Source organism: Oncorhynchus masou, unplaced genomic scaffold, assembly GCF_036934945.1.
Source record: "Oncorhynchus masou masou isolate Uvic2021 unplaced genomic scaffold, UVic_Omas_1.1 unplaced_scaffold_1038, whole genome shotgun sequence".
In the NCBI taxonomy this organism is placed as follows: domain Eukaryota; kingdom Metazoa; phylum Chordata; class Actinopteri; order Salmoniformes; family Salmonidae; genus Oncorhynchus; species Oncorhynchus masou.
Window position 1 is genome coordinate 123,831 of NW_027000079.1, and position 57,500 is coordinate 181,330.

A 57,500-nucleotide genomic window follows, 5' to 3' on the forward strand; every position below is an offset into this window, starting at 1 on the left:
GAGAGGAGGGGTGTGACTAGTAGATCTGTACCAGAACAGAGGGAGGGATACTGAGAGGAGGGGTGTAGTAGATCTGTACCAGAACAGAGGGAGGGATCATGAGAGGAGGGGTGTGACTAGTAGATCTGTACCAGAACAGAGGGAGGGATCATGAGAGGACTGGTGTGACTAGTAGATCTGTACCAGAACAGAGGAGGGATCATGAGAGGACTGGTGTGACTAGTAGATCTGTACCAGAACAGAGGGAGGGACCCTGAGAGGAGGGGTGTAGTAGATCTGTACCAGAACAGAGGGAGGGGTCCTCAGAGGAGGGGTGTAGTAGATCTGCACCAGAACAGAGGGAGGGGTCCTCAGAGGAGGGGTGTGACTAGTAGATCTGTACCAGAACAGAGGGAGGGACCCTGAGAGGAGGGGTGTGGCTAGTAGATCTGTACCAGAACAGAGGGAGGGATCCTGAGAGGAGGGGTGTGACTAGTAGATCTGTACCAGAGCAGAGGGGAGGGACCCTGAGAGGAGGGGTGTAGTAGATCTGTACCAGAACAGAGGGAGGGACCCTGAGAGGAGGGGTGTGGCTAGTAGATCTGTACCAGAACAGAGGGAGGGATCATGAGAGGAGGGGTGTGACTAGTAGATCTGTACCAGAACAGAGGGAGGGATCCTGAGAGGAGGGGTGTGACTAGTAGATCTGTACCAGAACAGAGGGAGGGATCCTGAGAGGAGGGGTGTGACTAGTAGATCTGTACCAGAACAGAGGGAGGGACCATGAGAGGAGGGGTGTAGTAGATCTGACCCAGAACAGAGATATAAACCAACAAGTGATATATTTCAGTAAAGTTGGATCTTCAGAATTTATAACAATGGTTATCAACTGTACTGCGGGGATGGAACGTAAGACTCAGGAAATAGAGGTTGTGTTGGCAGCTGCAGAGAGGTGTTTGGGTGTGAGAGACATTAGACAAGTTACAGGGTGGGTTGAGTGGTGGTGTCCCATCCTCAGACTGTTGGCCTGAAGTAGGACGAAATAGATTTAAATAGTAGAGTAGGGTATTTATTATTTCGTTGTGAGTTTAGTGTTAGATGGTAGGGTATTTGTTATATATATATATATATATATATATTTTTTTTTTTTTACAAAACTTTTAGGAAAGAAAATGTATAAAAGTATAAAGGAGTTACACTCCAGTCTAGTAGGTGGCGGCAAGGCAACAGTTACTGGATGTCAACCACCATTAAACCTCATCGAAGAAGACCTTGAGCAATTTCAGGTAAAATAACAACCCAATGTTTATATCCCGGGACAAATGAGCTAACAGCAGCAAGATAAATTACCATAAATGGTAATTATTTTTACGTGTCCCCAAATGAATATAGTCGGTTCAGAGTTGGTGTTGATATTTCAAGCTGCGTGTCCTGATCGCGTCTGGTGTGGACCAACCAGCGAGCGGTCCGGGCAGCACGGAACGTCCGCAGCGGATTTACGCCCCGCTGTTCTGAGTTACATTGATAATAATCACCGCCGGTCGACTCCGTTAACGGCTGCTTTTCTGGAAACAAGCGCTGTAAACATGACGATATGGCGGTGTAGAAACTAGAACCCGGAAAAAATAGGTGTATTTCAATCTCACCTTTTGTGTTTTTTTAGAAAACTATCGCTGATATTTAAGTTAAAGTCCTTATGCGTTAATGTTCAAACCGAGCGTCGGGAATCTTAACCAAACCGCCTCCGTCCAATGACTTTAACTCTGTGTAATGGAACTGGTCAGGGACTATGTAATTATCTTGTTATCTAGACTTTATTAAACTTACTTTTCTGGCGTTCCAGTTGTTTTGTGCCACAGAGAAGTAGCGACAGCGGTGTCTCATCGTGGCCCGCAACACCGCTCCACTTAACCACCGCATCGTATCTGGGTTTTATTAGATCCGTCTCCCGGGGGAAATAAGATTGATCAGAGACTACTACTGTAGATGGATAAACACGTTGGGAAGGTTTGTCTTCCGACCTTCACCTGTCGCATAAACTGTTACGTCATTAGTAACCGACTCAGCTGTCTTGTTTTTCTTCTTTGAAATTTTCAGTTTTAAAAATGGAACTGTCGCCACCTATCGACGGGTTTGCGAAACAATACCAAATGAATCTCCACAGAAACCACTGAACATTTTGGATTCTTATTTATTAACTTAACTTTCATATATATATTACATATTAGATGTACACATGCATTTTGAAGTCAAGTTTACATACACCTTAGCCAAATATTTTTAAACTCTGTTTTTCCCAATTCCTGACATTTAATCCTGGTAAAAAAATTCCCTGTCTTAGGTCAGTTAGGATCACCACTTTATATTAAGAATGTGAAATGTCAGAATAATGAGAAGCTGAAAATAAATCATTCTCTCTATCTCTTTCATCACATTCCCAGTGGGTCAGAAGTTTACATACACTCAATTAGTATTTGGTAGTACTGCCTTTAAATTGTTTAACTTGGGTCAAACGTTTTTGGGTAGCCTTCAACAAGCTTCCCACAATAAGTTGGGTGATTTTTGCCCATTCCTCCTGACAGAGCTGGAGTAACTGAGTCAGGTTTGTAGGCCTCCTTGTTCACACACACTTTTTAGTTCTGCTTACAAATGTCAAGGCTTTGTGATGGCCACTCCGAATACCTTGACTTTGTTGTCCTTAAGCCCATTTTGCCACAACTTTGGAAGTATTCTTGGGGTCATTGTCCATTTGGAAGACCCATTTTGCAACTAAGCTTTAAATTCCTGACTGATGTCTTGAGATGTTGCCTCAATATATCCACATCATTTCCTACCTCATGATGCCATCTATTTTGTGAAGTGCACCAGTCCCTCCTGCAGCAAAGCTTTCCCCCCACAACATGATGCTGCCACCTCCGTGCTTCACAGTTGGGATGGTGATCTTCAGCTTGCAAGACTCCCCTTTTCCTCCAAACATATTGATGGTCATTATGGCCAAACAGTTCTATTTTTGTTTCATCAGACCAGAGGACATTTCTCTAAAGTACGATCTTTTGTCCCCATGTTCAGTTGCAAACAGTAGTCAGGCTTTTTTATGGCGGCTTTGGAGCAGTGACTTCTTCCTTGTTGAGAGGCCTTTCAGGTTGTCGATATCGGACTCGTTTTACTGTGGATATAAATACTTTTGTACCTCTAACCTCCACATCTTCACAGGGGCCAGTGTTGATTACAGAAGGCTAGTAGATAGACCCAGTGTAGATTACAGTTACTATAGACAGTAGATGACAGTTTCTATAGACAGTAGATAGACCCAGTGTAGATTAGTTTCTATAGACAGTAGATAGACCCAGTGTAGATGACAGTTTCTATAGACAGTAGATAGACCCAGTGTAGATTACAGTTACCAGTAGATAGACCCAGTGTTAGTTTCAGTAGATAGACCCAGTGTAGATTACAGTTTCTATAGATGGACCCACAGTTTCTATAGACAGTAGATAGACCTAGTGTAGATTACAGTTTCTATGACAGTTTCTATAGACAGTAGATAGATGACAGTTACTATAGACAGTAGATAGACCCAGTGTAGATGACAGTTTCTATAGACAGTAGATAGACCCAGTGTAGATTCGTTTCTATAGACAGTAGATAGACCCAGTGAAGATTACAGTTTCTATAGACAGTAGACCCAGTGTAGTGTAGATTACAGTTTCTATAGACAGTAGACCTAGTGTAGATGACAGTTACTATAGACAGTAGATAGACCCAGTGTAGATTACAGTTTCTATAGACAGTAGATAGACCCAGTGTAGATTAGTTTCTATAGACAGTAGATAGACCTAGACAGTAGATAGACCCATAGATGACAGTTTCTATAGACAGATAGACCCAGTGTAGATGACCTATAGACAGTAGATAGACCCAGTGTAGATTCAGTTACTATAGACAGTAGATAGACCCAGTGTAGATTACAGTTACTATAGACAGTAGATAGACCTAGTGTAGATGACAGTTTCTATAGACAGTAGATGGACCCAGTGTAGATTACAGTTACTATAGACAGTAGATAGACCCAGTGTAGATGACAGTTTCTATAGACAGTTAGACCCAGTGTAGATTACAGTTACTATAGACAGTAGATAGACCCAGTGTAGATGACAGTTACTATAGACAGTAGATAGACCCAGTGTAGATTACAGTTTCTATAGACAGTAGATAGACCCAGTGTGATTACAGTTACTATAGACAGTAGATAGACCCCAGTTACTATAGACAGTAGATAGACCCAGTGTAGATTACAGTTACTATAGACAGTAGATAGACCCAGTGTAGATTACAGTTTCTATAGACAGTAGATAGACCCAGTGTGTACAGTTACTATAGACAGTAGATAGACCCAGTGTGTACAGTTTCTATAGACAGTAGATAGACCCAGTGTAGATTACAGTTACTATAGACAGTAGATGTGTAGATGACAGTTACTATAGACAGTAGATAGTGTGATGACAGTTTCTATGTAGATAGACCCAGTGTAGATGACAGTTACTATAGACAGTAGATAGACCCAGTGTAGATGACAGTTACTATAGACAGTAGATAGACTTCAGTGTAGATGACAGTAGACAGTGATAGACCCAGTGTAGATGACAGTTACTATAGACAGTAGATAGACCCAGTGGATTACAGTTACTATAGACAGTAGATAGACCCAGTGTAGATGACAGTTTCTATTAGATAGACCTAGTGTAGATGACAGTTACTATAGACAGTAGATAGACCTAGTGTAGATGACAGTTTCTATAGACAGTAGATGGACCCAGTGTAGATTACAGTATAGACTAGATAGACCCAGTGTAGATGACAGTAGATAGACCCAGTGTAGATGACAGTTACTATAGACAGTAGATAGACCTAGTGTAGATGACAGTTTCTATAGACAGTAGATGGCCAGTGTAGATTACAGTTACTATAGACAGTAGATAGACCCAGTGTAGATGACAGTTTCTATAGACAGTAGATGGACCCAGTGTAGATGACAGTTACTATAGACAGTAGATAGACCCAGTGTGATGACAGTTTCTATAGACAGTAGATGGACCCAGTGTAGATGACAGTTACTATAGACAGTAGATGGACCCAGTGTAGATGACAGTTTCTATAGACAGTAGATAGACCCAGTGTAGATGACAGTTACTATAGACAGTAGATAGACCTAAGATGACAGTTTCTATAGACAGTAGATGGACTCCAGTGTAGATTACAGTTACTATAGACAGTAGATAGACCCAGTGTAGATGACAGTTTCTATAGACAGTAGATAGACCCGGAGATTACAGCAGGCTTGTAGATAATGTCCCACTAGCGTGTGTGTGTGTGTGTCAGTACATGAGGACTTCAGCGGTGACAGACTGTTTCTTGTTCTGTGGTTTGGGCAGATGGGACGGCGACGCTGGCCACGCCCAGCCAGAAGGAGTCGCTCATCCAGAATGGAGAAATGGAGAGTCTCCCTGGTAGTTAGAGACACGTTCCGTTAACCGATGATGTCTGACAGGAGAGGACGGCTAACGGAGATGGGAGAGGAGGAGATGGGAGAGAAGAGGAGATGGGAGAGAAGAGAGAGGGGGAGAGAAGAGAGGTTGGAGATGGGGAGAAAGAGAGGAGAGGGGGAGAGGAGAGGTTGGAGAGGAGAGGAGGAGATGGCAGAGAAGAGAGGTTGGAAAGGAGAGGAGGGAGAGAAGAGAGGTTGGAGAGGAGAGGCGGGAGGAGATGGGAGAGAGAGGTTGGAGAGGAGAGGAGGAGATGGGAGAGGAGGAGATGGGAGAGAAGAGGGGTTGGAGAGGAGGAGATGGGTGAGAAGAGAGGTTGGAGAGGGAGAGGAGGAGATGGCAGAGAAGAGAGGTTGGAAAGGAGAGGAGAGAAGAGAGGTTGGAGAGGAGGAGACGGGAGGAGATGGGAGAGAAGAGAGGTTGGAGAGGGAGAGGAGAGGAGGAGATGGGAGAGAGGAGAGGAGAGGAGGAGATGGGAGAGAAGAGGGGTTGGAGAGGAGAGGGAGGAGATTGGAGAGGAGAGGAGAGGAGGAGATGGCAGAGAAGAGAGGTTGGAGAGGAGAGGAGAGAAGAGAGGTTGGAGAGGAGGAGACGGGGGGGAGGAGATAAGAGATGGTGTCAGGTGGTGTGTGTGATGTGTATTACCATTCTCCTGGGTCATTACCAAGGTAGTCCCCACATTACCTCGGTAGTCCCCACAATACCAAGGTAGTCCCCACATTACCAAGGTAGTCTCCACATTACAAAGGTAGTCCCAACAATACCAAGGTAGTCTCCACAATACCAAGGTAGTCTCCACAATACCAAGGTAGTCCACATTACCAGGGTAGTCCCCACATTACCAAGGTAGTCCCCACATTACCAGGGTAACACCCACATTACCAAGGTAGTCCCCATTACCTCGGTAGTCCCCCATTACCTCAGTAGTCCCCTGACGTGCCTCGGTAGTCCCCACAATACCAAGGTAGTCCCCACAATACCAAGGTAGTCCCCACATTACCCGGGTAATCCCCACGTACAGGGTAGTCCCACATTGCAGGGTGGTCCACATTACCAAGGTAGTCCCACAATACCAAGGTAGTCCCCACATTACCAGGGTAGTCCCCAATATACCAAGGTAGTCCCCACATTACCAAGGTAGTCCCCACGTACCAAGGTGGTCCCCACAATACCAAGGTAGTCCCACATTACCAGGGTAGTCCCACATTACCAGGGTAGTCCCCACATTACCAAGGTAGTCCCACAATACCAAGGTAGTCCCACATTACCAGGTAGTCCCCACATTACCAAGGTAGTCCCCACATTACCAAGGTCATCTCCACAATACCAAGGTAGTCCCCACAATACCAAGGTAGTCCCCCACATTACCAGGGGTAGTCCCCACATTACCTCGGTAGTCCCCACATTACCAGGGTAGTCACCACAATACCAAGGTAGTCCCCACATTACCAAGGTAGTCCCCACATTACCAAGGTCATCACAATACCAAGGTAGTCCCCACAATACCAAGGTAGTCCCCACATTACCAGGGTAGGTCCCCACATTACCAAGGTAGTCCCCACAATACCAAGGTAGTCCCCACAATACCAAGGTAGTCCCCACATTACCAGGGTAGTCCCCACATTACCAAGGTAGTCCCCACAATACCAAGGTAGTCCCCACAATACCAAGGTAGTCCCCACATTACCAGGGTAGTCCCCAATATACCAAGGTAGTCCCCACATTACCAGGGTAGTCCCCACATTACCAAGGTAGTCCCCCCACAATACCAAGGTAGTCCCCACATTACCAGGGTAGTCCCCACATTACCAAGGTAGTCCCCACATTACCAGGTAGTCCCCACATTACCAAGGTAGTCCCCACATTACCAAGGTAGTCCCCACAACCAGTAGTCCCCACATTACCTCCACAATAGAATCCCCCATTACCAAGGTAGTCCCCACAATACCAAGGTAGTCCCCACATTACCAGGGTAGTCCCCAATATACCAAGGGTAGTCCCCACATTACAAGGTAGTCCCCACATTACCAAGGTAGTCCCCACATTACCAAGGTAGTCGCCAATATACCAGGTACCAGGGTCCCCACATTACCAGGGTAGTCCCCACATTACCAAGGTAGTCCCCACAATACCAAGGTAGTCCCCACAATACCAAGGAGTCCCACATTACCAAGGGGAGTCCCACATTACCAAGGTAGTCCCCACATTACCAAGGTAGTCCCCACAATACCAAGGTAATCCCCACAATACCAAGGTAGTCCCCACATTACCAAGGTGTCGCCAATATACCAGGGTAGTCCCCACATTACCCACATTACCTCGGTAGTCGCCACAATACCAGGGTAGTCCCCACAATACCAGGGTAGTCCCCACATTACCAGGGTAGTCCCACATTACCAAGGTAGTCCCCACATTACCAAGGTAGTCCCACATTACCAAGGTAGTCCCCACATCACCAAGGTAGTCACAATACCAGGGTAGTCCCCACATTACCAGGGTAGTCCCCACATTACCAAGGTAGTCCCCACAATACCAAGGTAGTCCCCACAATACCAAGGTAGTCCCCCATTACCAAGGTGGTCCCCACATTACCAGGGTAGTCCCCACAATACCAGGGTAGTCCCTACATTACCAGGGTGGTCCCCACATTAGCAAGGTGTAGTCCCCACATTACCAGGGTAGTCCCCACACTACCAAGGTAGTCCCCACAATACCAAGGTAGTACCCACATTACCAAGGTAGTACCCACATTACCAAGGTAGTCCCTACAATACCAAGGTAGTCCCCACATTACCAGGGTAGTCCCCACATTACCAAGGTAGTCCCCACAATACCAAGGTAGTCCCCACAATACCAAGGTAGTCCCCACATTACCAGGGTAGTCCCCACATTACCAAGGTAGTCCCCACATTACCAGGGTAGTCCCCACATTACCAAGGTAGTCCCCACATTACCAAGGTAGTCCCCACAATACCAAGGGTAGTCCCCACATTACCAAGGTAGTCCACATTACCAAGGTAGTCCCCACATTACCAAGGTAGTCCCACATTACCAAGGTAGTCCCCCACATTACCAGGGTAGTCCCCACATTACCAAGGTAGTCCCCACATTACCAAGTTAGTCCCCACATTACCAAGGTAGTCCCCACATTACCAGGGTAACACCCACATGACCAAGGTAGTCCCCACAATGAAACATGGGAACATTCACCCTGGTGGGCATTACCAAGGTAGTAAATGGTGTGTGTGTGTGTGTAGTGGTGTGTGTGTGTGTAGTGGTGTGTGTGTGTGTGTGTGTGTGTGTGTGTGTGTGTGTGTGTGTGTGTGTGTGTGTGTGTGTGTGTACCTGCTATGGTGTTCCAGATGTAGAGTCCATTTGGGCCTTTAATGCTCTGGTAGGGAACCTGATACACAGAGATATACACTATAACACCACACAGAGATATACACTATAACACCACACAGAGATATACACTATAACACTATAGATATACACTATAACACCACACAGAGATATACACTATAACACCACACAGTGATATACACTATAACAACACACAGAGATATACACTATAACACCTATAACACCACACAGAGATATACACTATAACACTATAGATATACACTATAACACCACACAGAGATATACACTATAACACCACACAGTGATATACACTATAACACCACACAGTGATATACACATAACACCACACAGATATACACTATAACACCACACAGTGATATACACTATAACACCACACAGTGATATACACTATAACACCACACAGAGATATACACTATAACACTATAGATATACACTATAACACCACACAGTGATATACACTATAACACTATAGATATACACTATAACACCACACAGTGATATACACTATAACACTATAGATATACACTATAACACCACACAGAGATATACACTATAACACCACACAGTGATATACACTATAACACCACACAGAGATATACACTATAACACCACACAGAGATATACACTATAACACTATAGATATACACTATAACACCACACAGATATACACTATAACACTATAGATATACACTATAACACCACACAGAGATATACACTATAACACCACACAGAGATATACACTATAACACCACACAGTGATATACACTATAACACCACACAGAGATATACACTATAACACTATAGATATACACTATAACACTATAGATATACACTATAACACTATAGATATACACTATAACACTATAGATATACACCACACAGATATATACACTATAACCACACAGAGATATACACTATAACACTATAGATATACACTATAACACTATAGATATACACTATAACACCACACAGAGATATATAACACCACACAGAGATATACACTATAACACCACACAGAGATATACACTATAACACCACACAGAGATATACACTATAACACCACACATAGATATACACTATAACACCACACAGAGATATACACTATAACCCACAGAGATATACACTATAACACCACACAGAGATATACACTATAACACACACAGATATACACTATAACACACACAGATATACACTATAACACTATAGATATACACACACAGAGATATACACTATAACACTATAGATATACACTATAACACCACACAGTGATATACACTATAACACCACACAGAGATATACACTATAACACCACACAGAGATATACACTATAACACCACACAGGGATATACACTATAACACCACACAGTGATATACACTATAGATATACACTATAACACCACACAGAGATATACACTATAACACCACACACTATGATATACACTATAACACCACATAGATATACACTATAACACCACACAGAGATATACACTATAACACCACACAGTGATATACACTATAACACCACACAGAGATATACACTATAACAACACTATAGATATACACTATAACACCACACAGGGATATACACTATAACACCACACAGAGATATACACTATAACACCACACAGTGATATACACTATAACACCACACAGTGATATACACTATAACACCACACAGAGATATACACTATAACACCACACAGTGATATACACTATAACACCACATAGATATACACTATAACACCACACAGAGATATACACTATAACACCACACAGTGATATACACTATAACACCACACAGAGATATACACTATAACACTACAGGGATATACACTATAACACCACACAGTGATATACACTATAACACCACACAGAGATATACACTATAACACCACACAGTGAGATATACACTATAACACCACACAGTGATATACACCACACAGAGATATACACTATAACACCACACAGTGATATACACTATAACACTATAGATATACACTATAACACCACACAGAGATATACACTATAACACCACACAGAGATATACACTATAACACAAAGATATAGATATAACACTACACAGAGATAACACTATAACACCACACAGAGATATACACTATAACACCACACAGAGATATACACTATAACAGACACTATGATATACACTATAACACCACACAGATATACACTATAACACCACACAGAGATATACACTATAACACCACACAGAGATATACACTATAACACTATAGATATACACTATAACACCACACAGAGATATACACTATAACACTATAGATATACACTATAACACCACACAGTGATATACACTATAACACACACAGAGATATACACACAGTGATATACACTATAACACTATAGATATACACTATAACACCACACATAGATATACACTATAACACTATAGATATACACTATAACACACACAGATATACACTATAACACCACACAGTGATATACACTATAACACTATAGATATACACTATAACACCACACAGTGATATACACTATAACACCACACAGAGATATACACTATACACCACACATAGATATACACTATAACACCACACAGTGATATACACAGTGATATAACTATAACACAATAGATATACACTATAACACCACACAGAGATATACACTATAACACCACACAGTGATATACACTATAACACACAAAGAGATATACACTATAACACCACACAGAGATATACACTATAACACTATAGATATACACTATAACACCACACAGAGATATACACTATAACACCATAGATATACACTATAACACACAGTGATATACACTATAACACCACACACTATAACACCACACAGAGATATACACTATAACACCACACAGTGATATACACTATAACTCCACACAGAGATATACACTATAACACCACACAGATATATACACTATAACACTATAGATATACACTATAACACCACACAGTGATATACACTATAACACATAGATATATACACACAGAGATATACACTACCACAAATAGATATACACTATAACACCACACAGTGATATACACTATAACACCACAAAGAGATATACACTATAACACCACACAGAGATATACACTATAACACCACACAGAGATATACACTATAACACCACACAGAGATATACACTATAACACTATAGATATACACTATAACACTATAGATATACAGTGATATACACTATAACACACAGAGATCACTATACACTATAGATATACCACACAGAGATATACACTATAACACACAGAGATATAACACTATAACACTATAGATATACACTATAACACCACACAGAGATATACACTATAACACCACACAGTGATATACACTATAACACTATAGATATACACTATAACACCACACAGAGATATACACTATAACACCACACAGAGATATACACTATAACACCAACAGAGATATACACTATAACACACACAGTGATATACACTATAACACCACACAGAGATATACACTATAACACTATAGATATACACTATAACACTATAGATATACACTATAACACCACACAGTGATATACACTATAACACCACACAGTGATATACACTATAACACTAAAGATATACACTATAACACCACACAGAGATATACACTATAACACCACACAGAGATATACACTATAACACCACACAGAGATATACACTATAACACCACACAGTGATATACACTATAACACCACACAGTGATATACACTATAACACCACACAGTGATATACACTATAACACTATAGATATACACTCTAACACCACACAGAGATATACACTATAACACCACACAGTGATATACACTATAACACCACACAGTGATATACACTATAACACCACACAGAGATATACACTATAACACCTATAGATATACACTATAACACCACACAGAGATATACACTATAACACCACACAGAGATATACACTATAACACCACACAGTGATATACACTATAACACCACACAGAGATATACACTATAACACCACACAGAGATATACACTATAACACTATAGATATACACTATAACACTATAGATATACACTCTAACACCACACAGAGATATACACTATAACACCATAAATATACACTATAACACCACACAGTGATATACACTATAACACCACACAGTGATATACACTATAATGGAGATATACACTATAACACTATAGATATACACTATAACACCACACAGGATATACACTATAACACCAGGTAGGGATATACACTATAACACCACACAGTGATATACACTATAACACCACACAGAGATATACACTATAACACCATAGATATACACTATAACACCACACAGTGATATACACTATAACACCACACACAGATATACACTATAACACCACACAGTGATATACACTATAACACCACACAGAGATATACACTATAACACCACACAGAGATATACACTATAACACCACACAGAGATATACACTATAACACCACACAGTGATATACACTATAACACCACACAGTGATATACACTATAACACCACACAGAGATATACACTATAACACTATAGATATACACTATAACACCACACAGTGATATACACTATAACACTATAGATATACACACACACCACAGAGATATACACTATAACACTATAGATATACACACACCACACAGTGATATACACTATAACACCACACAGCCACCAACAGATAACACTATAACACACCATAACACATAGATAGACACTATAACACTATAGATATACACTATAACCATAGATATACAATAACACTAGATATACACTATAACACTATAGATATACACTATAACACACATAGATATACACTATAACACCACACAGAGATATACACTATAACACCACACAGTGATATACACTATAACACCACACAGAGATATACACTATAACACCACACAGAGATATACACTACGCACAGTGATATACACATAACACCCACACAGTGATATACACTATAACACACACAGAGACATACACATAACACCACACAGAGATATACACTATAACACCACACAGAGACACTATAACACACACAGATATACACTATAACACCACACATAGATATACACTATACACCACACATAGATATACACTATAACACTATAGATATACACTATAACACCACACAGAGATATACACTATAACACCACACAGTGATATACACTATAACACAGACACACACCACACAGAGATATACACACAGACACAGTGATATACACTATAGCACACAGAGACAGACACATAACACGCACATAGCGCACAGTGATATACACTATAACACCACACAGTGATATACACTATAACACCACACAGAGATATACAGGTAACACTATAGATATACACAACGTATCACCACAGATATACACTACCTAACCCACACAGAGATACACACTATACACCACACCGATGTTACAGGAAGGCCATATAGATATACACTATAACACCAAAGATATCATTACACTATAACACTATAGACATACAACCACACCGAGCCACTGATATGTTCACCACACAGAGATATACACATAACACAGATAGGCAGGTCACTACAGATATACACTCATAACACTAGATATACACTATAACACTGAAAAACAGCTTCTATCTCAATACCTACCACAGTGTTAACACTATAACCTATAGATATACACATAACACTTGATATGGCTAACACTATAGATATACACTATAACACACACAGAGATATACACTAACACCACTCCAGATATACCACTTCAATAATGGGAATTGATAGGAAAGGATAGATATAAATATATCACTATAGATATACACTTTAAACAATGCTAACCTAATATAATGTTTACACATAACACCCTACATTATTCATCTCATATGTATACACTATATACTGATATACACTATAACACCACACAGAGACTGCATCACTTATGTAATACATGTACTTTGATTTACATATAACATCTCATATGTATATACTCACACACACATCATACCATCTACTGTATCTTGCCTATGCTGCTCTGCCACCCATCATTCATTCATATCTTTATGTACATATTCTTTATCCCCTTTATGTACTGGTCTGGAGACCTGTGTTTAGGGTTAGGTGTTTATGTACTGGTCTAGGGTTAGGTGTTTATGTACTGGTCGGCCACCAACAGGAACACTATCACCATCACATGGAGACCTGTGTTTAGGGTTAGGTGTTTATGTACACACACACACACACACACACACACACACACACACACACACACACACACACTGGTCAACAGGTTAGGGTTAGGTGTTTAGGGTCTGTCTAGGTAGGGTGTACACACACACACACACACACACACACACACACACACACACACACACACGGTGTTTATCACATGGTACCTGTGTTTAGGGTTACCAGGGTAGGGTTTATGTACACGGTCTAGTGACATACGGGCCACCAACAGTGTTTATGAGACATGGAGTCTAGGGGAATACTGTACGGGGACACACACACGGTGTTTATGTACACGGTCTAGGGGTAGGGTTAGGGTTAGGTGTTTACACCACTGGTCTAGCATTGTTAGGCCACTGTTAGGTGTTTATGTATCTCTCATCAGTGTTAGGGCAAACTCCAGTCTAGTTAGGATTAGGTGTTTACATGTACTGGTCATCTAGGGACACCTACACCACCCGATGTTACAGGAAAGGCATGTTTATGGGTTAGGTGCAAAACATTATTAGGTGTTTATGTATTTACTTCAATCTACTCATGTTATGGGTATAGGTGTTCTACTGTATAATGTCTATGCTGCTCTTATTCATTAGGTGTTTATGTACTGGTCTTTATCAGGTGTTTATGTACTGGTCTTAGGGTTAGGTGTTTATGTACTGGTCTGTGTTTATGTACTGGTTAGGTTAGGGTTAGGTGTTTATATACTGGTCTAGGGGTTTATGTACTGGTCTAGGGTTAGGGTTAGGTGTTTATGTACTGGTCTAGGGTTAGGGTTAGGTGTTTATGAACTGGTCTAGGGGGTTAGGAGTTTATGTACTGGTCTAGGGTTAGGGTTGTTTATATACTGGTCTGGGTTAGGGGTTATGTGTTTATGTACTGGTCTAGGGTTAGGTTAGGTGGTTAGGTGTTTATGTACTGGTCTAGGGTTAGGGTTTAGGTGTTTATGTACTGGTCTAGTGATAGGGTTAGGTGTTTATGTACTGGTCTAGGGTTAGGGTTAGGTGTTTGGTGTACTGGTCTAGGGTTAGGTTAGGTGTTTATGTACTGGTCTAGGTTAGGGTTAGGTGTTTATGTACTGGTCTAGGTTAGGGTTTGGTGTTTATGTACTGGTCTAGTGTTAGGGTTAGGTGTTTATGTACTGGTCTAGGGTTAGGGTTATGTGTTTATGTACTGGTCTAGGGTTAGGTGTTTATGTACTGGTCTAGGGTTAGGATTAGGTGTTTATGTACTGGTCTAGGGTTAGGGTTAGGTGTTTATGTACTGGTCTAGGGTTAGTGTTACTGGTAGGGTTTAGGTGTTTACTGGTCTGGGTTAGGGTTAGGTGTTTATGTACTGGTCTAGGGTTAGGTAAGGTGTTTATGTACTGGTTAGGTGTTTATGTACTGGTCTAGGGTTAGGGTTAGGTGTTTATGTACTGGTCTAGGGTTAGGGTTAGGTGTTTATGTACTGGTCTAGGGTAGGGTTAGGTTAGGTGTTTATGTACTGGTCTAGGTTAGGGTTAGGTGTTTATGTACTGGTCTAGGGTTAGGGTTAGGTGTTTATGTACTGGTCTAGGGTATAGGGTTAGGTGTTTATGTACTGGTCTAGGGTTAGGTGTTTATGTACTGGTCTAGGGTTAGGGTTAGGTGTTTATGTACTGGTCTAGGGTTAGGGTTAGGTGTTTATGTACTGGTCTAGGATAGGGTTTAGGTACTGGTCCAGGGTTAGGTATGTGTTTATGTACTGGTAGGGTTAGGGTTAGGTGTTTATGTACTGGTCTAGTGTTAGGTTAGGTGTTTATGTACTGGTCTAGGGTTAGGGTTAGGTGTTTATGTACTGGTCTAGGGTTAGGGTTAGGTGTTTATGTACTGGTCTAGGTTAGGGTTAGGTGTTTATGTACTGGTCTAGGGTTAGGGTTAGGTGTTTATGTACTGGTCTAGGGTTTGGGGGTTTATGTACTGGTCTAGGGTTAGGTGTTTATGTACTGGTCTAGGGTTAGGGTTAGGTGTTTATGTACTGGTCTAGGGTTAGGGTTAGGTGTTTATGTACTGGTCTAGGGTTAGGTGTTTATGTACTGGTCTAGGGTTAGGGTTAGGTGTTTATGTACTCTAGGGTTAGGGTTAGGTGTTTATGTACTGGTCTAGGGTTAGGGTTAGGTGTTTATGTACTGGTCTAGTTAGGGTTAGGTGTTTATGTACTGGTCTAGGTTAGTGTTATGTACTGGTCTAGGGTTAGGTGTTTATGTACTGGTCTAGGGTTAGGGTTAGGTGTTATGTACTGGTCTAGGGTTAGGGTTAGGTGTTTATGTACTGGTCTAGGTTAGGGTTAGGTGTTTTTACTGGTCTAGGTTAGGTTAGGTGTTTATGTACTGGTCTAGGGTTAGGGTTAGGTGTTTATGTACTGGTCTAGGGTTAGGGTTAGGTGTTTATGTACTGGTCATAGGGTTAGTGTTAGGGTTAGGTGTTTATGTACTGGTCTAGGGTTAGGGTTAGGTGTTTATGTACTGGTCTAGGGTTAGGGTTAGGTGTTTATGTACTGGTCTAGGGTTAGGGTTAGGTGTTTATGTACTGGTCTAGGGGTGTTTATGTACTGGTTAGGGTTAGGTGTTTATGTACTGGTCTAGGGGTTAGGGTTAGGTGTTTATGTACTGGTCTAGGAGGGTTAGGGTTAGGTGTTTATGTACTGGTCTAGGGTTAGGGTTAGGAGTTTATATACTGGTCTAGGGTTAGGGTATGTGTTTATGTACTGGTCTAGGGTTAGGGTTAGGTGTTTATGTACTGGTCTAGGGTTAGGGTTAGGTGTTTATGTACTGGTCTAGGTGTTTATGTAGGGTTAGGTGTTTATGTACTGGTTAGGGTTAGGTTAGGTGTTTATGTACTGGTCTAGGGTTAGGTTAGGTGTTTATGTACTGGTCTAGGGTTAGGTTAGGTGTTTATGTACTGGTCTAGGGTTACTGGTTAGGTGTTTATGTACTGGTCTAGGTGTGTTTATGTACTGGTCTAGTCAGGTGGTTAGGGTTAGGTGTTTATGTACTGGTCTAGGGTTAGGGTTGGTGTTTATGTACTGGTCTAGGGTTAGTGTTGTGTTTATGTACTGGTAGGGTTAGGGTTAGGTGTTTATGTACTGGTCTAGGGTTAGGGTTAGGTGTTTATGTACTGGTCTAGGGGTGTTTATGTACTGGTTAGGGTTAGGGTTAGGTGTTTATGTACTGGTCTAGGGTTGGGGTTGGGGTTAGGGTTCAGGTGTTTATGCACTGGTCTATGGTTAGGGTTAGGTGTTTATGTACTGGTCTAGACAAAGGACCCCCTAATATGCAGGGGGATTACCAGGTTTAGGTGGGGTTTATGTACTGGTCTAGTGGGGTTAGGGTTAGGTGTTTATGTACTGGTCTAGGGTTAGTTAGGTGTTTATGTACTGGTCTAGTGACCCCTTAGGGGACACTGGTGTTTATGTACTGGTCTAGTCAGTGTGTTTATGTACTGGTCTAGGGTTAGGGTTAGGTGTTTATGTACTGGTCTAGGGTTAGGGGGGTACTGGTTAGTGTGTTTATGTACTGGTCAAGGGTTAGACTGTTATGTACTGGTTAGTTAGGGGTGTTTATGTACTGGTCAAAGGGTTAGGGTTAGGTGTTTATGTACTGGTCTAGGGTTAGGGTTAGGTGTTTATGTACTGGTCTAGGATAGGGTTAGGGTGTTTATGTACTGGTCTAGTAGTTAGGGTTAGGTGTTTATGTACTGGTCTAGTGATAGGGTTAGGTGTTTATGTACTGGTCTAGGGTTAGGGTTAGGTGTTTATGTACTGGTCTAGTGTTAGGGTTAGGTGTTTATGTACTGGTCTAGGGTTAGGGTTAGGTGTTTATGTACTGGTCTAGGGTTCGGGTTAGGTGTTTATGTACTGGTCTAGTGTTACGTGTTTATGCACTGGTCTAGTCAGTGTGTTTATTTACTGGTCTAGTCAGTGTGTTTATGTACTGGCCTAGTCAGTGTGTTTATGTACTGGTCTAGTCAGTGTGTTTATGTACTGGTCTAGTCAGTGTGTTTATGTACTGGTCTTGTCAGTGTGTTTATGTACTGTATATAATAGTCTGGTAGAGTCAGTGTGTTTATGTACTGGTCTAGTCAGTGTGTTTATGTACTGTATAGATAAAACATGGACACTGTATATAATGTTTATATTTGATCTCTGTAGTAGATATATCCCCATAAAGTCTGACCAGACCTGTAACAGTCCCAGTAATATACCCCAGATGATCCCATAATATGCAGAGGGGGACACTGACGAGACCAGACAAAGACTCTAATATGCAGAGGGGGACACAGACCAGACCAGACAAAGACTGATATCCCCCTATATATGTCAGAGGGGGACATATCTGTAGACCAGACAAAGTCTGACCCCATAACAGTCTGTAGTAGATATATCCCATAACAGTCTGTAGTAGATATATCCCCATAACAGTCTGTAGTAGATATATCCCCATAACAGTCTGTAGTAGATATATCCCATAACAGTCTGTAGTAGATATATCCCCATAACAGTCTGTAGTAGATATATCCCATAACAGTCTGTAGTAGATATATCCCCATAACAGTCTGTAGTAGATATATCCCATAACAGATATATCCCATAACAGTCTGTAGTAGATATATCCCATAACAGTCTGTAGTAGATATATCCCATAACAGTCTGTAGTAGATATATCATAACCCCATAACAGTCTGTAGTAGATATATCCCATAACAGTCTGTAGTAGATATATCCCCATAACAGTCTGTAGTAGATATATATCCCCATAACAGTCTGTAGTAGATATATCCCATAACAGTCTGTAGTAGATATATCCCATAACAGTCTGTAGTAGATATATCCCATAACAGTCTGTAGTAGATATATCCCATAACAGTCTGTAGTAGATATCCCCATAACAGTCTGTAGTAGATATATCCCCATAACAGTCTGTAGTAGATATATCCCATAACAGTCTGTAGTAGATATATCCCATAACAGTCTGTAGTAGATATATCCCATAACAGTCTGTAGTAGATATATCCCCATAACAGTCTGTAGTAGATATATCCCATAACAGTCTGTAGTAGATATATCCCATAACAGTCTGTAGTAGATATATCCCATAACAGTCTGTAGTAGATATATCCCCATAACAGTCTGTAGTAGATATATCCCATAACAGTCTGTAGTAGATATATCTGTAGAGATATATCCCCATAACAGTCTGTAGTAGATATATCCCATAACAGTCTGTAGTAGATATATCCCCATAACAGTCTGTAGTAGATATATCCCATAACAGTCTGTAGTAGATATATCCCATAACAGTCTGTAGTAGATATATCCCATAACAGTCTGTAGTAGATATATCCCATAACAGTCTGTAGTAGATATATCCCCATAACAGTCTGTAGTAGATATATCCCATAACAGTCTGTAGTAGATATATCCCCATAACAGTCTGTAGTAGATATATCTGTAGTAGATATATCCCATAACAGTCTGTAGTAGATATATCCCATAACAGTCTGTAGTAGATATATCCCCATAACAGTCTGTAGTAGATATATCCCCATAACAGTCTGTAGTAGATATATCCCCATAACAGTCTGTAGTAGATATATCCCATAATAACAGTCTGTAGTAGATATATCCCATAACAGTCTGTAGTAGATATATCCCATAACAGTCTGTAGTAGATATCCCCATAACAGTCTGTAGTAGATATATCCCATAACCTGTAGTAGATATATAACAGTCTGTAGTAGATATATCCCCATAACAGTCTGTAGTAGATATATCCCATAACAGTCTGTAGTAGATATATCCCATAACAGTCTGTAGTAGATATATCCCATAACAGTCTGTAGTAGATATATCCCATAACAGTCTGTAGTAGATATATCCCCATAACAGTCTGTAGTAGATATATCCCATAACAGTCTGTAGTAGATATATCCCCATAACAGTCTGTAGTAGATATATCCCATAACAGTCTGTAGTAGATATATCCCATAACAGTCTGTAGTAGATATATCCCCATAACAGTCTGTAGTAGATATATCCCATAACAGTCTGTAGTAGATATATCCCCATAACAGTCTGTAGTAGATATATCCCCATAACAGTCTGTAGTAGATATATCCCCATAACAGTCTGTAGTAGATATATCCCATAAACAGATATATCCCCATAACAGTAGTAGATATATCCCCATAACAGTCTGTAGTAGATATATCCCCATAACAGTCTGTAGTAGATATATCCCCATAACAGTCTGTAGTAGATATATCCCTGTAGTAGATATATCCCCACAGTCTGTAGTAGATATATCCCCATAACAGTCTGTAGTAGATATATCCCATAACAGTCTGTAGTAGATATATCCCATAACAGTCTGTAGTAGATATATCCCATAACAGTCTGTAGTAGATATATCCCATAACAGTCTGTAGTAGATATATCTGTAGTAGATATATCCCATAACAGTCTGTAGTAGATATATCCCAGAACAGTCTGTAGTAGATATATCCCCATAACAGTCTGTAGTAGATATATCCCCATAACAGTCTGTAGTAGATATATCCCCCATAACAGTCTGTAGTAGATATATCCCCATAACAGTCTGTAGTAGATATATCCCATAACAGTCTGTAGTAGATATATCCCATAACAGTCTGTAGTAGATCCCATATATAACAGTCTGTAGTAGATATATCCCATAACCATAGATATATCCCCATAACAGTCTGTAGTAGATATATCCCATAACAGTCTGTAGTAGATATATCCCATAACAGTCTGTAGTAGATATATCCCCATAACAGTCTGTAGTAGATATATCCCATAACAGTCTGTAGTAGATATAACAGTCTGTAGTAGATATATCCCCATAACAGTCTGTAGTAGATATATCCCCATAACAGTCTGTAGTAGATATATCCCATAGTCTGTAGTAGATATATCCCATAACAGTCTGTAGTAGATATATCCCATAACAGTCTGTAGTAGATATATCCCCATAACAGTCTGTAGTAGATATATCCCATAACAGTCTGTAGTAGATATATCCCCATAACAGTCTGTAGTAGATATATCCCCATAACAGTCTGTAGTAGATATATCCCATAACAGTCTGTAGTAGATATATCCCATAACAGTCTGTAGTAGATATATCCCATAACAGTCTGTAGTAGATATATCCCATAACAGTCTGTAGTAGATATATCCCCATAACAGTCTGTAGTAGATATATCCCCATAACAGTCTGTAGTAGATATATCCCCATAGTCTGTAGTAGATATATCCCATAACAGTCTGTAGTAGATATATCCCCATAACAGTCTGTAGTAGATATATCCCCATAACAGTCTGTAGTAGATATATCCCCATAACAGTCTGTAGTAGATATATATCAGTCCCATAACAGTCTGTAGTAGATATATCCCATAACAGTCTGTAGTAGATATATCCCATAACAGTCTGTAGTAGATATATCCCCATAACAGTCTGTAGTAGATATATCCCCATAACAGTCTGTAGTAGATATATCCCATAACAGTCTGTAGTAGATATATCCCATAACAGTCTGTAGTAGATATATCCCATAACAGTCTGTAGTAGATATATCCCATAACAGTCTGTAGTAGATATATCCCATAACAGTCTGTAGTAGATATATCCCCATAACAGTCTGTAGTAGATATATCCCCATAACAGTCTGTAGTAGATATATCCCATAACAGTCTGTAGTAGATATATCCCCATAACAGTCTGTAGTAGATATATCCCCATAACAGTCTGTAGTAGATATATCCCATAACAGTCTGTAGTAGATATATCCCATAACAGTCTGTAGTAGATATATCCCCATAACAGTCTGTAGTAGATATATCCCCATAACAGTCTGTAGTAGATATATCCCATAACAGTCTGTAGTAGATATATCCCCATAACAGTCTGTAGTAGATATATCCCATAACAGTCTGTAGTAGATATATCCCCATAACAGTCTGTAGTAGATATATCCCCATAACAGTCTGTAGTAGATATATCCCCATAACAGTCTGTAGTAGATATATCCCCATAACAGTCTGTAGTAGATATATCCCCATAACAGTCTGTATAGATATATCCCCATAACGGTCTGTAGTAGATATATCCCCATAACAGTCTGTAGTAGATATATCCCATAACAGTCTGTAGTAGATATATCCCATAACAGTCTGTAGTAGATATATCCCATAACAGTCTGTAGTAGATATATCCCATAACAGTCTGTAGTAGATATCCCCATAACAGTCTGTAGTAGATATATCCCATAACAGTCTGTATTAGATATATCCCCATAACAGTCTGTAGTAGATATATCCCATAACAGTCTGTAGTAGATATATCCCATAACAGTCCGTAGTAGATATATCCCCATAACAGTCTGTAGTAGATATATCCCATAACAGTCTGTAGTAGATATATCCCTGTAGTAGATATATAACAGTCTGTAGTAGATATATCCCATAACAGTCTGTAGTAGATATATCCCCATAACAGTCTGTAGTAGATATATCCCATAACAGTCTGTAGTAGATATATCCCATAACAGTCTGTAGTAGATATATCCCATAACAGTCTGTAGTAGATATATCCCCATAACAGTCTGTAGTAGATATATCCCATAACAGTCTGTAGTAGATATATCCCCATAACAGTCTGTAGTAGATATATCCCATAACAGTCTGTAGTAGATATATCCCATAACAGTCTGTAGTAGATATATCCCCATAACAGTCTGTAGTAGATATATCCCCATAACAGTCTGTAGTAGATATATCCCATAACAGTCTGTAGTAGATATATCCCATAACAGTCTGTAGTAGATATATCCCATAACAGTCTGTAGTAGATATATCCCCATAACAGTCTGTAGTAGATATATCCCCATAACAGTCTGTAGTAGATATATCCCATAACAGTCTGTAGTAGATATATCCCCATAACAGTCTGTAGTAGATATATCCCATAACAGTCTGTAGTAGATATATCCCATAACAGTCTGTAGTAGATATATCCCATAACAGTCTGTAGTAGATATATCCCATAACAGTCTGTAGTAGATATATCCCCATAACAGTCTGTAGTAGATATATCCCCATAACAGTCTGTAGTAGATATATCCCCATAACAGTCTGTAGTAGATATATCCCCATAACAGTCTGTAGTAGATATATATCCCATAACAGTCTGTAGTAGATATATCCCATAACAGTCTGTAGTAGATATATCCCATAACAGTCTGTAGTAGATATATCCCCATAACAGTCTGTAGTAGATATATCCCATAACAGTCTGTAGTAGATATATCCCCATAACAGTCTGTAGTAGATATATCCCATAACAGTCTGTAGTAGATATATCCCCATAACAGTCTGTAGTAGATATATCCCATAACAGTCTGTAGTAGATATATCCCCATAACAGTCTGTAGTAGATATATCCCATAACAGTCTGTAGTAGATATATCCCCATAACAGTCTGTAACAGTAGATATATCCCCATAACAGTCTGTAGTAGATATATCCCATAACAGTCTGTAGTAGATATATCCCATAACAGTCTGTAGTAGATATATCCCCATAACAGTCTGTAGTAGATATATCCCATAACAGTCTGTAGTAGATATATCCCCATAACAGTCTGTAGTAGATATATCCCCATAACAGTCTGTAGTAGATATATCCCATAACAGTCTGTATAGATATCCCATAACAGTCTGTAGTAGATATATCCCCATAACAGTCTGTAGTAGATATATCCCATAACAGTCTGTAGTAGATATATCCCATAACAGTCTGTAGTAGATATATCCCATAACAGTCTGTAGTAGATATATCCCCATAACAGTCTGTAGTAGATATATCCCCATAACAGTCTGTAGTAGATATATCCCCATAACAGTCTGTAGTAGATATATCCCCATAACAGTCTGTAGTAGATATATCCCCATAACAGTCTGTAGTAGATATATCCCCATAACAGTCTGTAGTAGATATATCCCCATAACAGTCTGTAGTAGATATATAGTCCCCATAACAGTCTGTAGTAGATATATCCCCATAACAGTCTGTAGTAGATATATCCCATAACAGTCTGTAGTAGATATATCCCATAACAGTCTGTAGTAGATATATCCCCATAACAGTCTGTAGTAGATATATCCCATAACAGTCTGTAGTAGATATATCCCATAACAGTCTGTAGTAGATATATCCCATAACAGTCTGTAGTAAATATATCCCATAACAGTCTGTAGTAGATATATCCCCATAACAGTCTGTAGTAGATATATCCCACAACAGTCTGTAGTAGATATATCCCATAACAGTCTGTAGTAGATATATCCCATAACAGTCTGTAGTAGATATATCCCATAACAGTCTGTAGTAGATATATCCCATAACAGTCTGTAGTAGATATATCCCATAACAGTCTGTAGTAGATATATCCCCATAACAGTCTGTAGTAGATATATCCCATAACAGTCTGTAGTAGATATATCCCATAACAGTCTGTAGTAGATATATCCCCATAACAGTCTGTAGTAGATATATCCCATAACAGTCTGTAGTAGATATATCCCATAACAGTCTGTAGTAGATATATCCCCATAACAGTCTGTAGTAGATATATCCATAACAGTCTGTAGTAGATATATCCCATAACAGTCTGTAGTAGATATATCCCATAACAGTCTGTAGTAGATATATCCCCATAACAGTCTGTAGTAGATATATCCAGTCTGTAGTAGATATATAACAGTCTGTAGTAGATATATCCCCATAACAGTCTGTAGTAGATATATCCCATAACAGTCTGTAGTAGATATATCCCCATAACAGTCTGTAGTAGATATATCCCATAACAGTCTGTAGTAGATATATCCCATAACAGTCTGTAGTAGATATATCCCATAACAGTCTGTAGTAGATATATCCCCATAACAGTCTGTAGTAGATATATCCCATAACAGTCTGTAGTAGATATATCCCATAACAGTCTGTAGTAGATATATCCCCATAACAGTCTGTAGTAGATATATCCCCATAACAGTCTGTAGTAGATATATATAACAGTCTGTAGTAGATAACATAACAGTCTGTAGTAGATATATCCCATAACAGTCTGTAGTAGATATATCCCCATAACAGTCTGTAGTAGATATATCCATAACAGTCTGTAGTAGATATACATAACAGTCTGTAGTAGATATATCCCATAACAGTCTGTAGTAGATATATCCCATAACAGTCTGTAGTAGATATATCCCATAACAGTCTGTAGTAGATATATCCCATAACAGTCTGTAGTAGATATATCCCCATAACAGTCTGTAGTAGATATATCCCATAACAGTCTGTAGTAGATATATCCCCATCAGTCTGTAGTAGATATATCCCATAACAGTCTGTAGTAGATATATCCCCATAACAGTCTGTAGTAGATATATCCCATAACAGTCTGTAGTAGATATATCCCATAACAGTCTGTAGTAGATATATCCCATAACAGTCTGTAGTAGATATATCCCATAACAGTCTGTAGTAGATATATCCCCATAACAGTCTGTAGTAGATATATCCCATAACAGTCTGTAGTAGATATATCCCATAACAGTCTGTAGTAGATATATCCCCATAACAGTCTGTAGTAGATATATCCCATAACAGTCTGTAGTAGATATATCCCCATAACCCCATAACAGTCTGTAGTAGATATATCCCATAACAGTCTGTAGTAGATATATCCCCATAACAGTCTGTAGTAGATATATCCCATAACAGTCTGTAGTAGATATATCCCCATAACAGTCTGTAGTAGATATATCCCCATAACAGTCTGTAGTAGATATATCCCATAACAGTCTGTAGTAGATATATCCCATAACAGTCTGTAGTAGATATATCCCATAACAGTCTGTAGTAGATATATCCCCATAACAGTCTGTAGTAGATATATCCCATAACAGTCTGTAGTAGATGTATCCCCATAACAGTCTGTAGTAGATATATCCCATAACAGTCTGTAGTAGATATATCCCCATAACAGTCTGTAGTAGATATATCCCCATAACAGTCTGTAGTAGATATATCCCATAACAGTCTGTAGTAGATATATCCCATAACAGTCTGTAGTAGATATATCCCCATAACAGTCTGTAGATATATCCCCATAACAGATATATATCCCATAACAGTCTGTAGTAGATATATCCCCATAACAGTCTGTAGTAGATATATCCCATAACAGTCTGTAGTAGATATATCCCCATAACAGTCTGTAGATATATCCCATAACAGTCTGTAGTAGATATATAGATATATCCCATAACAGTCTGTAGTAGATATATCCCCATAACAGTCTGTAGTAGATATATCCCCATAACAGTCTGTAGTAGATATATCCCATAACAGTCTGTAGTAGATATATCCCCATAACAGTCTGTAGTAGATATATCCCATAACAGTCTGTAGTAGATATATCCCCATAACAGTCTGATATATCCCCATAACAGTAGATATATCCCCCATAACAGTCTGTAGTAGATATATCCCCATAACAGTCTGTAGTAGATATATCCCATAACAGTCTGTAGTAGATATATCCCATAACAGTCTGTAGTAGATATATCCCATAACAGTCTGTAGTAGATATATCCCCATAACAGTCTGTAGTAGATATATCCCATAACAGTCTGTAGTAGATATATCCCATAACAGTCTGTAGTAGATATATCCCCATAACAGTCTGTAGTAGATATATCCCATAACAGTCTGTAGTAGATATATCCCATAACAGTCTGTAGTAGATATATCCCATAACAGTCTGTAGTAGATATATCCCATAACAGTCTGTAGTAGATATATCCCATAACAGTCTGTAGTAGATATATCCCATAACAGTCTGTAGTAGATATATCCCATAACAGTCTGTAGTAGATATATCCCATAACAGTCTGTAGTAGATATATCCCATAACAGTCTGTAGTAGATATATCCCCATAACAGTCTGTAGTAGATATATCCCCATAACAGTCTGTAGTAGATATATCCCCATAACAGTCTGTAGTAGATATATCCCATAACAGTCTGTAGTAGATATATCCCATAACAGTCTGTAGTAGATATATCCCATAACAGTCTGTAGTAGATATATCCCCATAACAGTCTGTAGTAGATATATCCCATAACAGTCTGTAGTAGATATATCCCATAACAGTCTGTAGTAGATATATCCCATAACAGTCTGTAGTAGATATATCCCATAACAGTCTGTAGTAGATATATCCCATAACAGTCTGATATAGTAACAGTCTGTAGTAGATATATCCCATAACAGTCTGTAGTAGATATATCCCATAACAGTCTGTAGTAGATATATCCCATAACAGTCTGTAGTAGATATATCCCATAACAGTCTGTAGTAGATATATCCCATAACAGTCTGTAGTAGATATATCCCCATAACAGTCTGTAGTAGATATATCCCATAACAGTCTGTAGTAGATATATCCCCATAACAGTCTGTAGTAGATATATCCCATAACAGTCTGTAGTAGATATATCCCATAACAGTCTGTAGTAGATATATCCCATAACAGTCTGTAGTAGATATATCCCCATAACAGTCTGTAGTAGATATATCCCCATAACAGTCTGTAGTAGATATATCCCCATAACAGTCTGTAGTAGATATATCCCCATAACAGTCTGTAGTAGATATATCCCATAACAGTCTGTAGTAGATATATCCCCATAACAGTCTGTAGTAGATATATCCCCATAACAGTCTGTAGTAGATATATCCCATAAAGTCAGATATATCCCCATCTGTAGATATATCCCATAGATATATCCCCATAACAGTCTGTAGTAGATATATCCCATAACAGTCTGTAGTAGATATATCCCCATAACAGTCTGTAGTAGATATATCCCATAACAGTCTGTAGTAGATATATCCCCATAACAGTCTGTAGTAGATATATCCCATAACAGTCTGTAGTAGATATATCCCATAACAGTCTGTAGTAGATATATCCCCATAACAGTCTGTAGTAGATATATCCCCATCAGTCCCATAACAGTCTGTAGTAGATATATCCCATAACATAACAGTCTGTAGTAGATATATCCCATAACAGTCTGTAGTAGATATATCCCATAACAGTCTGTAGTAGATATATCCCATAACAGTCTGTAGTAGATATATCCCCTGTAGTAGATATAACAGTCTGTAGTAGATATATCCCATAACAGTCTGTAGTAGATATATCCCATAACAGTCTGTAGTAGATATATCCCATAACAGTCTGTAACAGTAGATATATCCCATAACAGTCTGTAGTAGATATATCCCCATAACAGTCTGTAGTAGATATATCCCCATAACAGTCTGTAGTAGATATATCCCCATAACAGTCTGTAGTAGATATATCCCCATAACAGTCTGTAGTAGATATATCCCCATAACAGTCTGTAGTAGATATATCCCATAACAGTCTGTAGTAGATATATCCCATAACAGTCTAGATATATCCCCATAACAGTCTGTAGATATATCCCATAACAGTCATAGATCCATAACAGTCTGTAGTAGATATATCCCCCATAACAGTCTGTAGTAGATATATCCCCATAACAGTCTGTAGTAGATATATCCCCATAACAGTCTGTAGTAGATATATCCCCATAACAGTCTGTAGTAGATATATCCCATAACAGTCTGTAGTAGATATATCCCCATAACAGTCTGTAGTAGATATATCCCCATAACAGTCTGTAGTAGATATATCCCATAACAGTCTGTAGTAGATATATCCCCATAACAGTCTGTAGTAGATATATCCCATAACAGTCTGTAGTAGATATATATAGTCTGTAGCAGATAGATCCCCATAACAGTCTGTAGTAGATATATCCCATAACAGTCTGTAGTAGATATATCCCCATAACAGTCTGTAGTAGATATATCCCATAACAGTCTGTAGTAGATATATCCCCATAACAGTCTGTAGTAGATATATCCCATAACAGTCTGTAGTAGATATATCCCCATAACAGTCTGTAGTAGATATATCCCCATAACAGTCTGTAGTAGATATATCCCATAACAGTCTGTAGTAGATATATCCCCATAACAGTCTGTAGTAGATATATCCCCATAACAGTCTGTAGTAGATATATCCCATAACAGTCTGTAGTAGATATATCCCATAACAGTCTGTAGTAGATATATCCCATAACAGTCTGTAGTAGATATATCCCATAACAGTCTGTAGTAGATATATCCCATAACAGTTGTATATACATAACAGTCTGTAGTAGTAGTAGATATATCCCATAACAGTCTGTAGTAGATATATCCCCATAACAGTCTGTAGTAGATATATCCCATAACAGTCTGTAGTAGATATATCCCCATAACAGTCTGTAGTAGATATATCCCCATAACAGTCTGTAGTAGATATATCCCCATAACAGTCTGTAGTAGATATATCCCATAACAGTCTGTAGTAGATATATCCCATAACAGTCTGTAGTAGATATATCCCATAACAGTCTGTAGTAGATATATCCCATAACAGTCTGTAGTAGATATATCCCATAACAGTCTGTAGTAGATATATCCCATAACAGTCTGTAGTAGATATATCCCATAACAGTCTGTAGTAGATATATCCCATAACAGTCTGTAGTAGATATATATAACAGTCCCATAACAGTCTGTAGTAGATATATCCCATAACAGTCTGTAGTAGATATATCCCCATAACAGTCTGTAGTAGATATATCCCATAACAGTCTGTAGTAGATATATCCCATAACAGTAGTAGATATATCCCCATAACAGTCTGTAGTAGATATATCCCCATAACAGTCTGTAGTAGATATATCCCCCATAACAGTCTGTAGTAGATATATCCCATAGCAGTCTGTAGTAGATATATCCCCATAACAGTCTGTAGTAGATATATCCCATAACAGTCTGTAGTAGATATATCCCATAACAGTCTGTAGTAGATATATCCCATAACAGTCTGTAGTAGATATATAACAGTCTGTAGTAGATATATAACAGTCTGTAGTAGATATATCCCATAACAGTCTGTAGTAGATATATCCCATAACAGTCTGTAGTAGATATATCCCCATAACAGTCTGTAGTAGATATATCCCATAACAGTCTGTAGTAGATATATCCCCATAACAGTCTGTAGTAGATATATCCCATAACAGTCTGTAGTAGATATATCCCATAACAGTCTGTAGTAGATATATCCCATAACAGTCTGTAGTAGATATATCCCCATAACAGTCTGTAGTAGATATATCCCATAACAGTCTGTAGTAGATATATCCCCATAACAGTCTGTAGTAGATATATCCCATAACAGTCTGTAGTAGATATCCCCATAACAGTCTGTAGTAGATATATCCCATAACAGTCTGTAGTAGATATATCCCCATAACAGTCTGTAGTAGATATATCCCCATAACAGTCTGTAGTAGATATATCCCATAACAGTCTGTAGTAGATATATCCCATAACAGTCTGTAGTAGATATATCCCATAACAGTCTGTAGTAGATATATCCCATAACAGTCTGTATTAGATATATCCCCATAACAGTCTGTAGTAGATATATCCCATAACAGTCTGTAGTAGATATATCCCCCATAACAGTCTGTAGTAGATATATCCCATAACAGTCTGTAGTAGATATATCCCATAACAGTCTGTAGTAGATATATCCCATAACAGTCTGTAGTAGATATATCCCATAACAGTCTGTAGTAGATATATCCCATAACAGTCTGTAGTAGATATATCCCATAACAGTCTGTAGTAGATATATCCCATAACAGTCTGTAGTAGATATATCCCATAACAGTCTGTAGTAGATATATCCCATAACAGTCTGTAGTAGATATATCCCCATAACAGTCTGTAGTAGATATATCCCCATAACAGTCTGTAGTAGATATATCCCATAACAGTCTGTAGTAGATATATCCCATAACAGTCTGTAGTAGATATATCCCATAACAGTCCCTGTAGTAGATATATCCCATAACAGTCTGTAGTAGATATATCCCATAACAGTCTGTAGTAGATATATCCCCATAACAGTCTGTAGATATATCCCATAACAGTCTGTAGTAGATATATCCCCATAACAGTCTGTAGTAGATATATCCCATAACAGTCTGTAGTAGATATATCCCATAACAGTCTGTAGATATATCCCATAACAGTCTGTAGTAGATATATCCCCATAACAGTCTGTAGTAGATATATCCATAACAGTCTGTAGTAGATATATCCCATAACAGTCTGTAGTAGATATATCCCCATAACAGTCTGTAGTAGATATATCCCCATAACAGTCTGTAGTAGATATATCCCCATAACAGTCTGTAGTAGATATATCCCATAACAGTCTGTAGTAGATATATCCCCATAACAGTCTGTAGTAGATATATCCCATAACAGTCTGTAGTAGATATATCCCCATAACAGTCTGTAGTAGATATATCCCATAACAGTCTGTAGTAGATATATCCCATAACAGTCTGTAGTAGATATATCCCCATAACAGTCTGTAGTAGATATAACAGTCTGTAGTAGATATATCCCATAACAGTCTGTAGTAGATATATCCCATAACAGTCTGTAGTAGATATATCCCATAACAGTCTGTAGTAGATATATCCCATAACAGTCTGTAGTAGATATATCCCTTACTGTATATCTTGGAGCTGCGGTTTCCCAGTCCACACCTCCTAGTCTTCTGACCCTGGAACAGCCCGTAGTAGATGTGTCCGGTAAACTTGTCCAGTTCAGAACAGTTGGCGCTGACCAGCTCTGCCCCGGTACCACACAGGATCCTCCCGCTGACCCAGCGCTCGGTCGCCAGGGCCACCAGCAGCAGAGTGACAGAGAGCACGCAGAGCAGAGTGGCAAAGGAAAAGGTCAACCGTTTCCACAGCGACGGCATGGTCAGTCTGTCAGGGCGCCGGGTTTGGATAAACAACAACAACGATAACAACAAATGTCTTTATAATCCACCTCCATGTCTGTTCATCTCTTCACGCGGCTACGGGAGAGATCCCATAACAGCGGTGTTACGGTCCTCTAACGTCTGTAGTAGATATCTCCCCTCTCTGTAGTAGATATCTCCCATAACGTCTCTCGTAGATATCTCCCTCTCGTCTCCTCCTCGTCTCCTCAGTCTGTCCTCTCTACAACCTTTGTATTCCAGCGCCACTTTTCAGCGCCACTTTTCAAGCAGAGACCATGGGAACACCTCACAGGCTACGGGAGAGAGGCGGCGGTGTTACGGTCGTCTCCATGGGAACACCTCACAGGCACCCCGAGGGTCGGATCATCCAGTCCGGAGTTGTTGTGTCGGTCAGAACATCAAAACACTGTGAAATGAAACAGCTTGTTGTGATAGCTGGTAGAGAGGCTGCCATTAAAAGCTGAGATCCAGTCTGTGTTGGTCAGATCAGAGGGATCTGTTACAGACAGGAAGGAACTCGATCCCAGCACGCTATAGGGCTGCTCGTCACTGAGTTACATTCTGCCCTACTAACAACCCCCCTCTCTCTCTCTCTCTCTCTCTCTCTCTCTCTCTCTCTCTCTCTCTCTTCTCTCTCTCATTCAGGAAGGAACTCTCTCCCTCCCTGTCCTTTCTCTCTCTCTCTCTCTCTCTCTCTCTCTCTCTCTCTCTCTCTCTCTCTCTCTCTCTCTCTCTTTTCTCTCTCATTCACTCTTCACCCTCCCTCTCTCTCTCTCTCCCTGTCTCTCTCTCATCCACTCTTCACCCTCCTCTCTCTCTCCTTTTCTCGCTCTCATCCACTCTTCATCCCCCTCTCTCTCTAGTTTCTCTCTCATCCACTCTTCACCCTCTCTCTGTCTCTCCTTTCTCTCATCCACTCTTCACCCTCTCTCTCTTCTTCTCTCTCTCTTCAACTCTCACCCTCCCTCTCCCTCTCTTTTTCTTCTCATCAACTCTTATCCCCTCTTCTCCCTCCTCTCATTCTCTTCTTTAAAACCAGTCTTAAAGGAGCTTGGCTGTGTACTACCATCAGATCCTGATCACAGCTGGATTCTGTAGAAATATACTTTGTGTACGGAGACTTGATTACACACAGGTGGATTGTATTTATCATCATTAGTCATTTAGGTCAACATTGGATCATTCAGAGATCCTCACTGAACTTCTGGAGAGAGTTTGCTGCACTGAAAGTAAAGGGGCTGAATAATTTTGCACGCCCAATTTTTCAGTTTTTGATTTGTTAAAAAAAGTTTGAAATATCCAATAAATGTCGTTCCACTTCATGATTGTGTCCCACTTGTTGTTGATTCTTCACAAAAAAATACAGTTTTATATCTTTATGTTTGAAGCCTGAAATGTGGCAAAAGGTCGCAAAGTTCAAGGGGGCCGAATACTTTCGCAAGGCACTGTATATATAATGTGGACAATGCAAAAGCCCAACCAATGCAGTGCAGAATTTGGACGATACCCGTTGGTTATCAAAATACAGAAAGAGATGTTAGATTCTACGACCATCTCCAAGGAAGAGATGCTTCCACCTTCCACCACAAAGCCCTCACCTACAGGGAGATGTTAGATTCTACGACCATCTCCAAGGAAGAGATGCCTACACCTTCCACCACAAAGCCCTCACCTACAGGGAGATGTTAGATTTAGATTCGACCATCTCCAAGGAAGAGATGCCTACACCTTCCACCACAAAGCCCTCACCTACAGGGAGATGTTAGATTCTTCGACCATCTCCAAGGAAGAGATGCCCACACCTTCCACCACAAAGCCCTCACCTACAGGGAGATGTTAGATTCTACGACCATCTCCAAGGAAGAGATGCCCACACCTTCCACCACAAAGCCCTCACCTACAGGGAGATGTTAGATTCTTCGACCATCTCCAAGGAAGAGATGCCCACACCTTCCACCACAAAGCCCTCACCTACAGGGAGATGTTAGATTCTACGACCATCTCCAAGGAAGAGATGCCTACACCTTCCACCACAAAGCCCTCACCTCCAGGGAGATGTTAGATTCTTCGACCATCTCCAAGGAAGAGATGCCCACACCTTCCACCACAAAGCCCTCACCTACAGGGAGATGTTAGATTCTACGACCATCTCCAAGGAAGAGATGCCTACACCTTCCACCACAAAGCCCTCACCTACAGGGAGATGTTAGATTCTACGACCATCTCCAAGGAAGAGATGCTTACACCTTCCACCACAAAGCCCTCACCTACAGGGAGATGTTAGATTCTACGACCATCTCCAAGGAAGAGATGCCTACACCTTCCACCACAAAGCCCTCACCTACAGGGAGATGTTAGATTCTACGACCATCTCCAAGGAAGAGATGCCCACACCTTCCACCACAAAGCCCTCACCTACAGGGAGATGAACCTGGAGACGAGTCCCCTCAGCTAGCTGGTCCTGGGGCTCAGTTCACAAACAGACCCCACAGAGCCCCAGGACAGCAGCACAATTAGAACCAACCAAATCTTGAGAAAACAAAAATATAATTACTTGACACGTTGGAAAGAAGTAACAAAAAAACAGAGCAAACTAGAACCAAACCCATATTTATGTTTATTTATTTCCCTTTTTGTACTTCAACTATTTGCATATCATTACAACACTGAATATATATATATATATATAATTTGACATTTGAAATGTCACTGTACATAGCCAATAATATGACATTTAAAATGTCTGTTTACTGCTAATTTCCCTTTTGTTTATCGTCCCATTTGCTTTGGCGATGTAAACATGTTTCCCATAGCAAGAAAGCCATTTGAATTGAAAGACAGCGAGAGAGAGACAGAGACAGAGACAGAGAGAGAGAGACAGAGAGAGAGAGAGAGAGAGAGAGAGAGAGAGAGACAGAGACAGAGAGAGAGAGAGAGACAGAGAGAGAGAGAAAAGAGAGAGAGATGAGAGACCAGAGAGAGAGAGAGAGAGAGAGAGAGAGAGAGAGAGAGACAGAGAGACAGAGAGAGAGACAAAGAGACAGAGAGAGAGACCAATAATACTTTCTTCTGTTCCAGTGTGTTTATGGATCTAGAACGTCTGTCTGTCTGTCTGTCTGTCTGTCTGTCTGTCTGTGTGTTAACCTTTAGCTGCTGTTTTAGTGTTGTAAAAGATTGATTGAATATTTACTGATGAGACTTGACCTTTATGATGCTCAGTGTTCCTGAATGATTTCACTTCCTGTCTGTCTGCCAGCTATACAGTACATAGTAATATACAGAAGACACTTCCTGTCTGTCTGCCAGTTATACTGTACATAGTATATAGACTACTATCCTATATAGACTACTATCCTGTATGAACATATATATCCTATATAGACTACTATCCTGTATAGACTACTATCCTATATAGACTACTATCCTATATAGACTACTATATAGACTACTATCCTGTATAGACTACTATCCTGTATAGACTACTATCCTATATAGACTACTATAGACTACTATATAGACTACTATCCTGTATAGACTACTATCCTGTATAGACTCCTATATAGACTACTATCCTGTATAGACTACATCCTATAGACTACTATCCTATATAGACTACTATCCTGTATAGACTACTATCCTATATAGACTACTATCCTGTATAGACTACATATAGACTATATAGACCTATATAGACTACTATCCTGTATAGACTACTATCCATATATAGACTACTATCCTGTATAGACTACTATCCTGTATAGACTACTATCCTATATATCTACTATATATAGACTACTATCCTGTATAGACTACTATCCTATATAGACTACTATCCTATATAGACTACTATCCTGTATAGACTACTATCCTGTATAGACTACTATCCTATATAGACTACTATCCTATATGAACTACTATCCTATATAGACTACTATCCTGTATAGACTACTATCCTATATAGACTACTATCCTGTATAGACTACTATCCTGTATAGACTACTATCCTATATAGACTACTATCCTATATAGACTACTATCCTATATAGACTACTATCCTGTATAGACTACTATCCTATATAGACTACTATCCTGTATAGACTACTATCCTGTATAGACTACTATCCTGTATAGACTACTATCCTGTATAGACTACTATCCATATATAGACTACTATCCCTATAGACTACTATCCTATATAGACTACTATCCTATATAGACTACTATCCTGTATAGACTACTATCCTATATAGACTACTATCCTGTATAGACTACTATCCTATATAGACTACTATCCTGTATAGACTACTATCCTATATAGACTACTATCCTATATAGACTACTATCCTGTATAGACTACTATCCTGTATAGACTACTACTATCCTATCCTGTATAGACTACTATCCTGTATAGACTACTATCCTGTATAGACTACTATCCTGTATAGACTACTATCCTATATAGACTACTATCCTGTATAGACTACTATCCTATATAGACTACTATCCTGTATAGACTACTACTATAGACTACTATCCTGTATAGACTACTATCCTATATAGACTACTATCCTGTATAGACTACTATATAGACTACTATCCTGTATAGACTACTATCCTGTATAGACTACTATCCTGTATAGACTACTATCCTATATAGACTACTATCCTATATAGACTACTATCCTGTATAGACTACTATCCTATATAGACTACTATCCTATATAGACTACTATCCTATATAGACTCTATCCTATATAGACTACTATCCTGTATAGACTACTATCCTATATAGACTACTATCCTATATAGACTACTATCCTGTATAGACTACTATCCTATATAGACTACTATCCTGTATAGACTACTATCCTATATAGACTACTATCCTATATAGACTACTATAATGTATAGACTACTATCCTATATAGACTACTATCCTATATAGACTACTATAATGTATAGACTACTATCCTATATAGACTACTATCCTATATAGACTACTATCCTGTATAGACTACTATCCTATATAGACTACTATCCTGTATAGACTACTATCCTATATAGACTACTATCCTATATAGACTACTATCCTGTATAGACTACTATCCTGTATATCCTATATAGACTACTATCCTATATAGACTACTATCCTGTATAGACTACTATCCTGTATAGACTACTATCCTATATAGACTACTATCCTGTATAGACTACTATCCTATATAGACTACTATCCTGTATAGACTATATCCTATATAGACTACTATCCTGTATAGACTACTATCCTATATAGACTACTATAGACCTATCCTATGTATAGACTACTACTATATAGACTACTATCCTGTATAGACTACTATCCTGTATAGACTACTATCCTATATAGACTACTATCCTATATAGACTACTATCCTGTATAGACTACTATCCTGTATAGACTACTATCCTGTATAGACTACTATCCTGTATAGACTACTATCCTGTATAGACTACTATCCTATATAGACTACTATCCTGTATAGACTACTATCCTATATAGACTACTATCCTGTATAGACTACTATCCTATATAGACTACTATCCTGTATAGACTACTATCCTGTATAGACTACTATCCTATATAGACTACTATCATATATAGACTACTATCCTGTATAGACTACTATCCTATATAGACTACTATCCTGTATAGACTACTATCATATATAGACTACTATCCTGTATAAACTACTATCCTATATAGACTACTATCCTGTATAGACTACTATCTGTATAGACTATATCCTAGACTACTATCCTGTATAGACTACTATCCTGTATGACTACTATCCTATATAGACTACTATCCTGTATAGACTACTATCCTATATAGACTACTATCCTGTATAGACTACTATCCTGTATAGACTACTATCCTGTATAGACTACTATCCTGTATAGACTACTATCCTATATAGACTACTATCCTGTATAGACTACTATCCTGTATAGACTACTATCCTGTATAGACTACTATCCTATATAGACTACTATCCTGTATAGACTACTATCCTGTATAGACTACTATCCTGTATAGACTACTATCCTGTATAGACTACTATCCTGTATAGACTACTATCCTGTATAGACTACTATCCTATATAGACTACTATCCTGTATAGACTACTATCCTATATAGACTACTATCCTATATAGACTACTATCCTGTATAGACTACTATCCTGTATAGACTACTATCCTGTATAGACTACTATCCTGTATAGACTACTATCCTGTATAGACTACTATCCTGTATAGACTACTATCCTGTATAGACTACTATCCTGTATAGACTACTATCCTGTATAGACATACTACTATCCTATATAGACTACTATCCTATATAGACTACTATCCTATATAGACTACTATCCTGTATAGACTACTATCCTATAGACTACTATCCTGTATAGACTACTATCCTATATAGACTACTATCCTGTATAGACTACTATCCTATATATAGACTACTATCCTATATAGACTACTATCCTGTATAGACTACTATCCTATATAGACTACTACTATAATCCTGTATAGACTACTATCCTGTATAGACTACTATCCTGTATAGACTACTATCCTGTATAGACTACTATCCTATATAGACTACTATCCTGTATAGACTACTATCCTGTATAGACTACATATATCCTGTATAGACTACTATCCTATATAGACTACTATCCTGTATAGACTACTACTATATCCTGTATAGACTCTATCCTATATAGACTACTATCCTATATAGACTACTATCCTATATAGACTACTATCCTATATAGATCCTATATAGACTACTATCCTATATAGACTACTATCCTGTATAGACTACTATCCTATATAGACTACTATCCTGTATAGACTACTATCCTATATAGACTACTATCCTATATAGACTACTATCCTATATAGACTACTATCTATATAGACTACTATCCTGTATAGACTACTATCCTGTATAGACTACTATCCTGTATAGACTACTATCCTATATAGACTACTATCCATATAGACTACTATCCTGTATAGACTACTATCCTGTATAGACTACTATCCTGTATAGACTACTATCCTGTATAGACTACTATCCTATATAGACTACTATCCTGTATAGACTACTATCCTGTATAGACTACTACTGTATACTACTATCCTGTATAGACCTATCCTGTATAGACTACTATCCTGTATAGACTACTATCCTATAGACTACTATCCTGTATAGACTACTATCCTATATAGACTACTATCCTGTATAGACTACTATCCTATATAGACTACTATCCTATATAGACTACTATCCTGTATAGACTACTATCCTATATAGACTACTATCCTGTATACTACTATCATATAGACTACTATCCTGTATAGACTACTATCCTATATAGACTACTATCCTGTATAGACTACTATCCTATATAGACTACTATCCTATATAGACTACTATCCTGTATAGACTACTATCCTGTATAGACTACTACTATATAGACTACTATCCTGTATAGATACTATCCTATATAGACTACTATCCTGTATAGACTACTATCCTGTATAGACTACTATAATGTATAGACTACTATCCTGTATAGACTATGTATAGACTACTATATAGACTACTATCCTGTATAGACTACTATCCTATATAGACTACTATCCTATATAGACTACTATCCTGTATAGACTACTATCCTGTATAGACTACTATCCTATATAGACTACTATAATGTATAGACTACTATCCTATATAGACTACTATCCTGTATAGACTACTATCCTATATAGACTACTATCCTATATAGACTACTATCCTATATAGACTACTATCCTATATAGACTACTATCCTGTATAGACTACTATCCTGTATAGACTACTATCCTGTATAGACTACTATCCTATATAGACTACTATCCTGTATAGACTACTATCCTGTATAGACTACTATCCTGTATAGACTACTATCCTATATAGACTACTATCCTATATAGACTACTATAATCCTGTATAGACTACTATCCTATATAGACTACTATCCTGTATAGACTACTATCCTGTATAGACTACTATCCTGTATAGACTACTATCCTATATAGACTACTATCCTGTATAGACTACTATCCTATATAGACTATATAGACTACTACTATCCTGTATAGACTACTATCCTGTATAGACTACTATCCTATATAGACTACTATCCTGTATAGACTACTATCCTATATAGACTACTATCCTGTATAGACTACTATAATGTATAGACTACTATCCTGTATAGACTACTATCATATATAGACTACTATCCTGTATAGACTACTATCCTGTATAGACTACTATCCTATATAGACTACTATCCTGTATAGACTACTATCCTGTATAGACTACTATCCTGTATAGACTACTATCCTGTATAGACTACTATCCTGTATAGACTACTATCCTGTATAGACTACTATCCTGTATAGAACATATATCCTATATAGACTACTATCCTATATAGACTACTATCCTGTATAGACTACTATCCTGTATAGACTACTATCCTGTATAGACTACTATCCTGTATAGACTACTATCCCTATATAGACTACTATCCTGTATAGACTACTATCCTGTATAGACTACTATCCTGTATAGACTACTATCCTATATAGACTACTATCCTATATATAGACTACTATCCTGTATAGACTACTATCCTATATAGACTACTATCCTGTATAGACTACTATCCTGTATAGACTACTATCCTATATAGACTACTATCCTGTATAGACTACTATCCTGTATAGACTACTATCCTATATAGACTACTATCCTGTATAGACTACTATCCTATATAGACTACTATCCTGTATAGACTACTATCCTGTATAGACTACTATCCTGTATAGACTACATATCCTATATAGACTACTATCCTGTATAGACTACTATCCTGTATAGACTACTATCCTATAGACTATATCCTATATAGACTACTATCCTGTATAGACATACTATCCTATATAGACTACTATCCTGTATAGACTACTATCCTATATAGACTACTATCCTGTATAGACTACTATCCTATATAGACTACTATCCTGTATAGACTACTATCCTATATAGACTACTATCCTGTATAGACTACTATCCTATATAGACTACTATCCTGTATAGACTACTATCCTATATAGACTACTATCCTGTATACATATCCTGTATATCCTGTATAGACTACTATCCTGTATAGACTATCCTGTATAGACTACTATCCTGTATAGACTACTATCCTATATAGACTACTATCCTATATAGACTATATAGTATCCTATCCTATATAGACTACTATCCTATATAGACTACTATCCTATATAGACTACTATCCTGTATAGACTACTATCCTATCCTATAGACTACTATCCTGTATAGTATAGACTACTATCCTATATAGACTACTATCCTGTATAGACTACTATCCTGTATAGACTACTATCCTGTATAGACTACTATCCTATATAGACATATATCCTGTATATCCTGTATAGACTACTATCCTGTATAGACTACTATCCTATATAGACTACTATCCTGTATAGACTACTATCCTATATAGACTACTATCCTATATAGACTACTATCCTATATAGACTACTATCCTATATAGACTACTATCCTATATAGACTACTATCCTGTATAGACTACTATCCTATATGAACATATAGATCCTATATAGACTACTATCCTATATAGACTACTATCCTATATGAACATATAGATCCTATATAGACTACTATCCTGTATAGACTACTATCCTGTATAGACTACTATCCTGTATAGACTACTATCCTGTATAGACTACTATCCTATATAGACTACTATCCTATATAGACTACTATCCTGTATAGACTACTATCCTATATAGACTACTATAATGTATAGACTACTATCCTGTATAGACTACTACCCTGTATAGACTACTATCCTATATAGACTACTATCCTGTATAGACTACTATCATGTATAGACTACTATCATATATATAGACTACTATCCTGTATAGACTACTATCCTATATAGACTACTATCCTATATAGACTATCATATATATCCTGTATAGACTACTATCCTATATAGACTACTATCCTATATAGACTACTATCCTGTATAGACTACTATCCTGTATAGACTACTATCCTGTATAGACTACTATCCTATATAGACTACTATCCTGTATAGACTACTATCCTATATAGACTACTATAATGTATAGACTACTATCCTATCCTATATATAGACTACTATCCTGTATAGACTACTATCCTATATAGACTACTATCCTGTATAGACTACTATCATATATAGACTACTATCCTATATAGTATAGACTACTATCCTGTATAGACTACTATCCTGTATAGACTACTATCCTGTATAGACTACTATCCTGTATAGACTACTATCCTGTATAGACTACTATCCTGTATAGACTACTATCCTATATAGACTACTATCCTGTATAGACTACTATCCTGTATAGACTACTATCCTGTATAGACTACTATCCTGAACATATAGACTACTATCCTGTATAGACTACTATCCTATATAGACTACTATCCTGTATAGAGACTACTATCCTGTATAGACTACTATCCTGTATAGACTACTATCCCTATATAGACTACTATCCTATATAGACTATCCTATAGACTACTATCCTGTATAGACTACCATATATAGACTACTATCCTATATAGACTACTATCCTATATAGACTACTATCCTGAACATATAGATCCTACATATAGATCCTATATAGACTACTATCCTGTATAGACTACTATCCTGTATAGACTACTATCCTGTATAGACTACTATCCTGTATAGACTACTATCCTGTATAGATCTACTATCCTATATACTACTATCCTATATAGACTACTATCCTATATGTATAGACTATATAGATCCTGTATAGACTACTATCCTATATAGACTACTATCCTATATAGACTACTATCCTGTATAGACTACTATCCTGTATAGACTACTATCCTGTATAGACTACTATCCTATATATCCTATATAGACTACTATCCTGTATAGACTACTATCCTATATAGACTACTATCCTGTATAGACTACTATCCTGTATAGACTACTATCCTGTATAGACTACTATCCTGTATAGACTACTATCCTATATAGACTACTATCCTGTATAGACTACTATCCTGTATAGACTACTATCTATCCTGTATATAATGTATAGACTACTATCCTATATAGACTACTATCCTGTATAGACTACTATCCTGTATAGACTATCCTGTATCTACTATCATATATAGACTACTATCCTATATAGACTACTATCCTATATAGACTACTATCCTATATAGACTACTATCCTGTATAGATCCTGTATAGACTACTATCCTGTATAGACTACTATCATATATAGACTACTATCCTGTATAGACTACTATCCTGTATAGACTACTATCCTATATAGACTACTATCCTGTATAGACTACTATCCTGTATAGACTACTATCCTATATAGACTACTATCCTGTATAGACTACTATCCTGTATAGACTACTATCCTGTATAGTATACTACTATCCTATATAGACTACTATCCTGTATAGACTACTATCCTATATAGACTACTATCCTGTATATAGACTACTATCCTGTATAGACTACTATCCTATATAGACTACTATCCTGTATAGACTACTATCCTATATAGACTACTATCTATATAGACTATATAGACTACTATCCTGTATAGAACTACTATCCTATCCTGTATAGACTACTATCCTGTATAGACTACTAGATCCTGTATAGACTACTATCCTGTATAGACTACTATCCTGTATGAACAATGTATAGACTACTATATCTACTATATAGACTACTATCCTGTATAGACTACTATCATATATAGACTACTATCCTGTATAGACTACTATCCTATATAGACTACTATCCTATATAGACTACTATCCTATATAGACTACATCCTGCATATAGACTAATATCCTATATAGACTACTATCCTGTATGAACATATAGACTACTATCCTATATAGACTACTATCCTGTATAGACTACTATCCTGTATAGACTACTATCCTGTATAGACTACTATCCTGTATAGACTACTATCCTATATAGACTACTATCCTATATAGACTACTATCCTATATAGACTACTATCCTATATAGACTACTATCCTGAACATATAGACTACTATCCTATATAGACTACTATCCTGTATAGACTACTATCCTATATAGACTACTATCCTGTATAGACTACTATCCTGTATAGAACTATCCTGTATAGACTACTATCCTGTATAGACTACTATCCTGTATAGACTATCCTATCCTATATAGACTACTATCCTGTATAGACTACTATCCTGTATAGACTACTATCCTGTATAGACTACTATCCTATATAGACTACTATCCTATATAGACTACTATAATGTATAGACTACTAGTATAGACTACTATCCTATATAGACTACTATCCTGTATAGACTACTATCCTGTATAGACTACTATCCTGTATAGACTACTATCCTGTATAGACTACTATCCTATATAGACTATATCCTATATAGACTACTATCCTGTATAGACTACTATCCTATATAGACTACTATCCTGTATAGACTACTATCCTGTATAGACTACTATAGACTACTATATAGACTACTATCCTGTATAGACTACTATCCTGTATAGACTACTATCCTGTATAGACTACTATCCTATATAGACTACTATCCTAGACTACTATATAGACTACTATCCTATATGAACATATAGATCCTATATAGACTACTATCCTGTATAGACTACTATCCTGTATAGACTACTATCCTGTATAGACTACTATCCTATATAGACTACTATCCTATCCTATACACTACTATCCTATATAGACTACTATCCTGTATGAACATACTAGATCCTATATAGACTACTATCCTATATGAACATATAGATCCTATATAGACTACTATCCTATATGAACATATAGATCCTATATAGACTACTATCCTATATAGACTACTATCCTGTATAGACTAATATCCTGTGACTAGACTATATAGACTACTATCCTGTATAGACTACTATTCTATATAGACTACTATCCTGTATAGACTACTATCCTATATAGACTACTATCCTGTATAGACTACTTTATCCTATATAGACTACTATCCTGTATGAACATATAGACTACTATCCTGTATGAACATATAGATCCTATATAGACTACTATCCTATATAGACTGAACATATAGGACCCCTATAGACTACTATCCTATATGAACATATAGACTACTATCCTATATAGACTACTATCCTGTATAGACTACTATCCTGTATAGACTACTATCCTGTACAGACTACTATCCTATATAGACTACTATCCTATATAGATTACTATCCTGTATAGACTACCATCCTGTATAGACTACTATCCTGTATAGACTACTATCCTATATAGACTACTATCCTATATAGACTAATATCCTTGTATGAACATATAGATCCTATATAGACTACTATCCTATATAGACTACTATCCTGTATATGAACATATAGATCCTATATAGACTACTATCCTATATAGACTACTATCCTGTATGAACATATAGATCCTATATGAACATATATATCCTATATGAACATACTATCCTGTATAGACTACTATCCTATATAGACTACTATCCATATGAACATATAGATCCTATATAGACTACTATCCTATCTTGTATAGACTACTATCCTATATAGACTACTATCCTATATAGACTACTATCCTATATATATAGACTACTATCCTGTATGAACATATAGATCCTATATCTACTACTCTATATAGACTACTATCCTATATGAACATATAGATCCTATATATAGACTACTATCCCGTATAGACTACTTATCCTGTATAGACTACTATCCTGTATAAACTACTATCCTATATAGACTACTATCCTGTATGAACATATAGATCCTATATAGACTACTATCCTGTATAGACTACTATCCTGTATAGATTACTATCCTATATAGACTACTATCCTGTATGACATATATATCCTATATGAACATATATCCTATAGACTACTAATATAGACTACTATCCTAGACTACTATCCTATATAGACTACTATCCTGTATAGACTACTATCCTATATGAACTATATAGATATAGATAGACTACTATATAGACTACTATCCCTATATAGACTACTATATCCTATATGAACATATAGATCCTATATAGACTACTATCCTATATAGACTACTATCCTGTATAGACTACTATCCTGTATAGACTACTATCCTATATAGACTACTATCCTATATAGACTACTATCCTATAATGTATAGACTACTATCCTGTATAGACTACTATCCTGTATAGACTATCCTGTATATCCTATATATAGACTACTATCCTATATAGACTACTATCCTGTATAGACTACTATCCTGTATAAACTACTATCCTATATAGACTACTATCCTATATAGACTACTATCCTATATAGACTACTATCCTGTATAGACTACTATCCTATATAGACTACTATCCTGTATGAACATATAGATCCTATATAGACTACTATCATATATAGACTACTATCCTGTATAAACTACTATCCTATATAGACTACTATCCTGTATAACTACTATCCTGTATAGACTACTATATAGACTACTATCCTGTATGTATATTCTACTATCCTATATAGACTACTATCCTGTATAGACTACTATCCTGTATAGACTACTCCCATATAGACTACTATATAGACTACTATCCTATATAGACTACTATCCTGTATAGACTACTATCCTGTATAAACTACTATCCTATATAGACTACTATCCTATATGTAGACATATAGATCTACTATCCTGTATAGACTACTATCCTGTATGAACTGATCCTATATAGACTACTATCCTATATAGACTACTATCCTGTATAGAACTATATAGACTATCCTATATAGACTACTATCCTGTATAGACTACTATCCATATAGACTACTATCCTGTATAGACTACTATCCTATATAGACTACTATCCTATATAGACTACTATCCTGTATAGACTACTATCCTGTATAGATCCTACTATCCTGTATAGACTACTATCTGTATGAACATATAGTATAGACTACTATATCCATATATAGACTACTATCCTGTATAGACTACTATCCTGTATGAACATATATATAGACTACTATCCTGTATAGACTACTATCATATATAGACTACTATCCTGTATGAAATATAGATCCTATATAAACTACTATCCTATAGACTACTATCCTGTATGAACATATAGATCCTATATAGACTACTATCCTGTATAGACTACTATCCTGTATAGACTACTATCCTGTATAGACTACTATCCTATATAGACTACTATCCTGTATAGACTACTATCCTATATAGACTACTACGATCCTGTATAGACTACTATCCTATATAGACTACTATCCTATATAGACTACTATCCTGTATAGACTACTATCCTGTATAGACTACTATCCTATATAGACTACTATCCTGTATAGACTACTATCCTGTATAGACTACTATCCTATATAGACTACTATCCTATATAGACTACTATCCTGTATAGACTACTACTACTATCCTATATAGACTACTATCCTGTATAGACTACTATCCTATATCCTATATAGACTACTATCCTGTATAGACTACTATCCTATATAGACTACTATCCTGTATAGACTACTATCCTGTATAGACTACTATCCTGTATAGACTACTATCCTATATAGACTACTATCCTGTATAGACTACTATCCTGTATAGACTACTATCCTATATAGACTACTATCATATATAGACTACTAGACTAATATCCTATATAGACTACTATCCTGTATAGACTACTATCCTATATAGACTACTATCCTAGATATAGACTACTATCCTGTATAGACTACTATCCTGTACTACTATCCTGTATGACTACTATAGACTAGATCCTATATAGACTACTATCCTGTATAGACTACTATCCTATATAGACTACTATCCTGTATAGACTACTATCCTGTATAGACTACTATCCTGTATAGACTACTAGATCCTATGTATAGACTACTATCCTGTATAGACTACTATCCTGTATAGACTACTATCCTATATAGACTACTATCCTGTATAGACTACTATCCTATATAGACTACTATCCTATATAGACTACTATCCTGTATAGACTACTATCCTATATAGACTACTATCCTGTATAGACTACTATCCTATATAGACTACTATCCTGTATAGACTACTATCCTGTATAGACTACTATCCTGTATAGACTACTATCCTATATAGACTACTATCCTGTATAGACTACTATCCTGTATAGACTACTATCCTATATAGACTACTATCCTGTATAGACTACTATCCTGTATAGACTACTATCCTATATAGACTACTATCATATATAGACTACTATCCTGTATAGACTACTATCCTATATAGACTACTATCCTATATAGACTACTATCCTATATAGACTACTATCCTATATAGACTACTATCTTTATGAACATATAGTATAGACTACTATCCTGTATAGACTACTATCCTATATAGACTACTATCCTATATAGACTACTATCCTGTATAGACTACTATCCTGTATAGACTACTATCCTGTATAGACTACTATCCTGTATAGACTACTATATAGACTACTATCCTATATAGACTACTATCCTGTATAGACTACTATCCTGTATAGACTACTATCATATATAGACTACTATCCTGTATAGACTACTATCCCTATAGACTACTATCCTGTATAGACTACTATCCTGTATAGACTACTATCCTGTATAGACTACTATCCTATATAGACTACTATCCTATATAGACTACTATCCTGTATAGACTACTATCCTATATAGACTACTATCCTGTATAGACTACTATCCTATATAGACTACTATCCTGTATAGACTACTATCCTATATAGACCTGTATAGACTACTATCCTATATAGACTACTATCCTAGATCCTATATAGACTACTATCCTGTATAGACTACTATCCTGTATAGACTACTATCCTATATAGACTACTATCCTATAGACTACTATCCTGTATAGACTACTATCCTGTATAGACTACTATCCTATATAGACTACTATCCTGTATAGACTACTATCCTATATAGACTACTATCCTTTATAGACTATATCCTGTATAGACTACTATCCTATATAGACTACTATCCTGTATAGACTACTATCCTATATAGACTACTATCCTGTATAGACTACTATCCTGTATAGACTACTATCCTGTATAGACTACTATCCTATATAGACTACTATCCTATATAGACTACTATCCTATATAGACTACTATCCTATATAGACTACTATCCTATATAGACTACTATCCTGTATAGACTACTATCCTATATAGACTACTACTACATATATCCTGTATAGACTACTATCCTACTATAGACTATCCTATATATAGACTACTATCCTGTATAGACTACTATCCTGTATAGACTAATATCCTATATAGACTACTATCCTGTATAGACTACTATCCTGTATAGACTACTATCCTGTATAGACTACTATCCTGTATAGACTACTATCCTGTATAGACTACTATCCTGTATGAACATATAGATCCTATATAGACTACTATCCTATATAGACTACTATATCTATATAGACTACTGTATAGACTATATCCTATATAGACTACTATCCTGTATGAACATATGATAGATCCTATATAGACTACTATCCTATATAGACTACTATCCTATATAGACTACTATCCTGTATAGACTACTATCCTATATAGACTACTATCCTTTATGAACATATAGATCCTATATAGACTACTATCCTATATAGACTACTATCCTATATAGACTACTATCCTATATAGACTACTATCCTGTATATCCTATATAGACTACTATCCTATATAGACTACTATCCTATATAGACTACTATCCTGTATAGACTACTATCCTGTATAGACTACTATCCTGTATAGACTACTATCCTGTATAGACTATGAACATATAGATCCTATATAGACTACTATCCTATATAGACTACTATCCTATATAGACTACTATCCTGTATAGACTACTATCCTGTATAGACTACTATCCTGTATAGACTACTATCCTGTATAGACTACTATAATGTATAGACTACTATCCTGTATAGACTACTATCATATATAGACTACTATCCTGTATAGACTACTATCCTATATAGACTACTATCCTGTATAGACTACTATCCTGTATAGACTACTATCCTATATAGACTACTATCCTGTATAGACTACTATCCTATATAGACTACTATCCTTTATGAACATATAGATCCTATATAGACTACTATCCTGTATAGACTACTATCCTATATAGACTACTATCCTGTATAGACTACTATCCTGTATAGACTACTATCCTGTATAGACTACTATCCTATATAGACTATCCTATATAGACTACTACCCTGTATAGACTACTATCCTGTATAGACTACTATCCTATATAGACTACTATCCTGTATAGACTACTATCCTGTATAGACTACTATCCTGTATAGACTACTATCCTGTATAGACTACTATCCTGTATAGACTACTATCCTATAGACTACTATCCTATATAGACTACTATCCTGTATAGACTACTATCCTGTATAGACTATCCTATATAGACTACTATCCTGTATAGACTACTATCCTGTATAGACTACTATCTGTATAGACTACTATCCTATAGACTACTATCCTTTATGAACATATAGATCCTATATAGACTACTATCCTAGATCTTATATAGACTACTATCCTATATAGACTACTATCTTATGTATAGACTACTATCCTGTATAGACTACTATCCTATATAGACTACTATAATGAACATATAGACTACTATATAGACTACTACCCTATAGACTACTATCCTGTATAGACTACTATCCTATATAGACTACTATCCTGTATAGACTACTATCCTGTATAGACTACTATCCTGTATAGACTACTATCCTATATAGACTACTATCCTATATAGACTACTATCCTGTATAGACTACTATCCTGTATAGACTACTATCTATATAGACTACTATCCTATATAGACTACTATCCTGTATAGACTACTATCATGTATAGACTACTATCCTATATAGACTACTATCCTGTATAGACTACTATCCTGTATAGACTACTATCCTATATGACTACTATCCTATATAGACTACTATCCTATATAGACTACTATCCTGTATAGACTACTATCCTGTATAGACTACTATCCTGTATAGACTACTATCTTATATAGACTACTATCCTGTATAGACTACTATCCTATATAGACTACTATCCTGTATAGACTACTATCCTTTATGAACATATATCCTGTATAGACTACTATCCTGTATAGACTATATAGACTACTATATAGACTACTATCCTATATAGACTACTATCCTGTATGAACATATAGATCCTATATAGACTACTATCCTGTATAGACTACTATCCTGTATAGACTACTATCCTATATAGACTACTATCCTATATAGACTACTATCCTGTATAGACTACTATCCTATATAGACTACTATCCTATATAGACTACTATCCTATATAGACTACTACTATCCTGTATAGACTACTATCCTGTATAGACTACTATCCTGTATAGACTACTATCCTATATAGACTACTATCCTGTATACTACTATCCTGTATAGACTACTATCCTGTATAGACTACTATCCTGTATAGACTACTATCCTGTATAGACTACTATCCTATATAGACTACTATAATGTATAGACTACTATCCTATATGACTACTATCCTATATAGACTACTATCCTGTATAGACATACTATCCTATAGACTACCCTATAATGTATAGACTACTATCATATAGACTACTATCCTGTATAGACTACTATCCTATATAGACTACTATCCTGTATAGACTACTATATCTATATAGACTACTATCCTGTATAGACTACTATCCTATATAGACTACTATCCTGTATAGACTACTATCCTATATAGACTACTATCCTATATAGACTACTATCCTATATAGACTACTATCCTATATAGACTACTATCCTGTATGACTACATATAGATCCTATATAGACTACTATCCTATATAGACTACTATCCTGTATAGACTACTATCCTATAGACTACTATAATGTATAGACTACTATCCTGTATAGACTACTATCCTATATAGACTACTATCCTGTATAGACTACTATCCTGTATAGACTACTATCCTATATAGACTACTATCCTGTATAGACTACCTGTATAGACTACTATCCTATATAGACTACTATCCTGTATAGACTACTATCCTATATAGACTACTATAATGTATAGACTACTATCCTGTATAGACTACTATATACTATCCTATATAGACTACTATCCTGTATAGACTACTATATAGACTACTATAATATAGACTACTATCCTGTATAGACTACTATCCTGTATAGACTACTATCCTGTATAGACTACATATATCCTGTATAGACTACTATCTATATGAACTGATCCTATATAGACTACTATCCTGTATGAACATATAGATCTTATATAGACTACTATCCTGTATAGACTACTATCCTATATAGACTACTATCCTGTATGAACATATACTATCCTATATAGACTACTATCCTGTATAGACTACTATCATAGACTACTATCCTATAGACTACTATCCTATATAGACTACTATCCTATATAGACTACTATCCTGTATAGACTACTATCCTGTATAGACTACTATCCTATATAGACTACTATCCTATATAGACTACTATCCTATATAGACTACTATCCTGTATAGTATAGACTACTATCCTGTATAGACTACTATCCTATATAGACTACTATCCTGTATAGACTACTATCCTGTATAGACTACTATCCTATATAGACTATATATCCTATATAGACTACTATCTACTATATAGACTACTATCCTGTATAGACTACTATCCTGTATAGACTACTATCCTGTATAGACTACTATCCTATATAGACTACTATCCTAATATAGACTACTATCCTATATAGACTACTATCCTGTATAGACTACTATCCTATATAGACTACTATCCTGTATAGACTACTATCCTGTATAGACTACTATCCTGTATAGACTACTATCCTGTATAGACTACTATCCTATATAGACTACTATCCTGTATAGACTACTATCCTGTATAGACTACTATCCTATATAGACTACTATCCTATATAGACTACTATCCTATATAGACTACTATCCTGTATAGACTACTATCCTGTATAGACTACTATCCTATATAGACTACTATATAGACTACTATCCTATATAGACTACTATCCTGTATAGACTACTATCCTATAATGTAGACTACTATCCTATATAGACTACTATCTACTATCCTGTATAGACTACTATCCTGTATAGACTACTATCCTATATAGACTACTATCCTGTATAGACTACATATATAGATCCTATATAGACTACTATCCTATATAGACTACTATCCTGTATAGACTACTATCCTATATAGACTACTATCCTATATAGACTACTATCCTGTATAGACTACTATCCTGTATAGACTACTATCCTATATAGACTACTATCCTATATAGACTACTATCATATATAGACTACTATCCTATATAGACTACTATCCTATATGACTACTACATATAGACTACTATCCTATATAGACTACTATCCTATATAGACTACTATCCTGTATAGACTACTATCCTATATAGACTACTATCCTATATAGACTACTATCCTGTATAGACTACTACTATAGACTACTATCCTATATAGACTACTATCCTATATAGACTACTATCCTGTATAGACTACTATCCTATATAGACTACTATCCTATATAGACTACTATCCTGTATAGACTACTATCCTATATAGACTACTATCCTATATAGACTACTATCCTATATAGACTACTATCCTGTATAGACTACTATCCTATATAGACTACTATCCTATATAGACTACTATCCTGTATAGACTACTATCCTACATAGACTACTATCCTGTATAGACTACTATCCTGTATAGACTACTATCCTGTATAGACTACTATCCTATATAGACTACTATCCTGTATAGACTACTATCCTATATAGACTACTATCCTGTATAAACTACTATCCTATATAGACTACTATCCTGTATAGACTACTATAATATAGACTACTATCCTATATAGACTACTATCCTGTATAGACTACTATCCTGTATAGACTACTATCCTGTATCCTGTATAGACTACTATCCTGTATAGACTACTATCCTGTATAGACTACTATCCTGTATAGACTACTATCCTATATAGACTACTATCCTATATAGACTACTATCCTATATAGACTACTATCCTATATAGACTACTATCCTGTATAGACTACTATCCTGTATAGACTACTATCCTAGACTACTATCCTATATAGACTACTATCCTATATAGACTACTATCCTGTATAGACTACTATCATATATAGACTACTATCCTGTATAGACTACTATCCTATATAGACTACTATCCTGTATAGACTACTATCCTGTATAGACTACTATCCTAGACTACTATCCTATATAGACTACTATCCTGTATAGACTACTATCCTATATAGACTACTATCCTGTATAGACTACTACCCTGTATAGACTACTATCCTGTATAGACTACTATCCTGTATAGACTACTATCCTGTATAGACTACTATAATGTATAGACTACTATCCTGTATAGACTACTATCCTGTATAGACTACTATCCTGTATAGACTACTATCCTATATAGACTACTATCCTGTATAGACTACTATCCTATCCTATAGACTACTATCCTGTATAACATACTATCCTATATAGACTACTATCCTATATAGACTACTATCCTGTATAGACTACTATCCTATATAGACTACTATCCTATATAGACTACTATCCTATATAGACTACTATATAGACTACTATGAACATATAGACTACTATATAGACTACTATCCTATATAGACTACTATCCTGTATAGACTACTATCCTATATAGACTACTATCCTGTATAAGACTACTATCCTATATAGACTACTATCCTATATAGACTACTATCCTGTATAGACTACTATCCTATATAGACTACTATCCTGTATAGACTACTATCCTATATAGACTACTATCCTATATAGACTATCCTATATCTACTATATAGACTACTATCCTGTATAGACTACTATCCTATATAGACTACTATCCTATATAGACTACTATCCTGTATAGACTACTATCCTGTATAGACTACTATCCTATATAGACTACTATCCTGTATAGACTACTATCCTGTATATATAGACTACTATCCTGTATAGACTACTATCCTGTATAGACTACTATCCTATCCTACTATCCTATATAGACTACTATCCTATATAGACTACTATCCTGTATAGACTACTATAATATATAGACTACTATCCTGTATAGACTACTACTAGATACCTGTATAGACTACTATCCTGTATAGACTACTATCCTATATAGACTACTATCCTATAGACTACTATCCTGTATAGACTACTATCCTATATAGACTACTATAATGTATAGACTACTATCCTGTATAGACTACTATCCTGTATAGACTAATATCCTATATAGACTACTATCCTGTATAGACTACTATCCTATATAGACTACTATCCTGTATAGACTACTATCCTACTATATAGACTACTATCCTATATAGACTACTATCCTATATAGACTACTATCCTGTATAGACTACTATCCTGTATAGACTACTACTATAGACTACTATATATAGACTACTATCCTGTATAGACTACTATCCTATATAGACTACTATCCTGTATAGACTACTATCCTATATAGACTACTATCCTGTATAGACTACTATATAGACTACTATCCTGTATAGACTATCATATATAGACTACTATCCTGTATAGACTACTACTATCCTGTATAGACTACTATCCTATATAGACTACTATCCTGTATAGACTACTATCCTGTATAGACTACTGTATA

The 57,500-nt window shown here is 36.9% G+C and overlaps 1 protein-coding gene across 1 annotated transcript; it reads right to left on the minus strand.

Moving 5' to 3' along the window:
• Positions 1–8,866: 8,866 nt before the first annotated feature.
• Positions 8,867–33,295, minus strand: LOC135528800 (clarin-2-like). The gene is made up of 2 exons (XM_064957859.1): positions 32,938–33,295; positions 8,867–8,925 (listed from the first exon to the last, which is right to left on the minus strand). The coding sequence occupies exons 1-2, from the start codon at positions 33,188–33,190 to the stop codon at positions 8,906–8,908; spliced, it is 273 nt and encodes a 90-aa protein (XP_064813931.1). The 5' UTR covers positions 33,191–33,295; the 3' UTR covers positions 8,867–8,905.
• Positions 33,296–57,500: the final 24,205 nt, after the last annotated feature.

What these genes read in the sequence shown, in the direction of transcription:
- LOC135528800 (XM_064957859.1), bottom strand. Translation starts at nt 33,190, where the DNA reads ATGCCGTCGCTGTGGAAACGGTTGACCTTTTCCTTTGCCACTCTGCTC. An exon ending in CCGCAGCTCCAAGATATACA is followed by an intron (nt 8,926 to 32,937) that starts GTAAGGGATATA and finishes TCTGTGTATCAG; the next exon opens with GTTCCCTACCAGAGCATTAA.